This window comes from Lygodium microphyllum, unplaced genomic scaffold, assembly GCF_053477565.2.
Source record: "Lygodium microphyllum isolate KBCC unplaced genomic scaffold, Lygodium_microphyllum_v1.1.10 scaffold_53, whole genome shotgun sequence".
In the NCBI taxonomy this organism is placed as follows: domain Eukaryota; kingdom Viridiplantae; phylum Streptophyta; class Polypodiopsida; order Schizaeales; family Lygodiaceae; genus Lygodium; species Lygodium microphyllum.
This window is the reverse complement of record NW_028229536.1, coordinates 370,073-442,161: the sequence shown is the minus strand read 5'-3', so window position 1 is coordinate 442,161 and position 72,089 is coordinate 370,073. Positions and strand designations below refer to the sequence as shown.

General features: G+C 38.7%; 1 protein-coding gene and 2 long non-coding RNA genes across 3 annotated transcripts; 1 reads left to right on the top strand and 2 right to left on the bottom strand.

The window, feature by feature from the left end:
* Window positions 1–47,209: 47,209 nt before the first annotated feature.
* Window positions 47,210–52,402, bottom strand: LOC148008879 (uncharacterized). Its single transcript, XR_015689894.1, has 4 exons — window positions 52,105–52,402; window positions 49,004–49,100; window positions 47,569–48,467; window positions 47,210–47,458 (listed from the first exon to the last, which is right to left on the bottom strand). It is a non-coding gene; the product is annotated as an uncharacterized LOC148008879 (long non-coding RNA).
* Window positions 52,403–53,253: 851 nt separating this feature from the next.
* Window positions 53,254–54,354, top strand: LOC148008878 (uncharacterized). The gene is made up of 4 exons (XR_015689890.1): window positions 53,254–53,349; window positions 53,468–53,553; window positions 53,712–53,772; window positions 54,104–54,354. It is a non-coding gene; the product is annotated as an uncharacterized LOC148008878 (long non-coding RNA).
* A 2,711-nt stretch (window positions 54,355–57,065) lies between these two features.
* On the bottom strand, window positions 57,066–62,457 carry LOC148008877 (uncharacterized). Its single transcript, XM_087673957.1, has 5 exons — window positions 61,548–62,457; window positions 58,514–58,584; window positions 57,958–58,063; window positions 57,751–57,883; window positions 57,066–57,667 (listed from the first exon to the last, which is right to left on the bottom strand). The coding sequence occupies exons 1-5, from the start codon at window positions 61,766–61,768 to the stop codon at window positions 57,485–57,487; spliced, it is 714 nt and encodes a 237-aa protein (XP_087530083.1). The 5' UTR covers window positions 61,769–62,457; the 3' UTR covers window positions 57,066–57,484.
* Between the last annotated feature and the right edge of the window lie 9,632 nt (window positions 62,458–72,089).

The window sequence follows — 72,089 nt, the reverse complement described above, 5'->3', positions numbered from 1 at the left end:
TTTGTCTTTCTTAGCATACTGTTCTTCATGGAAATAATCATCAAATTGACTTATAAAAGCAAGTACAGTCTTTCCATCTCGTGACCCATTGAAAGTACCAAATTTGAAATTTCTTTTACTTATCTTTGTTTCTTTTCGGAATAGATTGCGCTTCAAGTGTCGCATCGATCGTATGTTGTATAAGATCTTCAAATTGCGGTCCATCTTGATCGATGGTAGATCGTTGCAGATTGGCCAATTGAGCTTGCAAAGTTTCATGTGCTCTTTGTTCCTCTTGAAGCTGCATCATAATCAAATCCAGTTTTTGCTCCATCGTTGGTTCCGATAGGTCATCTTCAGCCATAAAATCTTCCATGGTTTGATCGGACATCCTGGAAAATTCCAAAAGACCTCACACACTCGAAATCTTGTTAGTGGGATGAGCGTAGCTCAAAGTCGGGTTTACAAGGCTTTTTCTTCTTTTTTTGTTAATGGCTTTTTACAGTATTTCTTATTTACGGATGCTGAAATTGATGTCACGGTCTTCTTCCAAGAGGATATTCGTGTGTGTAGTCTGCTTGTAGCAATCTTGTTTGCTGGAATTGAATTATGTCAATCCACAGGTGTGAACAGGGGCTTGCTAGAAGGCTGAAAATCTGTTTGAGACTAGTTGTGTATGAACAGCCACTATGAGAGAGATGTTGAAACTTAGGAATTGGTAAGCTTAGTAGCTTTAAACTTTAAAGCTCTTAGTTTTTTTTTTAAACTAATCGTTTGTTGTCGCCATGAGAAGAGGGGCCGTTTTTTTACGCCGTGGTCCATGAGGACATACTCCTGTCCCCACGAAAGATCAAATTCCAAGAGCTTTAAGCTCTTATAAGCTTTTAAAGCTTATCTCTAACTTAAATAATGATAATTAACTTCTTCTCTTATCTGTGAATAGGCGACTTAATGTAGGAGCTTGTCTGCTAGTCCTCCACCTGTAGAAGCTGGTCCTTCACGATCCAAGTGCATAGCAAGGGGTTCTTCACTGCCAAGAACATGCTAGTATTGACGAATTGCCACGAGATTGACTGTAGAGCTCGATCATTCCAGGAGCTCCGCCTTCGCATGCGAAATGGTAAGCGATTGGAAGCCCTCGATCTCAGCTTCACTCTGATACCACTGATGCACAGATTGGACGTTGTATGCGTGCGTAGCGAGTGCCGGAAGGTCCCCAATAACAAAAGAAATCTACTTTTGCACAAAAAACAAGAGAGAAGACTTGCACGACATGAAGCAAAAGACTAATTGGGTATAATCTCCCCCCATGCCTTGTGTGAGCGCTCCATAAAGCATGTATTTGATATATTATTCATCTCCAAGCTCAAAAAATAGCCCAATTTACAATTAGCACGCTTTAGCTTTTGTGTTTGCTTTTTCCCACTAAAGAATTAAAGCGATTGGACACCCAAAGAGTCAGGATGTGCCCAAATACAATGTCTAATAACAAATATTTAAATCGTGTGCCCATGCATATACAAAATAATAAATAAATGACAGGCATCTCAATAAATAAGCACGTCAAAATAAATATTGGCACCACGCCTAAGATGTGTGCCCATCAAAAATGATACTTTCTTCTAAATAACTTGAATACATGCTATTGCCTAGTGCTTTCCAACGCCACCGCTGCTTGCTCTACACATCAACTGAAGCATTCACAATTGTTAAAATGATAATAAAATTAAACCGACAAAAGTGAATACCTAGTAGTCTTCAGCTACAAAATAAATAAATTGGTTAGAACTCAATCCTAACATTAATTTATTACGAGTGCGCACTCTAAACTCATAAACATCCATTAATTTAAATATGTATTTTGCATAATCACCCGCTATGGAATCACCCACTTGCACATTAAATTAACAAGACGCCCGAAAAGGATAAGCGTCCCCATCAACTTTTCGCACAAGGAATCCACCTTGTGTATGAGCCCCGATAACAAATATAATTTTACAGAATCCACCGCAAAACCTCACGAAATCCACCGTGGAATATGCCTCCTAGCATCATATCCAGTAAGAGGCACTGAAAATAGGGCTCAAATGGTATCCGTATGACCCAAAAAGCATCAAAACTGAGGTCTAAAATTGAGCAATTTTTTGACACTTTTACCCTTCCAAATCGGCACTCGAAAATGGCATAAAATTGGTCTTTAACTCGCAAAACAACTAGATCAACCTTTTGTAGTGTGAACAATCCAGCAATGAGCTAGTTTGCTAAAAAAACCTATTCTAGATCTTACCAATGTGAACATAAGTCTTCAAAATAAGTAGTTCACTAGTTCTAGTGTAAATAGTCAAAGTTTAAACTAGTTCTCAACTTGCTAGTGTGAAAGAGTTATTTGGGGGGATTAAAAAGATTAATTAATATTTTTTAAAGGTTTAATCTTAGATCTGTACAAGTTGATCTGTGCATTTTTTAATGGCATCAAATCAATGAAGCCTCTTATGTGACATGACGTCAAATCAATGAAGCCTCTTACAATTTGGTATGTGTCATTTTTTAATGGCGTCAAATCAATGAAGCCTCTTATGTGACATGACAGAATTAACTTGACCAAAAATAGGCTTATCTCCCCACAAGAATCAAATCAAGAGCTTAAATCTTTCTAATTGCACTCTTGCTCTAATACCAACTAAAAATAATAGAATAGTATGCACAATAGAAGGAGCAATGGCACAAGATATGGAGTCTCAACAGTTTTTCTTCTTCATTATCTTCATTCTTATTCTTCTCTCTAATACACCACAAAGTATCCTCTGAAGTGATAGATACATTTTGACCTTTATGTCACTCTACACAGCCTCTACTTTACACAAACACACATAGACTATGACTTAGTCGATGCCTTATTTCTCAATATGACTGTCCATCCCATGGCACTTGCAAAGGTGCTTGGAACTTGTGTGGAATGTCAATTGGAGGGTAAGAGGTCATAGGATGGTCAAGGAAGAGTTGTTGTTTTTTATTCTTCTTAGTGCCTCAAGGTACCTACATGAAATTAGTGTATGCAATACCCATGAAGAGTGAGCATGTGAAATGTGCAATTGCAAGATGGGTTTATGCTAGGGAAGCTAAGGCTCCCTAGGTGCGTTCCATACTTAAGGACCCAATCGGTGGAAAGTTATTAGTGCAATGATGTGACATTCACTTTGATAGGTCTACTAATTCCTTGGGTTGTCCTACCATGAGGAGCCTAAATGGATAGGGCTAGGAGATTGATGATGGAACTAGTCAACCTCAATCATTGGAGACCCCCAACTTAAGCTAGCAATATGATAGCCCCTTTTCCTTTTCCTCTACCTCTAGATAAATAGCCTCCTCTTTCATGAGAAGATTGATTACCTTCTTAATATAGCTTATTATTATTGTGGTGAAAGTAGTTTGATTGATGTCTTCCTTTTCGTCTTCCTCTTGTGGAAAAGAGGGCTTTGTCAAGTGTGCTTATATAGGTACCTAGAGAGACCATTATGAATGTTCTTCGTAGTTACTTGCCTTTTATCTTCATCTCTAAGGATCTATCCCATCTCATCAAGTGAGGTTTTTGGCCTCAAAATGATGTGGTCTTGTACAAGTCCTTCATATCCTCTCTTGAAACCATGATTATGATTATAGAGAGCTCATTTTTTGTCACTTTATATTCCATAATAATCAATTGCTGATACAGATCCTTGACTCTCTTGATGAAGTCTATGGAATTATATCTTGCATTTCTCTTTGTATTGGTAAGCTTGTATCTCAAGACTATTTTCCTTGAAGTACCTTTTTACTCATGAATGTTCTTTAAGGTCTCCCAAGTTTCATAGGAGGCTTCACATCCATTAGATGGATGAGAACACCATCCTTGACATCAAATTTATCATGTGGATAGCAAACATGGCCTTCGTGTGCCATTTGGCAAATTCTTCTCCAATAACTGTAGCTAGTTTTGGTCTATCCATAGATATCAACTCTAATAATCTTGAAAGAAGAGGTGACTTTATTTTCACTTTCCAATTCGCATAATCAATGCCATTGAGCTTTTAGGTCCCTCCAATTGCAAACTATGTAGAGACTAGTTGTCATTTCCAACTTTAAGCAAATAATGTAGTGAATGAGGATTGTCACACAAATAAAGATTGCATTAGGCAAGATTCTAAAGAAACCTACTCTAATACCATGTGAAGATTTCTTATATAGTCATGAAATATTGTATGCCTAAAGAACCAACTTATAGGACTTGACTTTAGATAAATCATAATATGAAAATAAGTTCAAGAAACTCCAAATAAACTATCAAATAATGGTACACAATGAAGCATAATAAATTCTATTTATAAAGTTTTCTTTCATATACAAAAATTACAACTACTACATAGACATGTACTCTTGAATTTTCTATAATGTATTAGAAACTACATATAAGGTAGTTTGTTCCTTGGAATACAAAAAACTAGTTATAAAGTGGTTATTTGGATCACAAAAACTATATGTAAGCTACATGTAAGGTAATTCTTACAACTTTAAGAAGCTGTTAATTATCTATAATGTACATCAAAACTATATGTAAGGTGGTTCTATGGAATACAATATATTGTTTATAGGATGGTCCTATGGAAAGCAAAAACTATATATAAACTATATGTAAGGTAGTTCTAACAAGTCTAAGGATCTCTACCAACTTTGATACAAAAATATGCACATTTTTGAGAATATGGCTTAAATTGATCACCACTCTGTTCCCTCTTTTCTCTATCTCACTTTAGGAGGACGCTGCTGAACCGCACAAGTCTGTAGAAAGCTACAATCTAGTTGCTCAAAAATGTTGATATAATTTCCTCCTATGAGTGGATCTCAAGCAAGCCTTTGGTAGTTGGATACTCCATTAAGTGTAAAACAAGTCTTCTTCACACTCTAGTATGAGATGATGGTTATAGCTATTGTTATTGATCTCCTCAAGTAGGTAGATAGGTGTTGTCCAAATTGTAGTAGTTAGGTGACTAGACAACTTCATGGTAGTATAAAATGATCTAGAGATCATATCTATAAAATCCAATAGGTAAAATTATATTACATAAAAGGAAAAACATTTTTTATTTTTATTTCTCTAAAAGTTAATTGTTGGATTGAGAAATATTAGCTCTACAAAACTACTTCTAACAAAGATGGTAACCTGAATTTTATCCTTGATTGAAGGAGACTTTTCAACCTTCAATACCACTTGTTAGTACTATCAATATACATCCATAACTCAATTTTATGACCTTAGTTACATGCTTTTACATCATCTTTTTATCATAGAATTATCCATGACCTTTGCTAATCCAAAGGTATTGTTCACACCTTAGTGAAGAGAAGGTGTGAACTTCTATATTTTAACAACTTCCCTCAAGTTTAGTAGTATATCTAAATACAATCTCAATATATGAAATGAATAAGGAGATCCAAAAAGCTAAGCAATGATAGAAATACTTTGAAGCCTTGCATGATGATCCTTCCCATTCTCCATACATATAACCATGTGGGCAAGTAGCTTAACCACTTGCAGTACATTGGGTAGGATAGTTCAATCATCATGGGCTAGGAACTCATAGCCAAAAGTGGGTAGGCTAATGATGATGTGGCAAAGAACTCAAGTGGGCTTACTTTAGTTAGTCCCACAACTCTTCTTTGATGTGAAGAAAAGAGGGTGGTGGGCAAGAGATGGAGATGTAGAGAAGAGAATCTTTCAAACAACCATAGCTATTCAAAGAACTCTTAGAGCATACCTTTGAATTGATGTGGAAAATACTAAGCAAATTCTACTAGAAATGATGATTTTGATCTGATAACTTCTCTCTCTTCTTGTCCTCTACAAGATCAAAGGTGTAAAAATCCACTTGCTCTCTCTCAAATCTTCTTTGATGTCTCTTCCTTTCTTACCCTAGTAATCCACATAGATAGGTGGTATTCTTTCTTACCCTTTCTTACCCTAATAATCCACATAGATAGGTGGTATTCTTTCTCTCTTCTCCTACAAAGTGTGGGTAGATCCTCTAGTCTAATGGATTGTGGCAAGATCTGTTGAGATTATGGCTACCTTTTCTTCAATCATGATTTTTTTCCCCTTCTCCAAAATGAGTATGGGTGGGCTTCTAAGGAGTATGGCTACCTCTTCTGAGTTGTGGGCTATTGATTATATATATAGGCTTCTCAAATGAGTGTCTTGGAAGATAATTTGCACATGCAAGGCTTGTAGTAAGTCATGGCTAGTTCATTTTTTGTCATGAGCTCATTTTGAACCAATTGAGGGCTACTTTGTAGCCAACATGCATGCTATATTTTGCCAAGTGTCCAATGTGCCAAGTTTGAGTGCAATCATGAACTCTTCAAGAGTCATGAAGTATTATTAGAGTCATATGCTAGGCATGCAATACTAGGCAATAGATTGTGGGTTAGATTATGAGTCATGTCCTAAAGTAAGTAAGTTTGGCAGATTCATGACAGTCATTGGGTGATGATTGAGGACTTGGGGTAATCTAGAAGGATCATTGTAAACCATGTAGGTTTTCTCTCTAGTAGGGTACCATTAATGAGCATTGTAGACTACTTGTGTGCTTTCTCTTATTTGTAGGTAGCTTTTCCTTTAGGCCACAAGAAGCACAAGTGCATTTCTATTATGGTTGTGGGCAACCTAGAGGGAGTGGATAATGTGTTTTTCATGAGTTGTGGGAAGTTTGAGATGGTCATGGGGTGGCATCAAGGATTCATGTGCTATTTTTTAATGGTTATGACCTATTGGCATGACATGTGGAGTGCTCGTGACTAAGCTTGTGATGGTCATAATGATGGGAGTGCATGGTGTTAAGAATAGCATGGTGGGGGGATTGCTTGAGCTATTGCACCAAATACACACTATACACATAAGAGGAATCCCACTCAAGAATACAAGAAGAGAGAAGAGACCAAAACATTTCTTATTGGTTTATTCTTCTTCTTCCACACCAATACAATGTACACAAAATGTACACAAATTATAGATAAGATACAACATAAAGGAAAGTGACCTACTAAGTCAAACAATGTATAACTATCTATAATAATCGATTAAAGCTATAACTATGCCAGCTATAGATAGGTGCAACAACCTAAATATAATAAGTGATAAGTTAGTGGCCATGTGACGATCATAATGACTACCAGTGTGCTAAGTGTAGATGTGCAAACCCATTTAGCCATGTGGTCCATCATCAATGTCCGAATGTCTCTTCATAATCTATGTCATATGTTTGAGCATAGCCTTTTGCAACCAACCTAGCCTTACCTACTAACCAAATGATCTACATTATGCTTGATTTTGTAAACCCACTTACAACCAATAGCTTTCTTTCCCTTAGGCAAGGGTACCAAATCCCAAGTCTTATTGGCTTCTAATGCATCCACCTCCTCATCCATTACTGTATCCCAATGAGCATGACCAACAGCATCATTAAAACAAGTGGGCTCAACATCCTCAACTATCTTCACCATATAAGCATAACGGTGAGCTGCATAACCTTCAAAACCAAATCTTTTAACAGGGTATATGACTTTCCTAGACCTATGTACCATTGGATCAGTCAATGGAGCCTTTACATTACTATGTGCTCTCTGTGCACCTGGTGTCTTGACTAAAAAATACCAAGCTCATCATCCAAACTCTCTGAACCACTAGAATCTCCATCAAATACCAAATGACTAGTAGATGCATCATTACTATCCAACACTTTCTTCTTTCCTTTGTCTTTACTTTCAACACTTATAGATCCACCTAAAGATGTGGGGCTACTCCTGTCTCCCAAACCAAGGGCTAACTGTAGGTATAATACCCAATGATGTTTCTAGTCCACTAAGGCTCCGTGATTCTAGCTTTTTTTTTTTCACATAACTATCATGATCATTATCATCATCTAATACATCACTAGTAGATACATACCAACTGCTCATCTCATCAAAAATAATATCCATGCTCACTTTGAACTCACCTGTGATACGCTTATAACAACAACACCCTTTCTTCTCTAAAGAGTATCTAATAAAAATACTTTTTCATCCTTTGGGTCAAGCTTCTTTTGCAACTCATCTAGCACATGAACATATATAATATAGACAAACCCTTTCAAGTGTGACACATTGAGCTTCTTGCTTGTAGAACATTCTTCAAAGGTCATCCCATGAACTATAGCTACTATGGGAGTCCTATTCATAATATAGACAATCGTATGAATAGCTTCATACCAAAAATGTTCTGGTATATTCTTTTCAGCAACCATCAATGCTTGTGCAACTTCTACAATATGCCTGTTTTTTCTTTTGGCAACCCATTTTGCTATGGGGTATACCTACATGTAAGCTATCTCTTTATCCCATGAGACCTCAAGAAGCAACTAAACTCATTAGAGAGGTACTCTCCCCTTCCATCTAATCTCAAGCACTTAACTTTCAATCATGTTTTTGTTTCAACAATCACCTTGAAATATTTGAAGTGCTCAAATATATCACTCTTTTCCTTCATGAAATATACCCATAGCTTCCTTAAACAATCATCAATAAATGTGACAAAGTATTTGCTGCCACTAAGAGATATATTTTGTGTAGGCTCCCAAACATCTGTATGCACAATATCAAGTATAATTTTGCTCATATTTCTATCATGCAAAAAGGGTTGTCTTGTTTGCTTACCAAACTAGCATGCTTCACACACTTTATGAAATTTTGCAACTCTAAAAGCAAGCAACCTTGTAACCAATCCTTTGGAAAGCATTAATTTCAGCATTTGCACATTTGCAAGCCCAATATGTTTATGCCATATTTCAATGTTTGCAACTAGTCCTTTTCCTTTAGCATACATTGCAGCATTCATTGTAAGAATTCTAGCATCTAAAGTGAGCATGTGGCCAACTCTACTTCCTTTTGCAACCAACCTACACTTACCATTAAAGTCTTCCACAAAACAACCTTTTGCATTAAATTGAACCTACAACCCTTGCTCTACCATTTGGCCAATAAACACTAAATTCTTTGTGATTGATGGCACATGTAATACATCTGACTGACTCTTTGTCTAGCCATCATGCAAGGACAAGGAAACCTTTCCAATGTGTAAAATTGGGTGGCATGAATCATCATCCGTCTGCGCGAAACCTAGATTTTGTAAGTCTTGCATCTCTCCAAACCATTCAACATGACTGGTCATATAATTAGATGTACATGAATCGACATACCATACATCATCATGTGTCCCCTTTCATGTAACTGCATTCATCATATGCTGCATAATAAGCAAACTCTCATTTTTATCATCATCTGTTGTGAAGACGATGCATAGTTTCCTTACTGCAATTTACCACTGTAGATATCATCCTTCTTAACATAACAATGGGCTACAATATGACATGTTTTGCTACAATAAGAGGATCTACCAGATCCTTTTCTTGAACTTAAGTAAAATTCTTGGACTTGTTCACCATTTCTTTCAAATGAGTCACCATGCATACTGATCTCTTCGGTAATCATGAGAGATACCAACTCATCAAAATTTGGAAATGGCTTCCGTACATATATATAGAAGTGGCAAATGATTTCCAAGTCTTCTCATTATTAAGACCACCCAAAGTAGATGAAACCAAATCATCATCATCAGGCATTACATCAATTGTTACTAAAGCATCTACAATGCTCCTCACCTTCAAAGCATACTCATTGATAAACATTTTTCATTTCTTCAAGGTATTCAACTCTTGCTTGAGTTGAATCTTTTGTGCCTTTGTATTTACTGAAAAACATATTCTCAAACTTTGTTGAAGTTGGATGTGAAGTTTATGCATTCCTAATATGTCCCAGCATAGTATTATCAATGACTGCAAATAGCCAATACATCACCTTTTTGCATTCCATTATTTCCACATCTATAATTCATTTGCAATTGTAGGGATACTCAACTTTGGCTCATTTTCTTCATCTAAAACAAACTCATAAAGGCCCATTCCAATGTGGAAGTTCATCATACGAAACTTTCATGAAAAGTAGTTACTATTGTCTAGCTTCTCAATGGTGGATTTTCCATTGTTCTCTGCCATTACCACAAAAATGGTACAGAACAGCAAGCAAGTCTTCTGTAATCTTTCACAACAAGTGCACACAGTAATTCACCAAGCAACCTTTTTCACTAATTGCTCAATAGCACATGTAATCCACAATCTATTTGTAGATAAAATTTACATTTACTTCCTAGAAAACGCCTCAAAAATTACAAATTTAAAATCTACAACCTATGCACCCACTTTCAATCGATACAACCAAAATTATAATATATCCTAAAACTATTATTTGCAATCTTGTGGCTCTAAAACAGGGCTCGAAAAGGTCTCAGATGCCCAAAAAAACAGTGGTAATTTCCTAAAGGGCTTAATATGCAAAATATACAATTGCTCTGCTTACACATCAAATCTCATAGCAATCTGAGACTTTCACTCTACCCTGCTTATGGTGCCTCCATAAGTACTATCCAAGAGAAAGAGTGGAAGAATGGGAAAGCTTCCATTGCTTACTTACTCGAATCCTTGTTTTTTCTCCTTCACTTTAGCCTTCAAACTCAGCCTCTCCCAATTAGTAGCACTGCTCTGATACTATATCAAGAATCACATGGTGAGGGGACTTAATTGAGCTACTACGTCGAACATACACCATACACATAAGAGAAAGCTCAATTAAGAACACAAAAAGAGAGATGGAGGCCGAAAAAATTTCTTGATGGTTTCTTCTTCTTCTTCCACACCCAATACAATGTAGACAAAGTATAGATAAGATACATCATAAAGGAAAAGTGGCCTACTAAGTCAAACAGGGCATATTTGACTATACTAATCAACTAGCGCTATAATTATACCAGCTATAGATAGATGTAATAACCTAAATATAATAAGTGATAATTTAGTGGCCATATGAGAATCATAATGACCATCGACATACTAAGTGTAGATGTATAGACCCATCTAGCTAGGCACTCCATTATCAATGTCTGCACGTATTGAGCTTGCCATCTCAACACATGGAGCCCTTGAGGCCTTTTCAAAGCATATGGCAACCCTTAAGTAAGATAAACAATAAAATCAAGAACAAAAATCATGCTTGTGATGATGCACTATTAACAAAAGGAAAAAGTAAGAACATAAAATCATGTTTATGATGATGCACTATTGATAAATCTAGTCGTGAGCTACTCTTTGAGTAAAAGCATCCTAGCTTTTTAGTGTGTAGCCAAAAAGCCAATCTAGAAAAATTTTGGCTCAAGTTATGAGAATCTTGCAGTGATGGATAGTCCAAGTACATGTAGACAAGCAAGCTAACTTTGATTAGTCCAAGTGGGCATAGGCAAGTAAGGTAGCTTGATTTAGTCCAAGTGTGACTAAGAAAGGAGGCTAGACTTTGATTGCCAAGCATGGATTAATTTAAGTCTATAAATAGAAAAACTTAAGGCTCTCTATCACATAGTCACAAGCTAAATAGTAGCCTTATCTACCTCTAAATACCTACTCGAACTCTCAAACATTTCAATCATGAAGCACAAATAATCTCATGCAAGAAACCATTAAAACAAGAATGTACAACATTTCTTACACATGAGTATTTCAAGGTATATAAGCGAGAGATTGGTTCCTCACCATTCTATCCCTATTGAGAATGCAATTCCTCTTATCCACTACATGATAATAATACAAGCATCTTAGGTGAATCTATTTTTTTGATATTAGAAGAAAACCAAAATATTAGGTTACATGAGATCTCAACAATGGGATGTATGGAGACTCTTATTGTTTCAAAGTGCTCATTGATATGAGTATGACTCAAATTTCTCTCACATAGTTGTCTTGTACTATTTTTTCAAACCATCTAAGCCTCCTCTCTCATTCCTCATGAATAAGATAACTAAGAGATTCAAAGGTGTGGTGGATTGACATATAATTTTTTATGCTGAGAAGTGCTTGAAAATAGCCAAAAATTCCGAATTTTAGGGGAAAAATAGACTTCGTCGAAGGCCGCAGTGGCAATCAGTACGATTTTAAGCAGCAATGCCCGGAAAAGGCTTAAAAGACCCACTTGACAACAGTTGATGAATTTTCATAATTATTTGACGTGTCAAACAGGACCGTGGGAGATGCCCGGTAGTGGAGGACTTCAAGACAAATGCCAGGATTTTTCGAACTGCAATTTGGGTACTGGATGCAGAAATGGGATTTTTTGGGCGTGAGCAAGGAGAAGGCGCCATCTTCTTTCCAATGATTGAGATGGGTTATGGGGCCTGTAAGCAACCCCCCCTAAACTGATTACATGCCTGAGATACCCTTGATCTTCGCTCTCCATCGCTCCAGTCCGTGCGTCAAATGGCTGCCTGGTTGTGGAGATCAAATTTCAATCTTTCTCTCTCCTCCCTCTCTCTCCTGCAAGGGGCAGTTCTTGCGTGTGAAGAAGAATGAAGCCCAGTTGGTGAATGCTCGTCCAGCGTGGTACCGGATTGCTTCCAAACGAAAGGTGGCCTGAAGATGGTAGTGTGAAGGTGGGCTAAGGATCAAAGGAGGCCTGGTTTGCAAACCCACAACAAGTTTCAAAACCCGAGATAATAAAAAAATACACGGTAATGACATTTTTACAAAGAAAATGGCTCTTTTTCCGCATTTGATGATAATAGCAATGTTCATATGGGCTGAAAATTTATGGACATGTTGTTTGCTACTGTTTTTAGTCTTTCATAATAAAAAACTCAGAAAATATACACTTAAAGTGTGGAAAATAAATGGGAAAAACCGGAAAAGCATGGTTTTAGAGTGAAAATGGGGTTTTTGGGCTTAAAATCGGAAAAGTATGAAACAAAACACCAATAAGATCTACGTGTTTTCAGTTTAAGGACTCAAGAGCCATAGCTCTAAAATAATGCTAATTTTCTTCCATTTTTATTGATAATAAATAAGAAAAAATAGAAAAAATTGATTGTTAAAAGTGGAAAATTTAGGGAACGAACGAGGAAAATTATGAAAAATTATGGATGTGTTTTTGAGTGTATAACAAGGATAAACCATGAGGGTTTGCCTCAGGTTATCCCCATTTATATGTTTTTGTGAGTATTTACTGCTTATTTCGTACAAAATACACATGAAATCACCCCTTTACCTATGCAACGAGGCAAAACCTTTAACGATAGGGGGGAGGAAAGTTTGAGTGCTAAAATATAATATAAAATCTGATGTATTTGTTGCATTATTCATATAGGATGATGTTAAGTTAAATAAAGGGAAGTACAGCACGAGTGTAAGGCTCAGTGTCTTCTCTCATCGCAGCAATTATACGTTAGTGTATGGAAACATGAAAAGAATGGATTTGCACAATGCATGAGGCTGTTTTTCAATTGTTTGAGCACTCAATCATATAAACATTTGCATCAAGCATCATTAAATGGTATCAATTACAAGCTTTTGGATGCATAGCACTTGGTTTCTTTAGGACTTGACCCACGTAGAGAGAGTGAGCAACCTAGCTATAGGTCTAGATGGTGGGTCAAAGGGGATGGATAAGTGAGGATAAGTGCATTCCTGGAACGTTAAATATATTGGCACTAAGAGTGGAGTTTGTTTCGAATGTGTCTATGTGTGGAAGCAGCACATCGAGGGGCCAATCCCCAAGATGTAGGAGAGCTGCAGTAGGGCCACGGCAATCAGCCGGTGGGGTGCCCCTGTGTGTGTAATCTATGGCATTTATTGCCGATATATGTATAATATCCCTCTGAGGAGATGGGGAAAGGAAACATCCTTGGATTATAGACTATAAAGGTGCATTGATTAGTGTTTAGGATAGTGTATCCCTCGATAGACGCTCCTAGCCCGCGAGGCCGTGAGGTGGGGTTGTCTATTAAGGGCATGAGGTCCGGCTAGTGCCTTAGCCAATGCCGGCCCATTTTAGGTCTCATCATGGATTTACCTACTTCCCTTCTTCAATTTGTAGTGCAAAAATCATAAGTGGATTATTGGTGATCTCATGATTCATGTATAGCTCCTCAACCTACCATCACTCCTCCTTTTTATTCAGACCATTTTAGCTCCAATGTTGAGAGAAGAAGATAGATAAGAAGAGGGAGAAGAAGAGGATGGAGAAGAGCTTCTCTGGATCAATTTATAACTCTCTCCCTCACACACAACCTCTCACTCAAGCTCTTACCCTTCAAGCTCTTGTAGCAAGAGGAAGAAAAGAGATGGAAGCAAGGAATAAGTGAACTTCATCCTCACTTGGTCTCTTACTCAACTCTCTCCCTCACTCTCAATCAATGGTTGCCACAAGTTTAACAAACAAGAAGATAGAAAAGTGAAAACTCAAAAATCTGCACATAGAAGAATGAGAGTTCTATTCACTTTTACACATTGTATACATTAGTGTTAGGGTTTCTATTTTAGGTTGGGCACCCTCCACCTTTTCCACTTGACTTTTGACCTAGTCCTCCTCCTTTTGCAGGCACTTTAACCTTTTTGGACATGGTTTAGAAAGAAGTAAATAGCAATTTCCCCTAACTCTTGCTTTGGTTGGAGCTCTTCTCATGTAACCTTGCAAATTATTACAATTTTCATGGGGAGGTAGCCTAGAAGGTGCTGCTTGTGCATCTCATAGATGAATGGTGCCTAAAATTAAAAATTTAAGATCCTCAAATGTTATATAAATTTACACAATAATTTATATCACTCTTGATTAGTCATCTTTCACTTTGACTCGAGCTTCCAATTTGTCTTTAGCAACTTGTCTTCTAAGGGTCAACAATGTTTCATTGATTGTGGCCATAAAAGTTATGGCTTTACATCATGTTGGTGTTGTAAGATGCTATGGTTGTATCTATGAGATTTTTCTATGTGAGCAATGCCCTTATTTCATTATTATTTTGTCTTAAGGTGTGTGATGTTCTCAATGGCTACTCAGGTGTATGGTTGGAAATTTCTTTGTATGTATATCACTATAAAACTTGGAATCTAGAATTGTAGTCTTTGACACTAGATTCTTTGATTATTCCTCTAGAACAAGTTCAATCTTGGGCTCTTCTTGGATTCCTAATATGTTGGGGGTATGAAGGGTTGGACACATTGGGAATCCACAATGAATGATTGCCTTGATAGTATCCATGTGCCTTGAGTAGAGCCTCAGTCACCTATTAGGGCGAGGTACACAACCATCAGTGGTGCCTCCTTTTTCAATAGATTTAAATACTATACTTACATCTAATAGCCTTTGGGAGGGGAGCTGAGGTATGATCAATGTCGACTTTGATTCATCTTTAATCCTCCACTAGTAATTGGTGGTCTATTTGGTTTGTTTCGTAGGATTGGACTTATTAATTGGTTGCAATTTTTTCTCTTATGCATGGATTAACTCTGTAGTTCTAAGAGGATATTTTAAAGAGCAACATTTGAGTCATTTTATGAGATGAGGGTGTGATTTTGCAATTTTAAAGCCCAACAATGAATATTAAAGACTCGTATGAAGTTTTTTTTGGAAGGCGTCCAAGACATAATTCATGGTGCATTTCAAAGGCAAAGGCATGACACATTGCAAAGTCAATGTTGTGGGAAGCACAGCAATGGTCAAACTTATGTCCCACATTAAAACAATATATTTCAACCCACAAATTTCATCAAAAGTAATTTAGTTTGAGGGAAATTTTATAGGAGGACAACTTTTAAGGGGAATGGACCAATTTGAAGGGGTGTATGGACCAAGATACGAAATGATTTAATGATTGTAAATAGTATTTTGAGAAAGAAAAGTCAAAAGCACAAGTGCTAGACATTATTTTTTTAAGGGTATTATTCTTCGAAGTTTTAGGTATTATTTTTGGGCACTTGCCTTATTTGTTGTACTTTAGGGGAACATCAGACTATTATGCTTGTATTATTTTGTGAGAGTCAGACTCTCAAACCCATGCACATTGTATTTATTACCCCTACTTGTATTTTTCGTATCCACAACTATTATGTGGGTTGCACATATGGGTTTGTGACCAAAATAGCATAGGCTAGATCTATTTAGGTTAAGACAAAGAATGACTAGACTAGATCCCACAAAATAGGTAGGACGCTCAAAAGAGGGTGCAAAAGAGAGAGGAGAAGATGAGAGGAGTCATGTACTTTCTTCACCTCATCAAGTGCCATGATTTGGTGATCTCATTGTGCCCAATCTTCACACAATGCCCAACCAAAAGCAAGGTGAAACATAGCATACCAATCAAAAAGCATTTATTTCCTATCCTATTGCATAATTAACTTTTCTTAGACCAAAATTTCACAAAAGCAACAATCACACTCAAATTGAAAAGATAAACTATTCCTAGTCCTAGGGAAGTCTCGAGTTCAAGGAAAAATAGTAACAACAGATGACAACTCCAACTTATTCTCCTCCTTTCTTTTGTCCAATGGATAGCTATACTTCTCTTACTCCAATAGATCTCCCTCTCAACCTTAATCAACTTAAGCCCACAAAGTTACATCCTCCATACCCTTTTATCTCTCTATCTTAGTCTCATGGAAGCTTCGGCTATGGTAGCCCTAGTGCATGGCGATGGAGATGTCAAGCACTAGTTGTGGGAATAGGATGATTATTATGATGAGGTGGGTGTAGATGGTTGTGGTGAGATGAGGATAGAGATGAAATCAAGATGAGGTTTTGTTGGATGTGAAAGGTAGGTTTATGATTATGAGGGCAATGTGGATGTCAATGAGCATGAAGCTTCAAAAGTAGGGTCAATGAAGGATGTTTTGGCAAGGTGAAGCTTGATGAGGATGACAAGAGGATGGTGAGAAGATAGGGTAGGATAGGCTATGGACGGTGGGGGAGATGAAGTAAAAGCAACATGTGGTGTGAAGGTGAAGAGTGATAACAAGGTTTGCGCAAGATGGGGAAGCAAGTGATGGCAATGAAGATATGGCAAAGATGTGCCTTGAACATGCTCTAATGAAGGTGGGTGTGGTGAGGGTTTCATAGCTTAATGGCTAAAACAAGAAAGTTATGAAAACTCATGTAACAATGTAATGTGTGGCCAATGGTTCACATCTTATTCATGGTTATCTCCTCCTATTTGCATTCATCCAAAAATAGTATGCATGCAAGCAAACACTTTTCTTTTCTTTTTTGGATTTTGTGCTTTTATGGCAATTCTTCTAGCATTACATGGCATGATTATCATGAGGATCGGTGTGGATTGTATGAATCGTGTATCCTTCATGGTCATGAAGGTAATGTAAGTGGATTTTGTGTGTAGGTCATGTGTTCATTGCTTGATTAAAAGATGAAGGAGGTGGGAGTGTGAATGGTAGGGTGGCAAGCTATTATAATGGCTACCAATGTGATCATGGCATGTCAGTGTGAGGATAAAAGGAAAAGAGAAAGAGAACACTACCTTAGACTATCACACACATAGAAACCCTCAATCCAATGTAAGATCCCTGGCCCATGAAGAAAATAGAGATATAATAATACTAGTGTATAGATCACAAGACACAAAAAACAACTAAAACACCCTTTTAGCTCACAGTAAGGCATCGCATCACACTTTAGTACCCAAATCTTACACCACCAGTGTAAGGCTCGATGTCTTCTCTCATTACAGCAATCATGTGTTAGTGTATGGAAACATGAAAAGAATGGATTTGCACAATGCACGAGGCTGTTTTCAATTGTTTGAGCACTTAATCATATACACATTTGCATCAAGCATCATTAAATGGTATCAATTACAAGCTCCTGGATGCATAACACTTGGTTTCTTTAGGACTTGACCACTGATGGGACCTGAAATGGGCCGGCACTGGCTATGCCATTAGACGTACCTCATGCTCATAACAAACAAACACACCCTCACGGCCTCGCGAACCAGGAGCGTCTATCTAATGCTAAAGGACAAACTGCCCTAAAGCCTAATTCATGCATTTATAGTTTCATCGTTTTGTAGTCCAACATTTCCCTTTCTATAAACTCCTCAGAGGGAGAATCCACACACATTGGCACTAAATACCACGATAACATACATGGAGGCAACCTCTCGGTAGAAACACCGCGGCCCCACTGCAACTCTCCTACATCGTAGGGATTGGCTCCTTGATGCGCTGCTCAACATATAAAACAATCGCACACAAACTCCTCTCTTTTATATTTCTCGTATTTCTAGGAGATATACCATGTGTCCTTACTTAACAGTCTCTTAGGAAACCGACACTCTATCTTACGGCAAGGGATAACCTTACACTCTCAATTGTGGGTCAAATTCCTAAGAAAACAATTGTTATGCAGTCCAGGAGCTTTTCCATTGATACCATAAACTATGCATAGTGCATAATGTGAACGGTTTAGTGCACAAACAGAAGAAAATCAGCATTGTGCATTTATGTCAGGGTAATACGCTAGGGTGACCGTTGTGTATTTATGTCACCGACTTGTCAGTTGCAGACGCAGTTGGTACACCGCCCATGAATAATAGCTACATGATAGCTATCATTATCTACTCTAGTTCGTGGCTTAGTTAGTATGCCACCTTAGTTAGTTGAGTTTGGTTTGAGACCCATATATAGGGTTCTTCTATTTCTTTGTACTAGAGTTCTTTTGGCTTACATAACTAAGAAGAGAAAAACTGTTTTCAGCCTCCACCCTTGTGTATATTCCCCCATTGTGCAAGCAATAAAGCTACAAGTGAGACTCCTTCCTTCTCTCCCACAATCTTGACATGGTATCAGAGCCTTGTTCGTGGTAAGGAGCTCAAGAAAGCAAGCCAAGCTCGCGGTGTTCTGGTAAGAGGAGTAGTGTTGCTTTCATTTTCTGTTTTGGGAGCAGATCTCTGCAGGTAGCACAGCTGGAAATTGCAAGAGTGCATTGTCTCAGGTTGAGACGCCCTTCGCGGTGAAGCAAGAGGGTAGTATATGCTATGGGATAGGGTTTTAGCCCTTGGCGACCCTGTTTTTTTTATTTGAGGCCATTTCGGGGCCTGTTTTGGAGGCGGAAGTTTTCTGCACGCACTCAGGAAAAGGCCCAGTTTTATGCTGTGCAGCCACTGTTCTACAGGTCGGTGAAAAGTTACTGTAGAAATTGCATCATATGCCTGTGCACAGAGACATTGGGAGTTACAAAATCATCCTTGTTGCCTGTTGATGCAAAATCGTCACTAGGAAGTGACTGTGTGGTCAAATACCACTTTCGTTAGTTTTGCAGATTTGCCCTTGTGAGACTGAAGTTGTGTTCTTTGCAGTGTTTTGTAATGGCGTCTGATTCTCTTTCACATATTGTCACTGAAAAGCTTGACGAGAACAACTTTCAAGCATGGAAGTTTAGAATGACGAATTTCCTTATGGGAAAAGGATATTGGGAATTTGTTGCAGGAAATGAAGAAGAACCAGTTCTTCCTAATGTTCCCAATCAACAGCAAATGCAGGCATTTAAAGCATGGCATGAGAGAGCCAGGAAAGTTATGTACTGGCTGTCTATCAGCATTTCAGACTCTATGATTGTGCATATTCAGGATGCAAGTACGCCAAAGGAGGCATGGGATACTTTGTCAAAAATGTATAGCACAAATACGCAAGCCAGGAAAATGCAGCTCAAGCAAGAGTTGCACAATGTGCAAAGAGAAAGTATGAGCATCAATGACTACCACATGAAGGTGAAGAAGATTGTAGATGCACTTGCTTCCATTGGGTCGCCAGTGGAAGATGATGATTTAGTCTCAGTGACCTTGAATGGTCTAGGAAAGGATTATGCACAGTTCCGAACATCCATTTTCATCCGTGAAAGATTTCCTGATTTTGAGGAGTTGATTGCTCTTCTAATTTCTGAGGAGCAGAGAAATGGTGGTGCATCTTCTTCAGGAGGAACTTCAAAAGAAGCTGTCTTCTACTCAAATGTTGGAAGAGGTAGAGGCAGAGGTAGAGGAGGTCGATATGGAGGCCATGGTAGAAATCAGAATATGCAGCAAACTCAAGAAAACCAGTCCTATGGAGGAGGACGTGGTAACTCTAGAGGCAGGGGGAGCCAAAGAGGTTGTGGTGGATGGCAAAGAGGCCAAAATGCAAACTGTAATGTTGAATGCTACTACTGTGGTAAAATGGGTCATATGGCTAAAGACTGCTATAAAAAGAAGAATGACATCATGAATGGAAAACTGTAACAAGGGAATTATGCATCTTCTAGTAGACAGGGCGATGACAGAAATGAGCATTTGTTTATGGTGCAGCACATGAACAATTCTGTGACAAGTGCAGAAGAAAGCAATGATGTGTGGTATGTTGACTCGGGTGCATCAAACCACATGACAGGTCATGCAGAATGGATGGAGGATGCAAGGAAAATGGAAAAACCAGGATTTGTGGAGACTGGTGATGATACTGCATATCCTATTGTGCAGATTGGAAAAAATCCTTTGTCTATGCAGGATGGGAAAAAGAAATACTTGTCCGATGTATTTCATGTCCCGAATATCACCAAGAATCTGGTTTCTGTTGGTCAAATGGTTGAGTAGGGCTTGCAGGTCAGATTTAATCCTCATGGATGCTTTGTTGAGGATATGAAAAATAAAGGTCGCTTGATAGCAAAAGGAAAGAAGAAGGGCAGAATGTTTACGTTGGATGCAGACATGCCTGAATTGAGTGCAGCAATGTTTGCACATGGGACCGGTGTAGTTGCAGATATTGATATCTGGCATAAACACATTGGTCATGTTAATGTACAACGACTTAAATCAATGCAGGCCCAAAATATTGTTGCAGGTTTGCCTAAATTCAAGGTTGCAGAAATGCATAAGGTATGTGAAGCCTGTCAGTTTGGAAAACAGGCAAGGAAACCATTTCCTAGACATGTTCAAGAGAGTGAGAAGCCATTGGAATTAATCCACTCTGATGTGTGGACTACTAAAGCTGCATCTCTTGGAGGCTGTCATTATTTTGTCACTTTTATTGATGACTATAGCAGAAAAGTTTGGGTGTATTTTATGAAAAAGAAAAGTGAAGTTTTTGGGCATTTCAAAACCCTTAAAGCTATGGTTGAAAAAGAAACAGGCCTGCAAATAAAATGCCTAAGGTCAGATGGAGGGGAAGAGTACCTCTCAAATGAGTTTGCAAAGTTCTTACAGGAGCATGGCATAAAGCAGCAATATTCATGCAGTCATACCCCACAACAAAATGGAATTGCAGAAAGGAAAAACAAGCATATTGGAGAGGTATCTCGTGCCATGCTCAATGAAAAAGACTTGCCAGATTTTTATTGGGCTGAAGCAACTGCTACAGCAGTCTATATAATGAACAGGACTCCCACTGCAGCAATACATGGGATGACTCCAGAGGAGAGGTATACTGGTAGGAAACCAGATATTTCTCATTTGAAAATTTTTGGTTGCATTGCCTATGTACATGTGCCAGATGAGCTGAGATCCAAGTTGGATCCAAAAGTTGAGAAGTGCATCTTTATTGGTTACTCTCTGCAGCAAAAAGGGTATAGATGCTATAACCCTTCTACTCGTAAGTTTACAGTGAGCAGAGATGTTGTTTTTGATGAGATGAGTAGCTGGTATAAACCAGTAAATGTGATTGATGATGTAGATGCACAAAATGGTAATGCTGCACAGAATTCACAGTAGCAGTCACAAAATATTAATGGACTTGGAGCGTCCTCTAGTAGTGGTTCACATTCTTCGCCATGGACAGGTAGATTGAGATCAGGAGAATCTTCTCAAAGCAATGCAGATAGTGGTATGCAGGTATCACGAAAAGGAAAAGAGAAGGTTGATCAGCCCATGTTTGATGTGAATGCAGGTCACTCTTATGTGGATGGTGAATCCAGTGGCTCAGAACAGAGCATTGATGATGAGTTGGGTATTCCTTCTATTGTTACACCTGGGAGTGAACCTACTTTGCGCAGGTCTACCAGAGCTAGGTATCATGTGGATAGGCTGAAATATGATGGATTTACAGCCATTCATTATGCATATATGGTTAAAGTGATACAGGAACCAGAACCCACTTCTTTTGAGGAAGCCATGGGAAAAGAAAAATGGGAGAAAGCCATGGATGAAGAAATGGATGCCTTGGAAGCAAATGCTACATGGGAATTGGTACCTTTGCCTAAAGATAAGAATCCAATTGGCTGTAAGTGGGTTTATAAGGTGAAGCACAATGCAGATGGTTCTGTTAACAGATACAAGGCAAGATTAGTAGTCAAGGGGTATGCACAAACATATGGCATTGACTATGAAGAAACATTCAGTCCGGTTGCAAGGATGGCAACCGTAAGAGTAGTCATTGCTATGGCTGCATCAAAGGGATGGTCTTTACATCAGATGGATGTAAAGAATGCCTTCTTGCATGGTGATTTGCAAGAAGAGGTCTATATGGAGCAGCCACCAGGTTATGTGCATGCTGTTCATCCTGAGTTTGTTTGCAGGTTGAAGAAAGCCTTGTATGGCTTGAAGCAAGCACCTAGAGCATGGTCTGACAAGATAGGACAGTATCTTGTCACTATTGGCTTTCAGATTTCCAAGGCAGATTTCTCACTTTATGTGAGAAAAACAGAGAAAGGTATTATGCTACTTGTCATTTATGTTGATGATTTGATTATGACAGGTGACAGTGATGAAGATATCCTTCATGTGAAAATGCTATTGAAGCAGAAGTTTGAGATGAAGGATTTGGGAGAGCTGCGTTATTTCTTGGGCATTGAGGTGATTAGATCACCAAGTGGGATACAGCTCTTGCAGAGGCAGTATGGATTGGACATGCTGTCCAAATATGGGATGACAGGCTGTAAGCCTATTTCAGTTCCTTTGGAGCAGAATGTGAAGCTGAGCGCAGATGCAGGTGAGCTTCTGGAAGACCCTACTATGTACAGACGCATAGTAGGAAGCTTGATTTATATGACTATTACCAGGCCAGATTTGAGCTATGCTATTGGATTGGTAAGTCAGTTTATGCAGGCTCCAAGGAAACCGCATTTGGATGCGGCTAGACGCATACTCAGGTATGTGAAGTCCACATTGCAGTATGGACTATTTTATGAGACTGGGGTTCAGATACAGTTGCATGGATACACTGATGCTGATTGGGCTGGTAGCATTTCTGATAGACGATCTACCAGTGGATATGTGTTCTCTTTTGGGAGTAATGCAGTCACTTGGAGCAGCAAGAAACAGCCTACAGTTGCCTTGTCCAGCACAGAGGCTGAGTACAGGGGTGCAGCAATGGCTGCATGTGAGGTAGCTTGGTTGCATAAGCTACTTTATGATATGCATCAGTCTACAGATGGGCCAGTTGTCATTTATTGTGATAACATGAGCAGTATACACTTGGCAAATAACCCAGTCTATCATTCTAGAACAAAGCACATTAAGGTGCATTATCACTATGTGCGGGAGAGGGTTTTACTAGGTCTTATTGATCTAGTTTATGTCAGCACAGAGGATCAGGTAGCTCACATACTTACGAAGGCATTGGGTGCAAAGAAGCTGCGCAAGTTCAGAGACCTACTTGGTGTGCAGGAATTGGGATTGAGCTCGAGGGGGAGTGTTGAGATATCGAGCTCCACTCGTGATACGCCAGGGTGACAGTTGTGTATTTATGTCACTGACTTGTCAGTTGCAGACGCGGTTGGTACACCGCCCATGAATAATAGCTACATGATAGCTATCCTTATCTACTCTAGTTCGTGGCTCAGTTAGTATGCCACCTTAGTTAGTTGAGTTTGGTTTGAGACCCATATATAGGGTTCTTCTATTTCTTTGTACTAGAGTTCTTTTAGCTTACATAACTAAGAAGAGAAAAACTATTTTCAGCCTCCACCCTTGTGTGTATTCCCCCATTGTGCAAGCAAGAAAGCTACAAGTGAGACTCCTTCCTTCTCTCCCACAATCTTGACATTTCTTGCATGGCAAAACTTCTTGGTGTGTCCGATCCTTTTGCAGAAGTCACAGAAGAGCTAATCCTTCTTGCCTTTGTACCTATTGCCAACATATAATGCATGCTCATCTCTAGAGGTACTTGGTTCTTCCTTAGTTTTTAGCTTCTTTTCCTCTTCTAATAGTGATGCCTGGATATCAACAAGTTCAGGATTTGGCATGTTGATTAAAGTTGTTGATACATTATTATATTCAGGAGGCAAACTCTTAAGTAGAACACCAATGCAAACATCTTCTTCCATTTTAATGTTGATTCCTGCAAGTTGGGCTAGAAGTCCTTCCATGTAATTTAGATGTGTGGCAAGTGATGTGCTGAACTTCATTTCAAGCCTGAAAAACTCAATCAGGAGACCATACTTTGATGATTTAGACTGTGCACCGAACAAGGTGTCAAGTCTCTTCCATGTATCCTGTGAGGTCTCACAGTTATCCATGTGGTGGATATAGCTGTCGTCTAGCTCCAGTTTGATAATGGTCTGGGTCTTATCATCCTTCTTTTGCCAAGTTACAGCAAGATCCGCATCACGAGGCTTCTTTTCTTTTCCAATGGTAATGGCCTAGAGGCCCTTCTTCATCAGGATGAGTTTGATGCGGGTCTGCCAGGTGTGAAACCCGACTCCTCTGAAGAGAGTAGTTGGAGAGTCTTTGCCCATGTTAGACTTATGGGAACAGTAGCAAATCAACTTCAGAATTTTGAGATTTATCAGTGGAAGAGTAGATTACAATGTGTTAAGAGACACAAGTAATGACAGTGTGAAAACACACTATGCAGAGACTATCTCTGTGTTGATGTTGAGCTTGAATCTTCTTTGTTAGGGGTCGTCGATCCTTCTTCAATCTTTCTAGGTCCTTCCCCTCCTTGATTTGATGCTGGAACAATAGATCAGAGTGGCAATGTGTTGCTCCAGGTGGCAAGATAGAGAAAATAATGAGATTTTTTAGCTTGAGTGAAAATTTGGCTATGCTGGATTTTAGGGTTTCATGACAAGGGCCTGGTTTTTCTAACATTGCACGAGCTATGGTGGATCATTTTCAAAACTTTTTTTATGGAAATGTAGCTTATGTGATGCTCTACCAAAGCCATATCCTCCTTGTCCAGATCGCGGCCCGTACTGCGTGCCCAGAGAAGACGACAATGATCAGGTGTAGTTCAGCCAGATTTTCACGATTTCGTCAATGTTGGAGTAGAAGGTGATCAATGTCATGGATGTTGGTGCTAGGATGAAGCACCCTAATGTAAGGAATGATTCCTTAGAAGGAAGCAAGAGAAGATATGCTTTGTGTTGGGAGATCTAGGGACTCTGATCAAGGTATGTCCTGCAGGTCACAGATTTAGGCTATGGCAATGGACTGAAAATTTGAGCAATGTTGAGCTATGGAGTGGCCAATGTCAAGCTCTTAAGTGATACAGAGAAGCCTTGGGAGTCAAAGAACAAATGTCTAGAAGAGAGAAGGTTAAAATATGACCTGTGGAGAGAGATCCAAGAGCTTCAAGTTGACAGGGTGCTGCTGGCTATGGCTACAACCACCATATTGGGAAATATGGGAATTTTCCATAAGTTTGGGACACGTGGTCAAATCTTTGGATTTGTCATAACTTGAACACTATAACTCCAAATTGAGCATTCTATAGCTCGATAGATTCCATTTTTCAAGAACTTTTCAATGATAGGTCACATCATATAGTTTTGAGAAACTTATGGGCATGTTATCCGAGTGCCACCTTTTGAGTATTCAAAAAATGGGAATTGGGAGATTCCCAAACTCACTAATATTGTGTTTACCAAGGAAGGTCAAGTAGAGATGGAGGTGAGAAATGGAACCATGAGTTGACTTGAGGTTAAGAGGGACTAAGAGAGCAGATAAGGGAGTTATGCCATGCCCAACTGGGCTCTAATACCATGTCAAAGATGCGGGATCTAGAGCATGGCAAAGGTGGAAGCTATGGAGGATGGAAGATAAAGACACAACTCATGTTGACATGACAATGTAGACAATTGTTACACAAATGAATTAGGTTTCAAGATTGAGAGTTGAACTCATAAACACAATCTTGTGTATGGACAACAATGACACAGACACTTGACAAAAAGAGACAAGTACTATTGCATTATCATATGTGAAAGTGATAGTTCAAGTACATCATTATATAGAGTTCTTTAGTAGCACTTAATATCCACTGTGCATATGGGATCTGTCTCTCTTCCTAGAATGGACTGCATCTTCCTAGCCTAGCTGTTCCATACAAAGGGACTAAAGTAGGTGTGATTGCAAATATCTCAACACCATGCTCACCACATGTCTTTTCATGTATTGGGAAGCAATTGCAATACGGAAATAATTGGAAAATCCTACCTTTTACTATCCCACATGTAACCATGGAAGATTTTAATATACAACTTTCATAGTATAGATTAAAAATCCTATGAGATTTTTCCCCTCCAAACTTGCACATCCTATGATATGTGCCAAAGTCTCAATCATTTGCAGATTCAGAGCCTTCACTATCCATGAACATGTCCCCTTCTTCGTCCTCTTCTACACTGTCATGTGTAATGCTTATATCCAACTCATGTAGCTCATACTTGGTAGACTCCCACCTTTTAAAGAGCTTGATCCACTTCTCGACTATAGGAATATTCAATGTTGTCCCATCCAATTCACTAAGTGAATAGGTAGCATTGTCACGTGTCTATCTTACCACATAGGGACCAAACCACCACTTTGAAACTTTTCAAATAGCACTATATGGATGATCCACATTGCTATCATAAATCAGCACCCAATTTGCCTCCTCTATGCTTTTGTTCTAAGTCTATGCCTCCTATCGAAGCTTTTCTTATTCTTAAGCCTTTTGCCCTCAACTTTCCCATTATTGCCTCAATGTTCTCTGGACTTCTTTCTAACTGCATGATATGCAATGCCAGCACTTCTTCTCTACTTAACCCTTCTTCCCATGGCAATAGACTCCATGTAGCTACCACCTCCTCTATGAGCATAATGCACTTCTAACCATACTTTTATTCAATTGGCATATAACTTGTTATAGCAGTGTGTATGATTCTATCGACCCATAAAGCATAGGGTACAACATGGCCACTCTTTTATTTGTCCTTCACATGACTTTTCCCACACCTTAATAGTAGGCAAATAACCTCTCTTACTTTTACCATTTCCCTCTGAATTATAAACTAAGTTAGAGTAAGCATAACCTCCAATCAATGGAAGAACTCTTGAGCTTCATTAGCATGCAACTCTCCTCTATCTGTTATGACCATTTCCACATGGCCATACTACCAAAATATCTCTTCCAAGAGAACAAACACGTTATTTCATTAAATCGGTTCATAGTGTCTATACGCTCCTAGCTGCTGCGAGGCCGTGGGGTTGTTTAGCTAAGTGTAGGAGGCCCAGCTAAAGTCCTAGAGATAGTGTTGGGCACATTTTTGGTCTGGACATCTACATAAATTCTCTAAATCTTGAACTCAAAGTATCATCTACATGGTCACCCATCCTACAAGCTTTCGATAGCCTTCATGTCGGGTTCACCAATGTCAAAGCAGCATACACTGTCAAAGGCCTTAATCATGGGGTTATGACAAGATGGATACAAAGATTTAAGATAAGAAATAATCAAAAAACAAGCAACAAAATCAAGTTCAGACATAGAACATCAAGATAGGAACTCTCAAAAAATTATTTGATTCAATCTTTATATGATAGAGTTTGTCAATAATCCCTATATGCACTCAACTACAAGGATATAGTCCAAGCTTTGAGACTTTGACTCAAAAAACACCATGTTTACTAACATAACCTCCAATTACATAGGCTTACTCAAATTGTTTTGGCTCCAAAACTATGCATAAACTGTTAAACAATGTCATGTATGGTAGCCCCTATCAATTGGGCATACTACCAAGCATCGGCATACATTAGATCCTGCTAAAACCCTATATGGAGACCAAATTAGTACTTCAGATGCCCTAATATGATAGTTTTATTACAACAAAGAAAAATAATCTCTATGTTGTCCCAAATCTTCATAAAACCATGTATTATTATTCCAATAGTGTTATGTCATCCCTAGAGCACAAGATACATGAAGGAGATGCCTCTAAAGGCCCTAGAACACCCTAAGAAACCTTTGTTATAGTAGATACCTTATTGATTACTGTTATTACAATAGTGAAAATGCAAGCCTTTGCTCCTCCAATCCTTGTTAAAACCATGGATTATTAATCTAGAAATGATCTAATAGCGGTAGAGCATTATATACATATAGGATATGCCTTGGAAGACTTAGAATCACCCTATGAATGCTTTATGATAGAAGCAGATACCTTGTTGGATACTATTATTATAGCATCATACACTATTCGAGATCCAACTTTTAAGCATTAAGAAACTCCTAGGATGTCATTGGATCCACTCCCATTGAGTTTTCCTCTTGTTTCAGCTTTCTCACATGAGCTATGGAGGCCTCTCCAAGAGCTCAAAAACTCTGTCACTTTTTTTTTCTACTACCCCTTATTTACTTTTCCTCGCTTTTTTCTATTTTTCTAGCCTCACGTTCCTCTCCCTAAAGTTTTGGTATGAGAAGCCTTAAAACAAGTCACTTACTTTATTAACTTAGTCCATATGTACACAAACTTCCTCTTTCCGACTTGTGTGACTCACAATATAGATAAAAAATCCTTTGACAATGGTATGGTTTTTTTTTTCCTATTTAGATCTTTACCAACTTACTTCGTTTTTCAGGTGTATAATACATGAGTTTCCTCTACACATATAATAAAAATTTGAAGTACTTTCTCCCTCCATCCCCATTTCATGAGGAGAAATAAGCTTGACATAAGTAGACTCACTAGTTTAAGCCAATAGACTTTAAAAGTGTGGAGCTTCCTCTATTCCATACCTTGAATGGTGTGTAGTTTACCCTTCTATCTCAATTTTTTAAAATATGTATTTTTTATTATATTATTTTCATATAACTTTGTTTTCAATGCTCATTGGAGCTTGATTGCCATAGATTGCATTAGTACGCAAGGTTATTCACTTAATTCTCTGAAGGGAGCCCATGGAAATGCCAAGATGTAAGTTAAAACATTAAAAGTCATTTCTTATCTCATTTGAACTTTTGTTACTTATGTATCCTAAATTTCATGATTTTTTATATAGAGATGCAAAAGAAATTGCTTAAAGAGCTTGAAAAAATGCCTCCAATGCCTTCTAATCTTCTTACCAAGATGGAGTACACAAATTGTGGTAACTTCTTGATCAAAAGATGTTAAGATAGTTGATAATATAAACTATGATAAGTAACTTAAAATTTTTTATTTTTGTTATTGATTCCATATTTCCCCATCAAGAAGATAGCCATTTATGTGGTTTGAGAGTAATTGTAAATGCTAGAAGTTTGTTTCATTTGATTTTTCTTAATGATGGCAAACTAATAAAGGTAACATCAAGGCTCCATCAAAGAAAGTAAACTTTAAGTTAGATTTGTACTCAAAAGCTAGTCCATTGTAAAATAATGGTGAAGTAACACTCCTTTTGTTCAAATGTATACAATTTTCTAGGGATTGTTATAATAGTGAGCATGTTTGGTATTTAAGAGAAAAGCTATTGAAGTATATGATCACCAATAGTGCCTACAATAAGAAAAATGCATTAAGCTTTTTTGTGATTAGAGAAAAAAAGATGTGATTGAAGACATTAAAGCACCAAGCTTTTTATGATTTTAATTTTGATTTAATGATGATAATCATGCAATCATGATTATATCATTAATGTAAAGTAGAATTAGACCCTATATCATTAGCGTAAAGAGTATCGTTATTATGGTTCCATGAGTTTAAAAATAGATCTTCACATGAGTTAAAAAATAGATCTTCAAATTGGAAATTATAATTATAAATATTTATATATTTTTTAAAATATTTTTTTGATTTTTCAAAAATAGAAGCTTCGTTACAAAGGCTTTGGTCCTATTAGTCTCTAGAGCATTCTCTCTCTACATCCTAGAAGGCAATTTCAAGACTTCAAATCTTCTCTAATGAGAATACAAGTTGTCAGTGCATAATATGATGATTAGCTACAATGTGATGGTCTACCTATGGGGCATGTATACCTTGCTTACATGGTAGGTAATGTGATTATATGATTGAAATATGAATCTTACATTAACCAAGGTAAGGCTCCTTAGGTATGCCCCACACTTTAGAAGGCCTAATCAGTCATTAGGGGAGATTTGAGGTCTCAAAAATTCCCTATAAAATATCCTAGAGAGAGAGAGAGAGAGAGAAAAAATATTTTATGAAATAAAAATTGTGTTGTATTTTTTTAATTGTTATATTTTGATAAACATATCTAAAGTTGTTAAAAGGTCATTATCAAAGTATTCATATTGGTTACATCAAACCTAAAAATGTAGGTCATCATAAAGATGATGATGATGATGATTGATTTACTAAAGATCCTACCTTGTCTTGAAAGAAATAAAAGTGAATATTCAATTCAAATTTTTGTGACATTTTGTTACCTTCATCCATTCTCATTCTCTCTTTTGCTTCTTCTTCTCCTCCTTGTTGGTTACTAAATTCACACAGTATTCTTATTCAAACTTGCAAATCACATGTTCATCATCCAATGATCCTTGTAACAATGGTAAAATAACTCTCTATCATCTTCATATTAGGCTAGAATGTGCGTATAAACCAATCAAGAAAACAACAAAACAAAATATTGTTTCAAAGTCCATGAAACATGTGTTTCATTTTGAAGGGAAAAAAAATCTTGATCTTTGGTTGGATGTAAGGTTATACCCCCAAGATCCTATCAAAAATAGTCATCCTCCTTTTTATAATAGCTCTTTACTCATGTGATTTATTGGTGATGGTTACAATTTATTTTTGGGCTATACATTTAAACTTATTACAAATAAATATTTTCTTAAATGGGAGAATCACTTGTTAACAAAACATAGAGATGAGTTGTTGCAAACACCATAGGATTGTCAACCAAAGAACCATTCATTGGAGAAGTGCATCAAAGCACACCAAAGAATGAAAATTATTTTAGATCTTTAAAATTGACAAAGCGTATTGAGCATCTCAAATGAGGAGGTGGTTGTAATAAAAGAATCCAAGTAGCAAGATATATCTTTGTACTTAAGAAATGTTGATTATAACTTTGCTTCTAATAGTATTTGAGTTATGATGTTGGTCTTCTTTAGGTCTCTTCTTCAACCAAATATAAGTGAGAGAGATGCTTCAAAGGTATCTCAATTTTACTATCATCTCTTGTCCTTAGTTTTAACCCTCAAACGAACAAGGTGGAAAAGCTGGAAAATCTAAAGCAGAAGACAACCCTCAAATGAACAAGGTGGAAAAGCTAGAAAATCTAAAGCAGAAGACACTGCCAAGGCAAAAGTGAAACAGAAGATGAAGGCGCGCTAAGAAAAATCTGGAAACACAAGAAGCGTAGAAATGTCCTAAATAATGAAAAAATGGGCACAAGGAAAAGCGCATATCAATACTTTTGTAAAAGAGGGCAATCACATCATGGTTTAATTTAAAGAGCACCGGGCTCTCACCTGTGCAATTTGTAAAGGTAGATGGGCGGTAGGAAGGAAGCTAAGAAGATAGGAGAACAATGGGAAAAAGGGCCTAGCCCACATTCGGCCATGTAAAAAAGGAGATAAGGGGATGACCGCCCAAAAGGGATTTAGGGTTTTGTATATAAAGTTGAAAAGTGAATGAGAAGCTCATTCTTGTGTGTGGCCAAAAGTGGCTCTTTTCTTCTTCTTCTTCTTCTTCTTCTTCTTCTTCTTCTTCTTGCTTGCTTGAGCTTGGGCTTGAGAGAGGGAGTGTGAAAGTGTGAGGGAGTGAGTGTGTGAGGGTGAGGGACTAAGGAGGAGAAGCTCTCTATCTTATCCTCTTCTCTTCTCTTCTCTTCTCTTCTCTTCTCTTCTCTTCTCTTCTCTTCTCTTCTCTTGCTCGCGGCAATGGAACTTGGAGCGTGGATCTTGAGGATGGAGCTTACTTGAAGCTTGCACTTGGATCGTGGAGCTATCAAAGTGCGCAGGAGAGGAGGTAACTCGATTGGCATGGAGGTGAGCTCACTACACCCATACATATGGATGGCGTGTCGACTATGTAAGAGGTAGCCATTAGTGCTCGGCTTGGAACGCTTGAAACAATAAGCGGTCCGTGGGTCTTGGCAGTTGAGCGAAAGCTTTCACATTTTGGTTATGTTGCCGAAACCAATGGATTCAAGCCTTGAGCGCTTGCACGCTTCGAATCAAGCATTGAAGTAGGGTTTTCCCCGAACCGGTGTTTGAGATAGATAAGTAGGAAGCGAGGGAGTTTGAAGAGGTATTCGATCTCCTTAGGAAGTAGGTTTTTGTTGTTTTGGACTTGGAAAAGTATGATGGAGTAGTGTAGGTATTTCCCTTATGATTTTTTCTTGCATTTAGGAAGGATAGGAGCAAAACATTGGAGCAAACAGTAGGGTTTTCTATTGTTGTATAACAGGTTGAAACAGGGAAAAAAAGGGCACAAAGTGAAATTTTGGGTTAAATGTTGGTGAAGGGAGCAAGACTAAGGTGAGTGATGGCCTGGGCAAGGTGATAAGGGGTCAGGAGTGGCAAGAAAGGCCACATTTTGCACTGCAAGATTTCAGGAGAGTAGGAGAGAGGGAGAAAGCTTCGTTGTGTGGATCCACTTTGATCTGGCCATCCAGGAGTTATTTGCCTAGACAGGTAATTCCACACCTTCCCCTACATGAGTAGATTGGATCTGAAGGTGCTCAGCAAGTGGGAATCCCTCGATCGCTCGGCACAATGAATTCTTTGAAGTCCGGTAAAAATCGTGTCGCTTAGGCCCGTCCGAGTGACGACAATTGGGCCAAGTCCCAGAATCGGCCCTCGGACCGCTCGGCCTCGGTCCTCTACCACTCGGACCACTTAACTCGAACCACTCGACTTAAACGCGTCGAAATTCGGCCCTCGACCCACTCAACTTAGACACCCACTACTTGGCCCGTCCGAACCAACCATTCGGACCAACTTTGAAATTCGACCCTCGGCCCTGCCGACTCAGCCTCAGACAAGTTGACTTCGGCCCGGTCGAATTCACCATTCGGCCTTCGGTCCACCTAACTCGGCCCTCAGCCAACTCGGCCACTCAGTCCTCGGACAACCATACTCAGATAGGCCGAATTTGACATTCAGACTAGTTACATTTGGCCCTCGGCCCTTGGATGGGCCAAATCAGGCATTCATCCCCTACAATTCAGACCTGTTAGATTGAATTTGGATTTGTCCAAATTTTAACTTGTAGACCCTGAAACTGACTGAGAGACCATATAGAGACAAAACCATATCATAGATCGATCACTGGGCTGAAATTTAGAGCAAGAAGTTTAAATTTTGGCTACAAACGGTCCTTCAAATCACACATGGCATTTACCGTAATAGCCCTGCGGGCCGGGGGGACTGCCCCCCTCCCCCCCCCCCCCTCGGGACCCCCGCAGAGGGGGCTTTACCCCCTCCGCACCTCCCCCAAGTAGGTTGGAGAGAAAACACGTGCCATGAAAGGTCCTCCAAATTAGACCCTAGTGTAGTAATGGCTCTACACGAGCATGGATTCTCACTTGCAAAAGAGCAATCAATACCCGAACAGAGACAAACAGAGACCCTAGAACCTCACTGGGCTAATCTAGCCAACAAGGACAAAAAGGCCACACTACAAAAACACATACGTATTGCATTCAGACTACATCTAGTCAAAACGGAAAGCAACATCAAGCTACAACGGCGAGAATGACTAGATATGACAGTCTTGACGATAGATGCTCCTTGAATAGCACTGTAAAGACGATCTAAGACATCAGTGGAGAATCCACATCTAGTCGTGTAGTTGGGAACTCAAGGGCATTTGTCAGAAGGCTTAAATTTACAAGCCAAGACCCGGAAGACGAAGACATAGTACCACCTGCTTATCTTAGGGTCAAACTCGCCCGCGGAAAGAGAGCACACTATCGATGCTTTGATTGATGAAGGATCATATTATAATATATTGACCTATGAAGCATGGACCCTACTAGGCTAACTAGATCTCACACCAATTAATGCAACTCTTAGCCCTTACAGGGGACACCCACAAGCACTCATAGGGAAGTGCAAAATCCTTGCGACAATTGAAACTGAAAGCTTGCCTATCCTATTTCATGTTCCTCCAAATAGTGCTAATTGCGGGAAGGAAACCCTCCTAGGAAGACCCTTCAAAAGGGCGACCAAGTGTGAGGCCGACTATGTAGCACATAGAATACACCTGACACTACCAGGTGTGAGGATAGTCACAACCTTTAGTAAGGGTGACCTCATTGAACCTCGAGGGAAAGGCAAGGAAGGTGCTAACATAACCGTCAAGCCTACTAACGACAGCAAGGACTTGTTGGAAGAATTGATACAAGCACAGGTCGAACAACGAGAACCAATGAGAGTGAGGCCATGCCTGAAACAAGAAGGTCAGGAGACAATGCCAAGGACGGGCTTTGGACTTACAAATATTGTAGAAGACCCCAAAATAAGCCCAAGCCTTATAGACGAAGGCATCGATGGAGGGTCAGCACAATGCCGTGATGGATATCCAAAGCGTTGCTACGTGCTCAAGGATGTTACACAGGTAACCGATGGATTTGGGTGCCAAACCCCTTGCTAAACCTCCTTTGTCGACTAAAGTCCAGATCGTATCAAGAGCAAAGACGCGTAGGAGAAGATCTATAGGAAAAACCAAGTCTCGAGTCAAAAATAGTGGAGTGATCGAGCCCCTCACGATCGAAATCAAGAAACCAAATGGGACCACTCAAATAGATCCTCAACCTAGCATGCTTGACAAGCAGATATCAGATGTAATCCTTGAGGATATGCAAAAGCCACTAGTGGCCAAAAAGCCTTTGATTTCCCAAGAGGATAGCAGGAATCATAGGCACAACATTGCTTGTGGCAAGGTTAAATGCTCAACAAAGAAAATAGAAAAATCATCTAACAGCCACCACGAGCAAGTCTCACAGCTAGTGTCAAAGCCACTTAGGAGTCCCAAGTCTCCTACACCCTCTTCCCCTAAATGGACATAGGAAGCACAACAGTCATCAAGTGCGGCTACTCAATCCCAATATCTACCTACATCTGAGCTTCCAAATGTCTAAGAGGCAAGACATGACACCATCCTTAGCTCTCAACCTAAGTATATGCCTGTGCAATCCACCATGGCTAGCTCAACTGATGCTCGATCTACACAAGTGAATGCTCTAAGGGAAACAAAAGGCACGGCCACTTCCAATCGACCTAAGGACTTGACATTGCAATCCACCAATAGTAGCAAGTCCACTAAACTAGCTGCTGCTACTTCCAATCAGGGATCACAGCAGTCATAGCCCTTGGCTATGACAATGCCCCTTGTGGAACGTGTCCTTAGTAGTTTACCTGTGGAGGAGATATTGGAACCAACTTCCTTGACAACTCCAGTACTTCCAAAGCACCTAAAGCCTAGGCTGGAGGAGTTAAACAGAAGGGAATTGGCTGAAGAGCTAGACTCTCCAAAAAGGGAGGCAGATGTACCCTCACAACCTAGCGAGGCTATTCAGTAGACCATGGCTATGTCCCATGAGGACACACTAGAGAAAGAGAATGCTGTGAGGCCCAACCAAGCACATCAATGGTTGACCTAGTCTAGGGTCCGGAGTCGTTGAGAGATGCACCTTCACTGACCAAGAAAAAGAGGAGGAAACAGCAAAAATAACAGCAGTTACAAGTGGTTATGGACCCCAAGAACATTGAGACCAAGAGCGTTGGGGAGCTAAGGAATAAAGAATCAAGTCCATCCACCAATGAACCCATTGATGTCTCTCCTAACAGTGGTGAAACCTCAGACACATCCGTGTGTTCTGAAAAATCAAAGCAACCGTTACCATCAACGGTTGCTTGCAACACTCAATCCACCGACAATAGAACTCACATTGACCAATCAAGAGTGGATACAACACTAACACAACAGGGTGACAAATTTATACTAGTCGCATTTAAGGAGAACCATGATGCAATAACAAAGCCTCAAGGGAAACATGAAAACCGCAAGAGCATAAGCAACCCTAGTGTTGACCAATCTTGCTCATCTAGACCTGAGCCCCCAGCTATGCTAAAGCCTAGGGAAACTCCTAGAACCTTGCATGAGATAGCAATCGAGCAAGCTCTTGTTGAGCATAGAAGTGTCGAAAAATGCTTAATTGAGTTGGATGTTAAGCTCAAAGTGTTCGCACGTGTCTATGTCCGGACATGGGTACATTCCCTAAGGAGAAGATTGAAGAATACTTGCCATTTTTCCTATCCTGGGAAGAGCAAGAACATCTTGATGAGCACTATGACAGGCTGCTGCATGAACGCATGCGACTCATCTCTGACGAGGAAGCCGATGAACTACGCTTAACTATAACATTCAATGATGTGCTATGCCAACAAAATCTCTTAGAAATAGAGCAACTAAAGCAAAAATCAGAGGGTCAAAGTTAATTTGAAAAATGTTGGTTTGAAAACCACATTGCAATGGCCGAACTGGGAGCCCAAATTATAACAGTCTTAGAGGAACGGTTGGCCAAATGGCGGGGGCCAAATGGCGGTCTCAAAGATACCCAATCTATGTGGCGCCGACTTCCTTTCGAGTATTGACTGCTATTCGAGGTATGGACTTAGCCGAAACTATCCAAGAGAACTCTCTAGCTGATAAGATTCTCACTGATGAGGAGGAGCTACATGTTGCAAGTAGACTCGAACAAGGTACCATGATACTTGACGTTGCAAAATACCTAATGTTATTAAGAAGGCTGCCGCGGATACTGGATGCTTGTGCCACACTGCAATACAATCTTGAGTTCTACAATTGATTTTTATCCTCATGAAGTGACTTGGATTCATAAATATGTACGTAAATAAACAATGAATTTTGTGACCCTGTATAGATAATATCAACACACACAGACAATGATAGTCAACGCAGGGAGAAGAGTTGGGTTTGACAAGCTGAGCTCCTCAGGTCCTCCTCTCACCACACATTTAGAAGTCGTGTGACCATTCTCGCCTCCAGGTGGAGGGCATGCAACCCTCATTACCGCCATAGGAAGCCCTGACCAACATCTCTGATGGTGTAGACAGGGCACCGTCCCTTTCTATGCACCTTTTCCCTTTTCAGTCTATCCTTCCGAGGATGAGCCCTGCCCCACTCCATGACAACCAGTCCACGTAACTTAGCATAATCCAAGATCTGCTGGAAGCAAAACGAACATCAACAGGGGACTGTCCCTCTATAACAAACGATGCATGCCTCACCTCTCCCCTCCTCATCATATGCACTTGATAACCCACTGTATAGTCCCTTCCATGCGAATATTTTTATCCTGCCTCAAGGCCTAATCCTTGGTTCGCATTTTGCAAGTCCCCCTACGGTAGCCGACATGGAGCACCTAGTGCAGCTAGCTTGCAAGGATGCTATCCGCCGTCGAAGGGAGCATGCAGCACAAGCTTCTCCACCAGAATGCTACGTACCTAGCCTTAAAAGGTATGCAAAGAAACAAGGCCCCAAGAAACACCGCCCTGGATGTAGGCCAAAAAATCCCCAAGCTAGGGAAATAGAAGCTCAAGGGAGCACATAGGGTGTGGCAACACCAGTCATGCGGGCCCCCAACAAACGCTCGGGCACCAAGTGCTTGAAAGAGGAGAGGGCAGCTTGAGACAAGTAGGAATTTGATGCATTGTTCAAAAGCATTCTAGAAATAGTTGCGACCAGGGACTACACCATTCAGGTCCCGGTCGACATCTTCCTTGCCCAACCTGATATGAGCCCCTCACCAGCAAAGCCTCAGTCACCCGACCACCCAGACTCGCCCCGCCTCGTACAAATAGAGTAGCCCCACGTTGTGTAAAAGGCTTATCAAATGCTACATGGCCATGACTTTTTGTCTCTAAATGATTACGTGCTGACATATTCCCCAATTGTACAAACTTTTCATATCTGCATCTACTATATTTCACGTCTTTAGCAAAAGAAAAAGATAATCAAGCACATGTGATAAGTATCTAAGTCAACACCATTGAATTCAAATAAGTGATGTCTCCTTGTGTTGCATTGGTTTATTATAGTTGCGGCATGTGCCGTGCATGTACTCTCATGAAGTGACAAGTGGATGCAGGATGACGTAGGTCTTTGTGCAAAAGTGTTCAATATCCAAGACACCACAAGACCGCCAACCCCACGAAGAACCACAACAAAGCCACATTGCCGAAAGCAAAAATCACCTTGGCCGATCACCCACATCACATGGCCCAAAGTATAATTATAACCACTTTCTCTTTCTAGGTTACACTCTACATCGGGCTCTCACGACAGCTCTTACCTCAATTGTACCAACATCACATGTTCCAAAGAGGGTTGCAAAATTCCTCCCATCTCAACAATTGCTTCTCCAACAATGAGGCTAAGACACAATCATCGCTGTAATATCCATTTCCTGAGCCTTCGAAGCTTGACATTTCCTAACCCATTAAAAGGCTGATAGCCTCAACATATTGCAATGGTTGTACTCAAGCAAGTCAAAAAAAAAAGAGGAAAGAAAGAAAGAAAGAAAGAAAAAAGAACAAGATAAAAAATAAAAAATAAAAAATAAAAGAAAAGAACAAAAAAATAAGAAGCACCCACAATCACAACAAAGCACCTAGGGGTCCTCAAATTAAGTATGTCCAGTGACCTTGGTCGGCTGGCTCCGTCCCTAGTCCCCTAGCCCTTTAACATCACCCACAATTGTTTAGGGCACATCAAGGGCAGGACATACCTAGGGAGCTTGTCTCGCCTATGGTTAGACCTATCACCCTTACCCATTTGCACGATTCCCTCTTGCACTCTGCCTTAATACCATTGCAATCAATCGTGGTAAGCACCGCATGAATGGCCATGAAAAGTACATTGTCCTCATCACGCAGGTCTAATAGCTACCAGCTACCGAAGTGCAGTGTCCCTGTGTTTAATTATGCTACGTCGCACAGTCACAACGCGAAGAATGTCACATAAACCTTCACATATACTTCTTTTCAACATGGACAACTTTGCTTCACCCACACGTTGTTACGAGAAACCAGCCCGCAGTCTTCTAACTACGTAATATCTAAGTATGCACAAACACTCACATAATATCTACACCAAAATATATACACAGTTTGGGTCCTCAAGTGCAGGACAATACTCTCATCTTACTTAGAGTTCAATCTGTCTCCCAAACTAATTGAACTACATCTTGTGCACGATAAAGAAGACTAGCACTATCCCTAGGGAGAGACCACATATGAGAGGTTTTTAATTGTAGGTATTGAAGACTCCAACGAAAGTGTCGTTCACTCTTCATCGACACTCACCTCTGAATTCTTATCCTTTATCATCCTGCAAGCCCGCCAAGAATCGTCATGTGTAGAATCCCCAACAAACCAACACTTGTGCTAGCCATCAGTAAAATCCCCAACAGAGAACAGCCCTACCACCAACTCCAACAACCCTTCCACCAGTCACCTAGGCCACCAATGTGCCCCAACGACCTTCCTCCACACCACCACCAACACTCCTCCATAGCAACCATAGGCTTCCTTGCCACCCACGTCTTCGGTGCATGCTAAAGCCTGCTACCTATGACTGTGAGTGCCATGGGACTGGCACTTGTCTAGGAGGGGGGTAATGTTAACCCTCAAACGAACAAGGTGGAAAAGCTGGAAAATCTAAGTAGAAGACATGGTCAAGGAAAAAGTGAAACAGAAGATGAAGGCGCACCAAGAAAAATCTGGAAACACAAGAGGCGTAGAAAAGTCCTAAATAAGGAAAAAAGATGCACAAGGAAAAGCGCATGTCAATACTTTTGTAAAAGAGCGCAAGCGCATCATGGTTTAATTTAAAGAGTGTCGGGCTCTCACCCATGCAATTTGTAAAGGTAAATGGGCAATAGGAAGGAAGCTAGGAAGATAGGAGGACAATGGAAAAAAGGGCCTAGGCCACATCCGGCCATGTAAAAAAAGGAGAAAAGGGGATGACCGCCCAAAAGGGATTTAGGGTTTTGTATATAAAGTTGAAAAGTGAATGAGAAGCTCATTCTTGTGTGTGGCCAAAAGTGGCTCTCTTCTTCTTCTTCTTCTTCTTCTTGCTTGCTTGAGCTTGGGCTTGAGAGAGGGAGTGTGAGAGTGCTTGGCTTGGAACGCTTGAAATAATAAGCAGTCTGTGGGTCTTGGCGATTGAGTGAAAGCTCCCACACTTAGCAATCCCAAAGGATATTCTTTTTAAAAAAAGTTCAAAAAAGTAAAAAGAGTACTTGGATTCTTTTATTAGGCATCATTCTTTGGATTCTGAGCTATTATAGAAGACTTTAGATGGTATTGGTATTAGCTGGGATACATATACACAAATTTTTCATCAAATATAATCAAATATAAAACAAGATCAAATACAAAATTTTTTAGGTCAAAGGCCATTTGTGGTGAAGACTATCATACAAGGAATGAATGTCAAGGCGATGAAAATTTTGGGTGAGTCTTTCTATATGAATGAAGGGAGTGAGTCCTGAAATGGAAGCGTGGAGTGGAAGAAAGAGCTAGAGAGAGAGAGAGAGAGAGAGAGATGTGGAAACTCCAACAGTCACAATGTGTGACCGACCTTACATTTATTCAAATGTCACTCAAATAATAAAGAATGAAGTAATAGTGATGGGCGCCTGCCACCTACAGTATACATGTGTGCGAGTATGTGGGTACTGTCAATATAACTAATACATGAGCAACTAGGCACATGCACCTTTACCCCCAACAACCTCCCACTGAAAGGTGAATGTGCCTCTAGTGAGGAGAGAACAAGAAAAATGTGACAAAGTACAAATGTACATAAGTACAACAGGATAAGAAAATATGTCATCTCATCCAATACCCATCAACTTTCTAAGAAAAGAAAAATGCTTTACTGAGAGACTTTTAGTGAGCAGATCTATAGGATTTTGGTCAGTCGAGATCTTAACAAGCTCAATGGACTTTTCCTCAACAACCTCTCAAATAAAGTGATAATGCACCTCAATGTGCTTCATCTTTGCATGGAAGATCGAGTTCTTGGCCAGAGTTCTTGGCCAATTGGATAGTACTTATAGAATCTAAATGCAATATAGAGACCATATCAGTAATGCCAAGATCTACCACCACCAGATAGCCTACCTAGAGAGCCTCCTTACAAGCCTTAGTGGAGCTGCAACATACTCTACCTTTGTAGCGGATAGAGTCGTGCATTTCTAAATCTTTGACATCCGAGAAATAGCACCTCCAACTACTGTGAAGATGTAACCAAAGATGGACTTCCTGCTATTTGCATATCCTGCATAATCTAAGTTAGTGTATCCCATGACCCCTGTATCCTAACCATCATAATAGATGCACATAGTTGTTGTGCCCTTTAGGTACTGCATGATATCATTGACGACATCCCAATATCATATGCCAGGTGTAGCCATATAGCATGCCACAACTCTCATTGCAAATGCTATGTCACAACAAGTGGTTATCATAACATACATTAAATTATCCCTTGTGGATGCATAAGGGATCTTGGCCATCTCATCCTTCTACTCATCAAACTATGGACAATCAGCCTGACTAACCTTCACGTGAGAAGGTAAAGGAGGATCTCCTAGATGTACTCCTTCTATGACAAGTAGAGGATGCCCCTCAAGCAATCATGTGTAATGTGCATCCCAAGAATACATGAGGCCTATTCCATGTCCTTCATCTCAAAGCTTTTCTTCAGTTGACCTTTCAAAGAATCCAACTCATCACATGAGTACTCCCAGCAATCAACATATCATCCACATAGAGGATCAAAATTATAAGGCTACTATCACGATCCTTCTTCTTGTATAAACACGGATCCATATCACTATGAGAATATCCATGTGAATGCATAAAGACATCAAACTTGTGATACCATTTCCTAGGTGATGCTTAAGGTCATAAAGGCTCTTCCTCAATCTACACACTAGATGTCCCACGTCCAGGTCTGCAAAGCCCTTAAGCTACTCAATGTAAAACTCATCATGCAAGTCCCCACCATGAAGAAAAGCCATCCTGACATCCATCTGATAAATATCCAAGTTAAGCTCAGCAACCAAAGCCAATACCAAGTGTAGGGTGGTCTTATTCATAACAAGATAAAAGACTTCATCAAAGTCCACACCATGTTCCTAGCCCTTAGCAAAAATATGGCCTTGTATCCCAACTTGGGGCGTCCAAGGATACTTTTCAACTTGTACACCCACTTTCATGGCAAATTATGCTTACCACTAGGCAAAGAAACCAAATCCCACATATGATTTTTTTGCAGTGAGTCATACTATGATTGCATGGCCCTCTCCTAAGAGTGACTATCACCTTTGCAAATGGCCTCATCATAAGAGACTCACCAACATCTATCACCATAACATAATCCATAGAAGGCTCAAAACACACATACTATCATCTATCTCTAGTAGACCATTGGTTGTGAGGCATGTACATCCTATGGAGCATCACAAGGACCTAGGTTGGTGGGGCATCATCTAGTGCTATCTGTCTAGCTGACTACATAGTAATAGGAGGCTCCTCTTGAAATATCACCTTGCATACCTCAACGACATGTTCAAGCTGCTTATGCATTTTCTCCTCATGGAAAACAACATCATGGCTGCAGATAACCTTCCAAGCCTATGAATCCCATAGGTGATAGCCCATCTCACCTACATCCCCATAACCAAGAAAGATGCATTTCCTAGACTTAGGATCTAGCTTATTACACTTGTCCTTGGGTACATGGTGGAAATTCTCACAACCAAAGGCACGCAAATGAGCATATAAGGGAGGTTTTCCAAACGATACCTCCTTTGTAGCCTGATAGTCAAGAGCAATACATAGGGATTAATTTATCAATTCTATGGTAGTAGTCATTGCCTCAGCCCAAAAATATTGTGGTAAGAGTGCTTGGCTAAACATACTATGAACGTGCTCCTGAATTGTCCTATTCATGCACTCAACCATACCATTCTAGGGTGGGTACACATAGCATTTAACTAATTCTTAATACTCCTCTCATCACAAAGCTACTCAAAATCTTTAGAGACATACTCACCCCTATTATTTGACCTTGGGAATTTCAGCCTAGACCCAAATTGGTTTTGAACCAAAGCAAGCCAACATTGAAATGTAGCCAAGACATTTGATTTATACTTAGTAAGATAGGTCCAAATATTATGTGTGTGAATGAAAGTAACGAAATATTTTGCACCACCTTACGACTTGCAGGGCATAGGACCACATACATCCGAATGAACAAGAGCCAATGGCTCACCTATGTGTGTCATACCAAACTTTTTATGCATATTACATATATGCCTGCCACAAAAACAATGATCACAATACTCAAAGAACTTATAGTCAAGGGATAGAAGATACTGCAAAGGAGTAAGCATTTTCATTCCTTTCACGGACATGTGTCCAAGGTGGTGATGCTAAAGAGATACATGTGAAACTGCATCCATTTTCAAAATATGGTCAACTGATCCAAATACAAGCAAGGGGTAGATAGTATTGAACTGAGCAGCATGTGCAATGGCAAGATTCCCATGGGTAATCTTCCATGAGGACTTACCAAAAGAAATCTCATAACATGTATTATCCAAAGTGCTAGTAGAGATAAGGCTCTTCGTGAGAGGTGGTATATGACGTATATCATGAAGAGTAAAGGTGCAAACATGAATCAAACTATAGCTAGGACATTACTAATACCAACTATCTCTAATTCCACATCATTACCCAAATGAATAGATCTAATCAAACTGCGATAGGAGTGAGACCACTCGCTACGAGGGGTCACATGAAAGGAAGCCTCTCAAAATCTATGAGCCAACATTGAGTATACACTGACAAAGTATTAGTTAGTTATGAAGTATCAAGAGAAGAATCTGCAAGTATGAAATCATCATCAAAATTAGTGTGCATAATATTAATCTCTTCAATCTTGACACTAGATTTGCTAGGGACAATGCTGCGATCATCATTTTTGTCATGTACTTTATCATTGCCCTTTTCTTTGAAGTTGTCCTTATGCATCTTATAGCATTGTGGCCAAATATGCCCTACTTTCCCATAGTAATGACAAGTCAATGAGGACGTATGGCCACGGGACTTACTACAAGACTGTCTACATGATTAAGAGGGAGAGATTGATGAGAGTTTCTGCTATGGCAGTCATTACTTCTCCTATCGTTATTGTCTCTAACTGTCAAAGCATGTGAGGTGCACAAAGCATTGACATTCTTTTTATTGATCTCTTCAATCAAGATTCCACCCTCTACATCCTACAATTGTAACCCATCAGTAGAGTAGGTATATTGGCACACATAGCAGTACAAAATGTCTCCCATGATTCAGGAAATGTACTAAGAGAAACAAGGCAAGAAGAGTGCCCTTGAATTCAATCCCCTCCTATAAAGACAAATGACTAATAATGGAATGAAACTCATTTAACTGAGCTAACATAGAAGTGTCCTCCTTCATGTGAACGTCCATGAGTTGCTTCAATCCCAATACATCTAAGAAGTGAGACTTTGCTCCTGGGAGGTCCACTAGGGTTTACCATATGGTACCACATGAGTGTAAGAGAGGGGGGTTATTTAAGGGAAGGAATGTACATTTTATAAGGTAAGGTCCCATAAATAGGGGGTAGATAAGGGGTATTTTCATATATTTCTTGCACACAGGTGACGTCTCCTTATTACTACTAGTGAATCCCCCATGACTTTGCTGGTCATAGACATTGTGAATCTTTTCCCACAAGTCCCATGCAAACTACCCACCATTAAAGATAAAATTATGAAACATCTACTTAAAGAGGAACAATATGATGGTGGATTTACATTGCTCATCTAATTCAGCCCAACCCTCTACATCACTAGTTTCAGCTTGACACCCTTATGTTTCAAAGGCCTAACCTACATTTTTCTGCACTAAAACTTGCTAGATTTGGGGCTTCCAATAGCTGTAGTTGGTGACATCCATCTTGTCAATATTAAAGATAGCACCATCACTTGATCCACAAGCTATCATAATGAAGGCAAACAAGTGCACAAATTATCAAAGAAGGCTCCTATAATTACTACAAAAATAGTCCTAAAACCATTGCTAAATCAAGTTGAAAACAAGGGATACTGACCAAGTAATGAACTATCCACAAACTGAATGCAAAAGAACTATCAAAGAAGGGAGCTGACTACTTACATAAACAGTGCACCAAACTACAATTATAGCATGCTAAAAATGAAGTATAACAATAAGAAATCAATACCAAAGATGGGCAATCGATGATATGAGACAAGCTACAACTGCTAGGGAATAGCTCCAACTTATAATGAGTGAATACACAATGGGAATTGAGAACTGTCAAAGAATCAATATATCAGGCTAAGATACATCCCATAGGCATAACCGTCATGCATATTGTGGGTCTCAAAGGTAATAGAAGAGACCAACTAAAGGCACAATGGATTGACCAATGTAACAAAATCTCAATACATAACCAACCAAGATGCATACATCATTGAGAACATCGAAATAGAGATAGGTGTTGGCCCAATAGGAATGTCAAATCAACCACTAAGCATCAACTGTGTACATAAAGCATGACAAGAGCATGTACATGTCACCAAGACCCATGGTCTCCTTGGAAGACCCTCATCAAGATCAGCTGCATAACCAAATGCTCAATGTAATATTCAAGTGTCAAGTGATGGCTCCAACTAGCACAAAATTTATTGAATGATGCTAGACAAGCAAACAAAGCTCAAAACATCATGTGGAAGGCATCCATACATCCAAGATTCAAGTAGTATATATACGGGAGCATTAGATCCAAGTAACTTGCAAAGTACTTACTAGAGCATCAAATAACCATACATAATAATGAATGACAACTAATGTCAATATCCAAAGCTCTAACCTCTTCTCAAAAGCAAGTTGAAATCATGGCAAGGCATGTAACATGAACCATAAGCATTGATATATCAACCCAAGTAGTCGGTAAGCACCCGAGAAGTAATAGACATGTATTCCACTGACCAAATGAGTGTCAAACATCCTGTTTATCATAGCAATGAAAAACCTTTGTAAAATTGAATAAAAGAGTGCTTAAATCAGTCCATACCATTCCAATGCATTGGCATAACATCCTCAGATGATCCGACATCAAATGAACATCCCGGGAAGCATAAGTAATCTCCAGACAATGAGTGAAGTGCTATCTTGAATTGTATGATAGCAAATTGTCACAAACTATGAATCAATCGCTGATCTCGAGAGCTTCAAATGATGTGTAAGATGGCAAGACCAATGTCAATGAAGATTCCAAAGGGTGCCAAGTGCCGAGAGCAAGGCGGCCAAGAGCTAGAGGATGGGGTTGAGACTGTCAGCCCAAACAGTTGCAATCACGTGGGTTGCTACTGAAGGGGCTGCCTCAGGGTGTTGGCCATAATAGGTATAGGGAAATATTCAATGGCCTCTAGCAAGGCCCAAGATCAGGCCTCAAGAGGGGGGAAGAAGTCAAGAAGAAGATGGAGTTCAATGCATACCTCGAGGTGAAGAATCCATGACTGCCACATTGAAACTATGAGCTGAAGCTTTTCCCCACAAGTTGAAGTAATGCCGGGGTTGGCAAGCTCAAGCTCTTGGGAAAGATGGCTCTAATACCAATTGAAGAGAGTGAGCCGCCCTAAAGTAGAAGCACAGAGCAGAAGCAAGAGCTATTGTGGAAGGAGCAAGATCAAGATCACACAAGACATGGAGAAGGAGGAGTAAAAGCAAATGGTTTATTAGAGATCTTTAAATGGTTTTACAGTCAATTTTGTTATAAATTCAAGCTTAATGATACAATTACATCTTGAAATACATCATCTTTGGCAAAAACCATACAAATGGTTACACAAAAAAGGAAAGGGGTTATATCTAAACTCTTGTGCAAAGAAATGATTTTCAAAATGATTACAAAATAAATAAAGAGAGAAGGAAAAATATGGGTTTCAAAAAACCCTTGATTCTTTAACATGTTTTAGACTTATCTCTGTTGTAGAGGAATCATTGGCTTCATGGCTTCTTCCTTCTCTACCAAAATTATATTCTCAACTCATCTATTGAAAACTTCAGATTCAGTGACTTTGCAAATAGCTTTTAAAGCCATCATTAGCAAACTTGGAGAGCTTGAGAATCTATTGTGATAAATTGCAATAGTTTGATTATTTAAGCTTCCAATATAGTCCATGTCCTTGACTTTTTCCCAGCTTCAATGGTCTACATCCCTTTGCTCTTCCAAGAAAGTTATCAAGATCTTTAATTTCAATCTACATAAGAAACAAAAAAAAAATCCTAGTTAATTGATGAAAATCTTAAAGTTACTTAGTTTTAATACATGTTATTAAGTCTAAGAAGATCTTGAAAGTATATTTAATACCTTTGGGTTTTCATCATCTTCAAGAATGTTCTCATCATAGAGATTTATTGAGCTCTTTGGCTTCTTCTCTAATGGCTATTTCAATGTGCCTCCATACCCCGTACCCTCAATGCCAAGCCTCTTTTTCACCTCTAAGACCTCTTCTTTTGTGTGGGTAGCCCCTTCTTCTCATTTTCCACAATCTCATCAATATGTGTGTAAGGCCATGGAGCTATCTTGAAAATTCCCTCCCTCAACATCCAGAGTTGCTAGTGAGCATGCTTCATAACTTATGAAATCCTTATTAGTCTAGCCCCATGCTACTAGGATGGCTAAGCAATAATATTCTTTGAGATCAAAAATATGTTAAATATCATTGAGTAATGCATATCTTTTTTTTGTTTTTGGTAGGTAGAAAATGTAGGGATACAATCCAAGGAGCCTTCTTCAATCTCTATACTCAATCCCATCTCCTCTTCTTCTACCTTTGTAATGTTTTGAAAACCTTCTCAACATCTCTACCTTCTCTTCAACCTCCTTGTCCATATATATATCATCTTCTCCCTTTCTCTAAAGGAGAATCCCCATATATTGGAGAAACACAAGAAAACCTATGTCTTTATGAATCAAAAGACATTGTTGTTGATCCCTATGAAATATTCAGTTTGTTTCACACCTTCTAAAATCTTCATCAATAAGATAATACATGGTAATCAAAGTTGTCTTGGGAGCATTGGTTGCTTGGATCACGTTATTAAAATGGACACAATTATTGATTGTAAGAGACTATGCATGTCTAGAATAGAACTCTCTTTAGTCCCTAAGCTTCTCATCAAGATCTCTCAATAGCTCTCTTGCAAATCAAAAGGAACATTGAGCATCTCCCAAATGTACGTAAATTTGGATGAGTTCCCTGTCTTCTGTAGGAAATCAAAAAGCATGTCATCAGAATTGTCCTCAAGCTCATCTTGCTCCATTCCCTCAAGGAATAGCTTTCTCTTTGACATTCTTAAACCATAAAAAAACAAAAAATATGCAAAGCATATCTTTAACAAGCAAATTATTTTGAATAACCAAATTGTATGTCGAAAACCTAATCCTTGACATATGAAATGTGAGTTTAGTAGCAGGCACCAAACACACCTGGACAATTGAATTCATGTTTCATATGATAGCACTTTGGTAAACCAAAAATTCTGATGTTACACAATCACAGGTGACGTAAATCAAATTTTATGTCAATAACTAGAGGCTTGACATATAAACCTGATTTTAGAAGCAAGCAAAGGTCAATAGCATAGCTACATTCGTGTTTCATATGACACTTTCACATGCACTTTGACAAACTTAATGGTCTGATATAATGCAATCATAAGTGACAAAATAGCAAGTAGAGGTGAAAATTTTGCATCCTATTTGAGATAAGCCTTAGAAAAGAGTTGCTTTAGCCACTTACAATGTTTGATCTGGTTGTATATGGTTGCCTCTGCCTTGGATAAAGCATAGGAGGTTGAAAATGATTGACGATTGCAAGATTATACTTTTAAAAGACTCTGAAAAAGGCATTTAATAATAGAGTCACTGTCCTCAAAATTTATGTGTTGAAAAGGACGTTTCTCACCCAAAAAGAGTGCACTTACTTCTTATGTGTTGAAAAGGACCCAAAAAGAGTGCACTTACTTCTTTGCTATTATTAAGGCTACTTGTAGTACATGAGAACTCTTATTGGGCTTAGAAAAAGTGATTAATGAGTCCATGTTCTACCAAGTACTACCTTAATCAATAATTAAAATGCTAACCAAGATTTAATCCCAACCCCTCCAGTAAAGAATCGTTTTCATCTTTCCATTGCAAGATAATCTCATTCGGAATATGGCAAGCTATTGAGATCCAATAAGAGTACTCTAGCAAGGTCAACCACCTCTATTAGGAGGAATTCATACTATAAAGCAAAATATTTAGCAATCAAGTAAGTTTGCATACATAAATCTACATTTTAGGATCTTTTTTAAGCAAATTATTAGATTAAATGTGACATTGACCACTTAACTTGATCATTATGCTAAAATGTGATGTTCAATGCACGTATGACTTTATCATATCATATGAAATGTGAGATTAGTTACCATCTTTTTTATTCCATTGACCTGGACTCATGTTTCATAAGTTTTTTCCTAGTTTCTATCTTCGATGGCTTGACATTCTAATGTCATAGAATAGTTGCCTAGTTTCTAATTCCACTAAGTTGGACTCGTGTTTCATACACTTTCTCATTTGTCATTGTCTTCGATGGCTAAAAGGTCGTAACCCAAGTAATTTCTGCATACCTTGAAGCTTTGTCATATGAAACATGAATTTAGTTACACGCTTCATTGTCTCACTAGTCTATTTTTACATTTCATACATTGTGTATTGTTTCTTTTATCTATCAAATGAGACGTAATATATATGCCTTCGTGTTGTTGGATTGATTGATTTTCGCTTTCTTCTCCCATCAAACCATATTTAACATCCATAATAGACTTGATGAGTTGCCATTCCACAAGATTAGAAGAATAAACATCTACAACTAAAAATAAAACTCGTCACAATAAAACCTAATACTAAGTTTAATAAAAGAAAAGCATTGAGAATGAAATGCTTATAATTCAATCTATGCAATGGAAGACTTGATGCTCTAGGTTTCAAATGCAACTCTCTACGCATAAATATTTGTTGTACGAAAACCTCTTTTATGCTTTTCTTGTTTGCTCCAAGTTTGAAATATTTCATCCTACCCTTCTAAATCAAAGATGAAGGAGCTCTCACATCTTCGTATTTTGCTACGACTTGCTTGCTGCATGTGGTAATCTAGCTACCTTTGCTAATAATGGTAGAAATCCATATTTCATTTGTTTAGAATGAATTAAATACTAATATGGATGTGATTTCAGAGCTTGGGCACCTTGTTAAAGGTCAAATTTTTGTATCCATAGCACACACACACACACACACACACACACAGAGAAACAAGCAACCATGCAGGAAGAAAAGAGACAAGAACATCAAAATAAGGGAGAACAAAAAGATGAATACTAAGCTTTTTGGTAATTTGAATTTAGTTTCAATTATCATTATCATTCAATCCCAGATATATCATTAATACAAAGCGGTGGAGACTCTGTATCATTAATGTAAAGGATGTCATAATCACAATTACGAGATGATGAAAATAGATCTTCATAATAAAAATTTATAGTAATAGTGTGTCCATGTCTATTTGTAAAATTATTTTTTGCTTTTTTTTAATAGAACTTCCATTATGGAGGCTTTGCTCCCATTGGTCTAAAGTACTCTCTCTACATCCTAAAAGGCATTTTTGAGACCTCAAAACCCCCCTAACGGAAGGATATAGTGCAATACAATGGATACAAAATCTCAGGTCTATTAAGCAATCTCAGATATGCTATGTCTTTGGTGTGCCCCAAAGTGATTGTGGAGAAGGGTTTGGGAAGTTAGTAATAGAGTTGGCTAACAACGGCCACCATGAGTCACTAAGTTGGGACCCTTACGTGTAATAGTTAGTACATGTGTGTTATTTCTTCTCTTTTTTGTCTCATCGTTCTTTTTCCTTTTTTCTTTCTTTTTATTTTGTTCTTTTTACTATATTCCAAGGTAATAAGGATGCTTCCAATGCATATTATAGAGAGAGTGATAAAGGAGGAGGTTGAAATTGATGAGATAGCTAGGAAGGGATGTCCAATATTGCAAAAAGTGCTGGAAAGAAACAACCCTCGTCTTGGATGAGGGATTTCAAGAATAAGGATGAGAATCCTAAGGTAATTAATGATGGCAATGAAAACAAGACAAGGGTAGTTAGTGATTTCTTGGTTGAAGACTTTGAAGGAGGATATGAGAATCCTAAGGCAATTAATGAGGGCTACAAAAGGGAGATAAGGGTAGTTAAGCGACTTCTTGGTTGAAGGCTTTGAAGGAGAGTCCTCTTCTTGGGTGAGGTATTTCAAGAAGAAGAATGGGAATCCTAAGGTAATTAATGATGGCTATGAAAACGAGATAAGGATTGTTAGTGACTTCTTGGTTGAAGAATTTGAAGGAGGATATGAGAGTATCAAGGTGGAAGAGATTGGTGGATTCAAGGGTTAGGTTAAAGATGTTGTGGATCTTAGGGAATTTGTGGCACCCATGCTTAATTGGGTAAAAGATCTTGGTAAGAGCAAAAAGCTAGGTTTGATCTACTATAGCGAAGGTAGCACAATATAGGCATAATATCATATGAGATCACTAGGCTAGACGATGTGAATGGCTATTATACCATAGGTCGTGGTATGTATGTTGGACCAAATTAATGTTAGCCAACGTAATTTAGTTTAGTTTGATCATCACATGCTATTGTAGTTAAACTCATTATTGGTGGGTGTCGTGCAATCTTTGTTAATTAACAATGGTTAGCCTATGAAAATACACTAAAATTGATGTAAGCTTGACCAAACAACGATAAGAGCCGTAGGTTGTGTCTTTTTGATAACAAGAAATAACCCGTGTGAGAAAGGAGCTCACAGGTGTGAACGTTCTTGTAACGTCGAATTTCCGGTATTCAACGAGACTCTGTTGACGAACTGCGAGAGGTTCTCCGCCTGGGCATGACGACAAGAAGGTGAGACAGGCACGCACACACACAAGCACCGTTGGATTCAAACCTGTGAACGGCCCAGATGGCTTTGAGGAAGCGGGGGCGTTTGTGTATTGATTGATATTGTGGCTGCAGGTCATCTGCTTGCGCGAGGTCGAGGTCCCCGTCGGTGAGGAGGACGATAAGAAGCAGGCACGAGACAGCGAGGCTGGAGAGGGAGGCCAATGACCAAGAAGAGCGCCTTGCCAGGGTCCGTGCTGCCCTCGCCGCTGACCAGAAAATCTGCCACCACAAATTGTATCCAACGCGTCAAATATGAATATATGTTGGGGGGCGGGGCGGTTTACAGTTTGGAATAATATTGAGATGCCTTTTAAGGTATCTCCCAGAATAATGCCTAGCATCATGGATAAGGACTTCGTACACCTGTGGAGAGAGTGTGTGTGTATAGAGAGAGAGAGAGAGAGAGAGAGAGAGAGAGAGGGGAGGGATTTTACTACTAACGATCATAAGATGCTTTAAGATACACCCCACAATTCAAAGTTTTGAACCATCTAGACTCGAGAGAGTCATTTTCATCATTCTTGTGGTGAGATTTGAACTATCTCTATATATATATATATATATATATATATATATATATATATATATAGACATATACATATACATATACATATAAGAGAGAGAGCAGGGGAAGAGAGAGAGAGAGAGAGAGAGACACCCTCTCCCACATTTTCTTTTCACCTTACTTGGACATTCACCGGTGCATCTTAACCCATAAGAAGAAAGGATGATGACCTCAAAACTTTAGCCAATCACACACAGGTTTGTCTCCTTGCTCATTATGCTATTGAGTCTAACTTCAGCATGGGAAGCTTACTTGTAGTGATCTACAATTTGATTTATAAATGAGACTTAGAATAGGGTGAAGCCCATTATCACTCTTAAAGTTGATTTGTAAATGAGGTTTAGAATAGGGGGAAGCTCATTATCGCTCTTAAAGTTGATTTGTTGTATGCAAGGAACAAGAATAAAGCCTTACAAATATGGTCATCATAACATGTGAATTTTGTTGTAGAGAAAATGCAAAAAGGAGGAACTAAATGTTTTAAAGTCACCAAGGATAGAAAGCGTAAATCTAATTCAAGAGTGGAAGGGACCAAAAAATATAGGTATCATCCTTTGAACAAGTCTCTCAAATCAATTTGTGCTTCAAAACATAAAAATTAACATTCATAGCTTGGTTGTAAACTGTACTTACTTACTCTAAATATTACTTTCACATCTAAGGTCTTATTGCTCCATGGTCACTAGTCAAGGAAACTAAGGGCGTGGGATCAAGTTGTATGGCAAAATCTCAAGAGTCTCAATCTAATGTGAGAATATTCCATTAGTATGAAACAACTTTAAGATAATTGTCACACAATTAATTGCATTTGAATCTCCTCTTACATTGCTTCTCAACATTGAAAAGTAATCTGGTAGTATATGTCTCTTAGAGAAACTTCTAACTTGTACAATTTGTATATTGAAGGCTATAAATATCAATTGTTTCACTGAGATTACAACTGGAACTTGCTCAGCACAAGGGAAGAGTAAGTTCTTGGGGAGGGCCTTATTTGAAGCCTAAACCCATTGATTAAATTATCAAGGACATATCTACACACACACAGTTTGTGTGTGTGCCTGTGCGTGCACACATGCTCATATGTGTGTACATTGATTAAATTATCAAAGATGTATCTATATGCACAGAGAGAGAGAGGGTGGGTGTGTGCAAGCGTGCATGCACACACGCACAAACACATGCGCATGCATGTGTATAATGTGTTTGTACAAGTATGCATGCTTTCTTGTATATATACATGCATATGCATCTTTCCATTTGACAAGTGGAATGACTTACCCTTCTTCTTCATGTTTCAGTTGTCGACTTAATCACTCATCCACAATCACAACAATATGGGCAACTTAATCATGAATCAACTTTCCATAATGTTGCAATATCAACACAAACAGAGCCATCAAGGAATGAGACAAGGATTTCAATTTTTAACCAACCAAAAAAACAACAATTTGACTCTTATTTTGATCATGTAATAGTCATACAATGCAATTAAGCTAAGGAATCAATGAATTGCTTGATGTTCACACACTTGTAACAAACATGTGCATATGCTAACCTTAAATGCATAAATATACACAAAGCTTCAACATAATTATATTCCATAGATGCTTAGAAATTATATCTACCACAAAAATTACATTTCATGTTAATGTCTTTATTTGTGCCATGCAGCTAATATTTCAATCGCCAATAGGAAAGAGCTTGATATGACTTGGAAATGAGATCAAATAACTTTATTGCAATTATCACGATGAAGGAATGTTGCACTTGAGGTCAAAGATGATTTAGTATCAACCATATACACTTGGCAAAGAAGGTGCACTTAATGATAGATAGATAAGCCAATGGCCTTATTGATAAGTTGTCACACACCTTGTGGCAATCAAGGCTTCTTTTTTTTTGTTACTAGAACCAAGATGATACACTTGTAAACAACACATTGATTATTGCTTTGCCCTTTAGATTTTTGAAATAACCCATGTGCACTGCATACTCCTAGAATGTACATAGTAAATAGTTACATGTATATCTAGAGTACTTATTTGTGTAGTGCAATATGTCGATTCCTAACTAGTCCATTGCCAACCTTGCTAATTGAAAATCTCCTCAATTCCCAAAAACCAATTTAAGGTTTGGATGTGAATCCTCTTACTTCATATGCTGTGTTTGCTAGTTTGATCTTGTAATCTCAATAGTTAAAAGAAAGTAGCAAGTGTGACATTTAATAAACTCCACATAAATAAAATATATGGCATGTAGAGCAAGATGTAAGGACTAAGGGACAAGTATTTGTGTTCATGACTATAGAAGAAATAAGTAGAGTTTCTTTTCTACTTTCATTTTCACATTTTGCATGGAGGCAACTAAAGTGTGGCTTGTTATGTATCTAAACACCTCCTATTTTACATATTATGGACATTTTAAAATTTTCCAAACCTCAGATTTGTTAATTATAAGCAAATACATACACAAATGTGCATGTTCGCACGCGTGTGTGTGTGTGTGTGTGTGTGTGTGTGTGTGTGTGTGTGTGTGTGTCCCTTACAATTCCTCCTCAAGCCCTTCTTGTAACCTCAATTGACAACAATAGATTGAAGATTGCTACAAAAAGTAATGCTAAGAGTACACCAAAGGACTAGCATGGTGTCCTCCGATTATTTCTCTATGTAGAAAAGTATGACAAGCAACGAGAGAGTTCGTTCCAATAGTAACAAACATACAAGGACCACAGTTTGCTCTTTTAAGATGCTTTATTCTACACCTTAACAAAGTGATTAAAGATGATGAGTCTTCAATGAGAGGTTGGTACTTTTTTGAACTTGGATTATGAAAGGCTAGGGTCAGGAGTGAACTTGTGTGTGAACCATAAAACAAAGTATGTGTGAACCATACAAGTAACAATCTATACCAAACCGTGGTCCACACACAAGTTTGATCAACTAGTTTTATGGTTCATTATGAACAAGGCCGGCACCTAACAACCATAAAATTTTGGTGGCAAGGATATTGACTTGAAAGCCACAACCAACAGGCTATCTCCTACACACCTCAAAGTTTGAGATAAATGAGATTGCAAAAACAAAGTCAAAAGCAAGAGAAGAGTAATGTCATTGAGCCAACATGACCAAAGAGAAACATTGCAACCAAAAAACAAGATGCTTCTTGGGCCCTTATTTAAAGCTTTTGACTTGTTTGCATTTATTAAACACTTTTAAGTAGATTCATCTGATTTGTACATTGGTCCACATGCCTTTAATCTCCTCAAGACATGGAACAATTGACAAAGACACACACACACACACACACTCTCTCTCTCTCTCTCTCTCTCTCTCTCTCTCTCTCTCTCTACCTAAAATTCTTGTTTGCTTGCACTGGCATAAGCTCTGTTTCGGTCTTCATCACCTCCCCCTACAACACACAAGCAACACCCACCAGAAAGAGTTTAGACTTTTAAGTCCCTGCCCTAGGTGCAAAATGTGCCCAAAGAACATTTCAACAATCCTCATAACATCCAAGCCAACCCAAGAGCCAAGCCCATACAAGAAATACTTATGCAAACATCAAGTTTGAAGTAGATTGTAAATCAGATCTTGATGCGTCATTTTGTCCTACGTGCCTTTGAGACATCTAAACATACATTCACACCCCTCTCTCTCTCTCTCTCTCTCAAATGAGATGACACAACAAAATTTGACTGGGGACACAAGTCTTGAAGAGCATTAGCGCAAACAACACACCCTATAAATGCACACTCCATGTTTTTATGCAGAGAGCATATATAGCAAGTCCATGTATGAATCCATCCTCTACCTCCATCCATCCTCTTATCGGGGAAGGGTATAAGGCTAGTCCATGTATTGTTACTGAATGGATCCTTTGTTTCAATCCAAGACAGCAGCACAAAGAACATGCTTCAAGAGGTTACTCATCAATGGATATCTATAGCATATATACTTAGCACAAAGCTGACAAACAGACTGCTGACTGGAACTGTACAGAGCAAGAATAGTCTTGAAAGGTTATGCAAGTGTACAGAGAGCAAGAAGTCTTGAAAGTAACTGGAAAAACCCAAGATGAAAGACTAATCTAAGTAAGCATGGGAGGCCTACAGGCATCCAAGGAAAGTGCAACCAAAGAAGTCACGCATCAAATTTCCTTAGTGTGTCAGTGTTGCTTAACACTAGCAAAGATTGTACCACTTATTCCTTCCATAAAAACTGTATCACATTTAAAAAATCATGCCAATGACATCTCTTAACATATGGTGAATACCTCATAAACAGAGGATTACTCAGTTTGACACATACACCGCTCGAGTTTGAACTTTGAATGTGAAAGATATCCATGTCCATAAAGGAATATCTGATCATAGTACATTGGTCAAAGAAGTCACATCAATCAAAGCATTTCAAGCCCAATTGTTGTGATTGACCATGTGGAATTCACAAGGCCATCCCCTGATTGACCATTCCACCATAAAACAAACAGTAACAAAGCCTTAATAAGTCAGAGCACACAGTTTGACTTTGCAGTCATACAGTTCCTGTACAGGTATATGTACATATGCACGTTTTGTAGGAATCAGACCCTCAAATTCCTTCTCTTAGTATATGGCCATACTTGCATATCCCACTGCATGTTCCCATCTCACATCCTCCTCCGCGACTTTCAAAGTAGTGTTACCCAGATCCAGGGTTACAGGAACTATTGTCACACTTGATAACAACATGCTCATTTACTGGGATGATTCGTTCAACTCTTTTCATTGCCCCAAATCTGGCATTCAAGTAATTAAATATTGGAAGAAAACAGAAATACAGGATAGTAACGGCAAGAGGGGCAAAAACTGACCAGCCAATAACCTGAAAAAAAAGAGAGAAGGAAATGTTATTGACACAAGAAATCATGACCACATTGGATGAAACTAGTGTATACAGGCACTCACTGCATGCAACATTCCAAATATCAGAGCGCGAGGTTCATGCCCATGTATGGCTTCCCATAATCCCTTGGAAGATATTGACAGATGCTCACCACCCATTACCACCTCCCCCACACGCATAAAGGGCACCACCAGTCTGTAGAAAGATCCATTAGATTCATGGGCTAATCCCCTGACACCAAGCAGTCAACAAACTGAAAAATTACGTACCCAAGTTGAAATGGAGAAACCACAAAATTTGCTAGCATCAATGTAGGAACATGACATCTAGACTGTAAAGCTGCTGCAGCCATCACGCAGAAAATAAGAGCTATACCTGTAAAAATTGGGCCAGTCATTCAACAATGCTTAGTGTGCCAGAATGTTTACAGATAAGCTAGAGCACCTAGTATCCAGTCAAAAGTAGAGAGAATGATGTGACTGTGGAGCACAATATTTGCACAGGCTTGGAGTTCGCATTCATCAAGGTCCTAAGCAATTGCTATCTGTTGCAGATTCAGTGCAGCACTATGATCTCAATGTCAGCTAACAGTATGGTTATAGGCTTAGAAGGATCTAAGTTAGGACAAAGTAAGACCAGGACAATATTCCAAACACCTACTGAAACATGCTAGTCAAGACTAAATGGCAAACTAAACCTATCTCTTGTTCTGCCTAATTTTCAGAGCAGGGATGTAAAAGCAGAGCAAGGGTTCCCAGTAGATGTAAAAGAATGATTTAAAAGCAGACATTAGCACCGAATTGTAAGAGCAAGGCCTGAAAATACCGCAAACAGGAAACAGTCCAAATGTGAGACCCAATGCTGCTGATAACGAGAGAAGCTTTGGTTCTAGCCCCCTGGGTGCAAAACAATACAAAAAATGACTTCAGTACATACCACAAACAGAAAGTTGATATTACATGCCACAAAAAGCTCTCTAACATACAATTGGCTAGCTTCATGCATATATATTCACATTAGACCACGGATGCAAGTTGCAGCATTCAAAATGTCAAGCTGCACCCACTATCTGCATTACTCTGAACGACCAGTACAAGTGACCCACTAAAAAACCTGTACAAAACCATGTAGGTAACCAGTAGCGAGTTGTTACATTCAGCAGCTGTAGCAATCTGCACATGTTTGAGTAAATATATTGCCAAAGGATTGCCAAACATTTCCTTAACAGCAAGACAGCATGCACAATAAATATTTATGACACTTCCAACATTTATTCATTGATGAATAAGATGTAAAGCATGCTTGAATAAAAAGTCAAAACTGAAACTTGCTAATGCGCGATTTGGAACTTCCTAATGGGCAATTTGGAAAAAGTGACCTTTGAATGGGACAACATTCAGTGTCCTCAAGCATGAATCATAAATGTGAACCAAATTCAGGGTGAGAAACTTCAAATAAGAGCACTTTGCTGGATGGACTAGAATTTCCAGGACAGAGATTAGTGAAAAAAGAAACCACATAATAGAATTGATTGACAGGCAATATTGGCATAGATGTTGGGTGTTGTTTTAGTAGCAATTCTAGATGCTTCAATAGCCTTTCTTGATCAGACAATTCCCTGTTTTAGTGCTGGAAATTCCAGGACAGATTTCAGCCGGCTATGACCATTTAAATCTGAGTGTTGAACTCTTCAAAGCCATGCCAAAATGCATGAGAGTAAGGGCATATACATTGCCAAGCATTAGTAGGCATCAGTAGAGGTCAATATAGCTCCCAATGAGCTACAACCAAGTAGATGTATACTATCTTGTATGATTAACAACAGACTTGCTCTATTTTTCAACCAATGTTTGATTCGAACATCCCACAAACGAGTTGAGAACCAAGATACCAATGCTATGAAGCTTTCTTCAATCCCTGACAAGTTCTTTATGGTTGTTAATGTTTGAGTTAGAGCAGGAGAAGATGACCAACAAACTAACGCAATCTGTGCAGGTCACATTTTTTACCTTGCTGCTGTTTTTCCCCTCAATGCTCATGCAACAAAGCTCATTCAAGTGGCAAAGAACTCCTCTAAGAAGCCTCAATAGGTTGTAAACTGATGAACCACAAGAAACATACCTTCCAACTGATCTAATGGCTGCCAACACATGAACTTTTGCAAGTCATAGTGCAGCTCTTGATTTCAGGCTCCAGCTCTTGCAAAGCCGATGCCAATGCCAATGCCACCGCCAAGCCTTCAGGCTTCAGGCTTTGATACCATGTTCAAGATTCAGAGGAAGAGAGAGACAAAGACATGGAGCTATAACAAAGAGTAGTGAACTCTCATTGTTCTCTTCTTCTCATTATTCCATAATGCTTACTTAAGTCTAATCACAATGCACACAATAATTGAAAACACACTAGGTCACTAACTGATCGTATCACTAACTGTGGTTGAGTCTGACCGACTTAGTTATTGCAACACACATGTAGAGTGACAGCTAAGACAATAGCTGTCTAGATAAGGTCGGTCATGTCAGTGATATTGATCATGAGCTTGATTCCCAACATAAAAACCACCAATATCAAGTTACCAAGTCAGTGATCAAATCTACTGCTAAGAACCACACTAACACGTGTAGAGTGGTGATTTGTAGAAACAAGCAATTGATTGCAATCATCTATACTAACTACAAGGTTAATAAACCTCTTTAACCACGCGATTAGTTTGGGGGATTAAATGCTCACAAGCCTCAAGCAAACCCAATTCCTCTTTCCCACCCTCCCTCCCAGGTATCACACATCAAAGTAAAGAATTTCAAAAAGTCCTCAAAGTGAATGGAGTGAGCCCACCACATATGGCTTCTCCAATATGGTTTGAAAAATGGGGTGGATTCCAGTGGAGATATACCACCAAGCAAGTTGTAGAATATGGAGCTCATTAACACACCAAATAAGATATTCTCATACAACACCCCAACTAGCCTAAAAGTTTTCAAGAATAGAAGAGACATGCAATGTTTATGGCACTACGTGATCCAGTTCAACAAACCACATCCTAAAAAGGAAGGCTGTAGCTTCACTACCATATCCCATTGATATAGAAACTATTATAAAACTATCCCAAGGATGTTTATAGGCCACAACTACAGAACAAGCAATACCATTGACTGCCTGGACCTTCTCCAGTGACTTGCCCAAAGCACACTAACAAACTTGGTCCCAGCTCTGCCATTCCCAAAAACAACTGCAATCCCATCACATAAGGTGCCCCAACCTTCTTATACTTGACATTCATGAAAAAGTACCGGCTGGTGATATGCTATACTCCACTGCATGTCTTCTGAAACCTTGGCGGATAGAATGCTTATGAAGGGAATATAGTAGGTGTATCCACAGGTGGTTCAGCATGAAAACTGGAAATATATGGCATTTAAAATGTTCAAAGCTAAAGTTTCCATATTCTGAACAAACCAATTATACATGTTGCTTCAAAAACTACTGTAACTACAACCTTAACTTGTTTCCAGGCCCAGCTATGTCTATACCTAAGCATATTACTTGGCCATCAGCAGACTGACACTTTGTCAACTACCAATCTTATTTTCCAATTATCTAGTGGAGCACTCAGAGATGACTAAACAGAGAACATGTTGTTTCCACATTAGCACTTGTATGTGTGACTTTGAGCAGCATTCATGGGCATCCATATAGTTAGCAGATGTAGCCCAAGTAAAATCACAGCTGATTCAGGCATGTTTGTTTATAGGTGCCAGAGAGAAACTAAGCAAACAAAACAGACACGATACACACTGTCTCAAACTTCAATATCAAGCACACACTGGCTGCACAATGTTTTGTCAAGAAAAAGGAGAACCTTCTGACAATTGCAAGGAAGGGACTGACTACTTTCTGCTTGCCCCATTGCACTATCCATATCCTCTGCCATGTTTTTCTGTCTGCAGCAATCAGCTCCCTTTTAAGTTGTACAGACAGTTGTGGTAGTAAGAACTCCCCTCCTGACTGAAATCTAAAATTGCATTCTGTAGTAATGTCCTGCTCTTTGCGGTCAACTGGAAGTAAAGGTTCAGAAGACATAGCCGTAGGGTGCACTCATAGACAGCAAGGGACTCCAACATGAAAGCTGCTTTCCTCCCCACTCTGTTAACTAGAACCCTGTAGTGCATCCGGCAGAGGTCAAATCCGCAGCTTCCGATTGGTCTGGAATGCTGAGTGTAGGTGCTCAACAGCAGACTGATCATCTAATAAAACTGGAAATCTGTTCCTGATCGATACTGCTGCATTGTCGGGGAAAAAGCAAATAGTTGGATGTTTCCAGAGAAGGATGTATCAGAATTCCTTCAATGGCTGCATCGTTGAGGAAAGGCAACACCCACAGACGGAAACTTCCAGAGAACGATGCATCCAGACTTCTTCAGCCAGAGACCTGATAGCAACCAGACGCAGAAGGCCTTCTTTCTCTTGAATCTGGAGATGTATCATGTAACCCTAACAGCAACATGTGCTTGATGAAGGCCAAGCATCCTCGAAAACCGTCAATGGGTTTGAAGCTGGTACAGATGTTCAACGTATGGACAATAATAATGGTGAGTCGAGGAAGTAAAAAGAGGTAAGGTGTGGAAGAAACAGGGCAACGGGGCATCCCTGCAGAAGCCATATCCCGCTTCTGTGGAAAAACTTTTTCCTTAGTGCCCACGGGGGGCACGTGCGGGCATGGCCTTAAATGCACGCATAAAATCTGATTCTTCGCTTCTGATCTCTCGAGACTCGAGTCTCGACTCTCCTGTCGAGAAAACGAGACACCAACAAGCCCCATCTCTGCTGCACTAGCCTAGCAGGCTACTAGTAGACCTACCAATGGATGTGTTCAGTGCCTCAAATGCCTTCATCCACATGTCACATGCGTTGATGAGAAACCCTGGTTTATAAACCTTCATGTAAACTACATTGCAAAAATTTCAAAATAAACTTTCAAAATCTTACTTTTTATTTTACTACTACGTTATTTTAGCTATAGGTTTGGAAAGCCTTCTAGAAGAAGTTTGGGGCTTTCCGAACCTATCCCTTTTTCCAAACCTCCCTCTCTTTCCTCTCCCCTCTTTCTCGCATGTAATATCTCATTTTCTCTTCCCCCTCCCTTTTTTCATTAAAGTTTCCCCTCGCCCCCTCCCCTCACCTCCTTTTTTAAAATTAAAACCTCATCTTCTCTCTCACACTTATAATTTCTCTCTTTCCCCTCCCCTTACCTCTTTTTTTTAAATTAAAATCTCATCTCCTCTCTCACACTTATAATTTTTCTCTTTCTTTTCCCTCGCCCTTTTTTAATTAAATTTCTCCCCCCTTTCTCTCTCATGTGTAGGGCCTAGGTTTTCTCTCTCTCTCTCTCTCTCTCTCTCTGTATATATATATATATAATTAAACAAAAAGTTTACATTTAAAAGTTTAAACTCTCTCTCTTCTTATTTTAATTAAACAAAAAGTTCACATTTAAAAGTTTAATCTAAGAGAGAGAGAGAGAGAGAGAGAGAAATATACAAAGAACTACTATATTATTTTAGCTAAAGGTTCGAAAAGCCCCGAATTTCTAGAAGGCTTTCCGAACCTACCCCCTTTTCTAAACCTCCCTCTCTTTCCTCTCCCCTCTTTCTCACGTGTAATATCTCATATTCTCTTCCCCCTCCCTTTTTTCATTAAAGCTTTCCCTCCCCCCCTCCCCTCACCTTCATTTTTTAAATTAAAACCTCATCCCCTCTCTCTTACTTATAATCTCTCTCTTTCTTTTTTCTCTCCCCTTTTTAATTAAATTTATCCCTCCTTTCTCTCTCATGTGTAGGGCCTAAGTCTCTCTCTCTCTCTCTCTCTCTCTCTCTCTCTCTCTCTCTCTATTAATTAAACAAAAAGTTTACATTTAAAAGTTTAATCTAAAAGAGAGAGAGAGAGAGAGAAATATACAAAGAGCAAAATAGAAAGAAGAAAAGAGGGAGTGAGATAGAGAGAGGAGGAATAGAGAGAAAGAGAATTATAGAGAGAAAATATAAAATTTAAAAGAGAGAGAGAGGAAAAGAAAAAAGAAAAAAATATGAGAGAGGGGGAAGAGAGATAGAGAGAAGAAAATGAGAGAGAGAGAGAGAGAAAATAAGAAAAAGAAGAGAAAGAATTTGAACACAGTGAGAGAATTATAGAGAGAGGAATCTTACTACTATATTATTTTAGCTATAGGTTCGGAAAGCCCCGAACCTCTAGAGGTTTTAATTAAAACCCCCTCCTCTCTCTCTCACTCAGAATATCTCTCTTTCTTTTCCCCCTCCCTCCCCTCTCTCTCATGTGTAGAGCCTAGGTTCTCTCTCTCTCTCTCTCTCTCTCTCTCTCTCTCTCTCTCTCTCTCTATTTTAATTAAACAAAAATTTTACATTTAAAAGTTTAATCTAATATACACACACACACACACACACACACACACACACACATACAAAGAGCAAAATAGAAAGAAGAGAAGAGAGAGGGAGGGGGAGAGAGGGGGAACAGAGAGAAAGAGAATTATAGAGAGAGAAAATATAAAATTTAAGAGAGAGAGAGAGAGAGAGAAAATGAGAAGAAGAGAAAGAATTTGAATACAATGAGAGAATTATAGAGAGAGGAAAGATAAAATTTAAAAGAAAGAAAGAAAATTATAGAAAGATGAAATATAGAATTTAAGAGACAGAGAGAGAGGAAAAGAAAAAAGGAAAAGAGAGGAGAGAGGAGGGGAGAGAGATAGAGAGAAGAAAATGAGAGAGAAAATAAGAAGAAGAAAAAGAAAAAGAATTTGAACACTGTGAGAGAATTATAGAGAGAGGAAAGATAAAATTTAAAAGAAAGAGAAAAAAAAAGAGAAACTTTCTTTTTAATTAAAATAGAGAGAGAGAGAGAGAAATATACAAAGAGAAAAAAAGAAATAAGAGGAGAGGGAAGGAAAGAGAGAGAGGGAACAAAAGAGAAAGAGAATTATAGAGAGAGAAAATATAAAATTTAAGAGAGAGAGAGAGAGAGGAAAAAAAAGAAGAAAAAGAGAGGAGAGAGGGGGAAGAGAGACAGAGAAGAAAATGAGAGTGAGGATTTGAACACAGAGATAATTATAGAGATAGAAAATATAAAATTTAAAAAATAGAAAAAAATTAAAGAGAAAAAAAAGAAAAAAGAGGAGAGAGAAGGAAAAGAAAGGAGAGGGGGGAAGAGAGAGAGAGAGAGAGAGAGAGAGAGAGAGGAGAAGAAGAAGAAAGAGGAAAAGAGATGGGAAAAAAGAGAAAATAAAAAAGTCTTTTTAAAATTTAAATGTTTTTTAAGAAAGAGATGAAGGGAGAAAGAAGAATGAGAGAGGGGGAAGAGAGAGAGAGAGAGAGAGAGAGAGAGAAGATATAATTTAAAAGAGAGAGAAGATAAGAAAATGATAAAATTTAAAAGAGAGAGGGAGAGAAGAAAAAACGAAAAATTAAGAGAAAGGGGAGAGGAAGAAAAGGAGGCAGCGAGAGAGAGAAAGAGAGAGAGAGAAAGAGAGAGAGAGAGGAGAAGAAGAGAGAGAATACAAACATAAAGAGATAATTATATATAGGAAAAAGATAAAATTTACATACTTTAAGAGAGATTGAGAGGGGGAGGGGAAGAAAGTGAAAGAAGAATAAGAGAGAGAGAGAGAGAGAGAGAGAGAGAGAGAGAGAGAGAGAGAGAGAGAGAACATGTAGAGAGAATTATAGAGAGAGAAAAGATAAAATAGAGGAGAAAGAGAAGGAAAAGAGAGGAGAGAGAGAGAGAGAAGAAAAGCGCAAAGAGAAAAAAAAGGAGAGAGAGAGAGAGAGAGAGAGAAAATAAAAATTTTAAAAAGAGAATGAAAAGAGAGAGAGAAGAATAAGAAAAAAAAGTAAAAAAGAGGAAGGGGTGAGAGAAGGAAAAGAGAGGAGAAAGGGGAGTGAATAAAGAGAGAGAGAGAGAAGAAAAGTAGGGAGAGAAAAAAAGGAGAGAGAGAGAGAGAACTAGGAGAGGAGAAAAAATAAACTAAAATAGAAGACAGAGAAAGAGAGAGAGAGAGAGAGAGAGAGAGAGAGAAAATTAGACATAGGGAATTTGGAGGGGAGAGAGAGAGAGAGGAAAAGAGGAAAGAGAAAGATGAGAAATGGATTGTTGAGCGAAGCGCGCGCGAAATGCTGGTCTATACTATGTCACATGCTTTCATGAGAAACCCCGATTTATAAACCTTGATGTAAACTACATTGCAAAAATTTCAAAATAAACATTCAAAATCTATACTATGTTGCAATTAATGGAACAAACTTAGATGTTAAATGAATATAATTTGAAAGTAAATATTGCAAGTGTGGATGTGGTAACCAGGAAACAATGGAGCATTTGTTCCTTGATGGTTGTATTGCTAATCGGGCATGGTCTTGTACTTTGCCTCACGTGTAGCAGGATGCTTTGGGAGCAAGTCTGATGCTAGGAGACATATTCCATGGTGGATTTTGTGAGGTTTTGTGGTGGATTCCATAAAATTATATTTATTTGTCAGGGCTCGTACACAAGGTGGATTCCTTGTGCAAAAAGTTAATGGGGACACCTGTCCTTTTTCGACGTATTGTTAATTTAATGTGCAAGTGGGTGATTCCATAGCGGGTGATTTCGCAAAATACATATTTAAATTAATGGACGTTTATGAGTTTAGAGTGCGCACTCGTATTAAATTAAGGTTAAGACAGAGTTCCAACCTATTTATTTATTTTGTAGCTGAAGACTGCTAGGTATTCACTTTTGTCAGTTTAATTTTATTATTTTCTAACAATTGTGAATGCTTCAATTGATGTGTAGAGCAGGTGGTGGTGGCGCTGGAAAGCACTGGGCGATAGCGTGCATTCAAGTTATTTAGAAGAAATTATCATTTTTTATGGGCGCGCGCCTTAGGCGTGGCACCAATATTTATTTTGACGCGCTTATTTATTAAAGCACTTGACATATATTTATTATTTTGTATGCGCATGGGCACACGATTTAAATATTCATTATTGGTCATTGTATTTGGACACAGTCCAACTCTTGGGGCGCCCAATCACTTTATTCTTTATTTGGACAAAAGCAAAAACAAGAGCTAAAGCATGCTAATTGTAAATTTGGGCTATTTTTTTACTTGAAGATGAATAATATATTAAATACATGCTTTATGGAGCACTCACATAAGGCATGGGGGGAGATTATACCCAATTGGTCTTCTTACTTCATGTCATGCAAGTCTACTCTCTTAGTTTTTGAGCAAAAAGTAGAGTTCTTTTTTCTTGGGGACCTTTCGGTGCTCACTACGTATGCATACGACATCCGATTTGCACAGTTTGGTAAAGGGTTTCATGGGGATAATATGGAAGTGCTCACTTGCACACCATTCAAATTATTACTCTACAGAATATTTGGATTTCTAGAGTTAGTATGGTATTCGAAGGCAAGAGAATGAAAGTGAACTAGCCAAAAATGAAGGATATGGTCTAGTGGTTTTGGCACACTACCAAGTTGTGAGGTTGCATTAGTCATGAGGACTTGGCCAGAATAAGCATAGTACCTAACTAGCTGGCCTACTTTTGTAATGGTGAATTTTTTTTGACTTAATATGTTTTATCTTTTCGCGACCAAAAGTAAATATCACTATTATAATTTTGTGACTTGGCTGGATAAGCAAACTTGTAAGCTTTGGCAAGTCTTCTCTTATTATTTTCCCTAAGAGACTAGACATGCCCAAAAGCCACCACAATTTGGTTGCTATGTTTACCCACTTAACTTCATCAATCACACCCCCAAATCGGGTTTTGTTCCTAGATTTCCAAATTTCTTCCAAGGTCATGATCCTAATGAAATGAAACATCGCCCACTCCTCTCTTGGAAGCTATCTACATTATCTGAAAGTGCAAGCAAGTAGTTCCTCTCCTTGAGATGTGGGGAATTACTTCGCTCCAAGTCATCTCTCTCTCTCTCTCTCTCTCTCTCTCTCTCTCTCTCTCTCTCTCTCTCTCTCTCTCTCTCTCTCTCTCTCTCTCTCTCTCTCTCTCTCTCTCTCTCTCTCTCTCAGCACCCTTCAACTCATATTGCCAACTTGGCTTGTGATTTGTAGTTGTTATTAGGTAGTCTTCTTACCTTACATCATTTGACTTTTGTGGGGCTAAGTTTTCTTTCTTGCATTGACTTTGATGTTAAATTTAGAGAATTTATCCAATTGAAATGGGTAATAGTTGATACCCATCACTTCCTATAAGGAGGTAACCTAGGTAAACCTCTTGAGGGAATTACAATCAAAGTGATTTTCTCATTGGACATTGGTCGAGTACGTGATGTAAATTAAAGGGCTTGTGCATATTTTCCTTGTACATAGGGTTTGTGCATATTTTTTCATGATTTTCCCCTTCTCTTCTACCTTATGTACCACACTAGAATTTTTGTCACTGTTAAAACTGCTTAAGTTATTTTTTTGAATCCATATGTAATTTCCTTTTTTAAGCACCTTGCATAAACATAATCCCTACCATATTTATGATTAACTAATCACATGTAAGATATTTAAATAAGAAAAATAAGTTGCCTAACCAAAAAACTTATCGATGGGTTTCTTACTAATGAGCTCCTATTTCACTACTAGGTTTCAATCCCCCAACCTTAGCTTACTCACTTATTACCCTTGCTAACATTGCCACTAACCATTCATTAGATTCTCCACCTCCCAACCTTCATGAAGGATTGTAATATTGATTACCCTATTAACCATTTCTTTTTTGAAAATTTTTTCCTTTCTTCAATCCTTTTTCCATCCTTATCCAGTTATGACTTTTCTATTTGTGGGCTAAAGGCAAGCATGGCTTCTTCTTTTGTAGAACCGCTCGTCTATGGTCCATGCCTCACTACTCCTACTACGCAACGCCTTTGAAATGAAAGAAACTCTAGCTGAAAAGAAATTTATGGTTCAAGACATAATACACTAATATATGTCCAAGAATAGCCATGTTGTAGCAAGATTTCATATTACTATCATGCTCGTGGCACAAAGTAGCCATAGTTGGAAATCATTGAAGCTTTACAATGAAGATTTGTGGGAAACACATCTCATATTGGTGGACATGGATACACACCTCCATATATGGTGGGAGGTCTAAGAAGAGATCCTCAAGAAGAAGATATAAATGAACAATGTGTAAAAGATGTGCACTTTGGATATTCTCTACCTTTTATATGCAAACTCTAATTCTCAAGGCTAGGCTTTCCTACATGACAAGTCATCCTAGACCAAAAGAGTTGTGTCCTCTTCAAAATTGAAATGTGGTGCAATCTACAATGAAAGCTCAAAGTAGGAAGACTTGGAATATGTAGGTCCTTGTCAAAATAACATCTACTGAAGTGTGATGAAGTCCTCCAATGAAATAAGCACAAATAGAAGGCCAAACTATGAAATTCCTATGAATAGTAAGAAATGGAGCTAGTCGTAATAGAATGGCCATAACTCTTCATAGAGAGCTCCAAATTGTGCAAGCAAAGAGTTGATGTGAAATAGACAATATCAATATCACACAAAGCATGAAACTATGATATTGATAGAGCTATAATAATTTAATTCACTCCAAATATCTAATACGTCAAATTGTTCTACAACATTGAATTCAATCATCTTCTTGCATAAGCCATGGAACCAATCATTTGTTGGCATTCTTAGTTTGTCCATCTATTGGAGGATAATAAGCGGTACTCAGAGCCAAAGTAGTGCCCATGGAAGTAAACAAACTCTTCCAAAAATTCCCAATGAACTTTTTATCCCTATGAGACACAATCTTCTCAATGGAAGCTCATGAAGCTTAAAGATTCCTTCCATGAATTGCTTTGCCACTAGCTTTGCCAAATATTAGGGAAGCCTTGTAATAAAAACTATGCTAATGTTAGTCCATTTGCCATGAAGGATAGGCAAAGCATGAAGTAAACCACCAGGAAAAAGACTAGAATCCTTGTTTTGTTGACAAGGCAAGCATTAGAAAACATAGTCTTTAACATCCTTCCAAAGCCCTTGGATCTTGTCAAAGGTTTTAAACAATCAATGATATCCTACCAATATGAATAATGCATCTCTTGTAAAATCTAGTGCTTGAAAGTTGTTTGAGGTATCAAATACACCTTTCATTTGAACCAAACGAGTCCATTGTGCCACTTGAAATTAGGGGATTCATTTCTATCACCTTGATTTAATTTCTTAATCATGGTAGTGGCTGATCGTCCAACAATTACTCTTCTTGAATGTCTTGTATCCAATCTTTATGTATGGTAGAGATGGTAGATATGGAACATGTCCACATCCACAATAGTCTATCAACCACAACATTGTCCTTACCTACCATGTATGAAATCTCAAAGTCATGACTTTGTAGTATGGCCAACCACCATCTTTGTTTTGGAGATGGGTTGGGTTGTAAGAGGAAATACTTTAAAATTCACTGATCGTTCTTCACTTTGAAATGGCTACCATAGAGACAGTGATACCACTTCTTTATGGCATGAAGGATCGTAATAGACATGAAGCTATTTTTATTTATCATTGAGCTTCCTAAACTCATATGCAACAACCCCATGGTCTTGATACAAAACAACCCTAATACCATGGCCACTAGCATCCACACAAATGGTGAATGCCTTAAAGAAGTACAAGCATACCAAAATAGGCCTTGAAATAAGATGTGACTTGAGCTCATTAAAGCTTTTAGTAGTCATAACATCCCAAAGAAAGGCTTTTCTCTTCAATTGATTGATGAGAGGAGCCAATACATGTGCATAATTCTTTATGAAGCACCTATAGAATGATGCGAGACCAAGAAACCCTCTCAAAGATGTTGAGTTGGTTGGAGTAGGACAATCTTTGATACATTTAACTTTCTTAGGGTCCACAATAATCACCTTCTCATTGATTATATGACCCAAGTATTCCACTTCATCAGCCATAATTGTGCACTTACTCTCTTTGGTGAAGAGTTTATGCTTTCTCAATGTGTCAAATGCCTCTCTCACATGCTATAAATGGTCTTCCTATTCTTGCTATAGATGAGAATGTCATCAAAGAATACTAGGATTGTTTTGGAAAAGAAGGGCTACAACACTTTATTCATCCATGAGGAATGTGGCGAGTGTGTTGCATAGCCCAAATGGCATAACCATAAAGTGGTAGAGACTTCTTTTAGTTAGAAAGGCTGTTTTGAACTCACCCCCTCCTTCGTGCGTATTTGATGATAAACCCCTCTTAGATCAATATTTGTGAATACAGTGGCATCCTTTAAATCATCCTCCAAAAGATCATCATATACGGGGAATTGGGTACCTATTCTTGATTGCGATCTTATTGAGATCCCTATAATCAATGCATGTCCTAAAAGTTTAGTCGTTCATCTTGATGAGAAGCATAAGTGAAGCAAAAGGTGATTGACTAGGCTAAATGAAACCCATTTGCAACAATTCTTTGACTTGTCTTTCCAAATTTTCGTGCAATCTATAAAGTGGCTTATATAATGGATTTGGTGTTTGGTGCCAAGTCAAGTAGATAGTCTACTTCTCTCTTTAGTGGCAATGAAAAAGGTGGCTAGAAATACCTCTGTATTCTTCCAAAAGCTTGCACAAACATGGATCTTTCTCCTTTGAAGAAGAAGATTGTTGATTTTCATCCACCTTAGAAAGTTGAAGAGTATATTTGCAAGACATGGCAATGATTTCCTTCTTAATCTTCTTCATGCTAATTAATTCCTTTTTTTTCTCTTTATGCCATTGAGAACTACTTGCTGCCCATTCCAGATGAGCTCCCTTTTCGTTGTTTCTTTAGCTAAAGACACAACAAATTGATCGATCCCTACATGTAGCCCAAGGTGTTAATGAAGGCATTGGATAAGGTTGATAAGGGAGAAAACTTGCAATTGAGATTAATATACTTAACGATATAGTTGATAAGTTTTGCTATGCTAATAATATTTATCTTAATATGTTAATATTATTATCTTAATAATAAATATACAATGTATCCTAACAGTAAGTCTACCCTAAAACATCAATGTACACATGTGTAGGAGTTCCCCAACCATGAAGTGTAAATTCTAGTGTATAGAGTGTCTTTTAGTGTGCACGGCACAACAAACTATGATGCCTATGTTTGGAGTACATCATCTAGTCAACAACACACTTGCCATGTGAAGCACATTCCATTTTCATAACATCATGCTTTGTGCATCCTAGGTGTGGAGTGCCTAATTAAATTTATGTTCCATTTCAAAGAGTACACTAATAAATGGCAAATGGAAAATCACAATCTTGTTTCTTACTTCACACTTATAAGATTTGTTACAATATTCAAATGCACCACACAATTTTCTATTACTCT

Excerpts from the sequence above, each read along its gene's own strand:
- LOC148008877 (XM_087673957.1), bottom strand. The coding sequence starts at position 61,768 with ATGTCTTCTGAACCTTTACTTCCAGTTGACCGCAAAGAGCAGGACATT. Across the intron at positions 58,585-61,547 it reads TTCCTTGCAATTGTCAGAAG|GGGGCTAGAACCAAAGCTTC; the intron begins GTTCTCCTTTTT and ends TTTTGCACCCAG. Across the intron at positions 57,668-57,750 it reads TATTTGGAATGTTGCATGCA|GTTATTGGCTGGTCAGTTTT; the intron begins GTGAGTGCCTGT and ends CTTTTTTTTCAG.